Raw genomic sequence first — 71,403 nt, 5'->3', positions numbered from 1 at the left:
AGATCTTTGATTGCTTTAAGGACTAACAATGTCAATACTATTAATCTTAATGAGTTTTATGATGAAACTTGCTTTCGATTTTAAATGATGATGCATGGCTTTGGCATAGAAGATTAGGTCATGCAAGTATGAAACTAATTTCATAAATTATAACTAAAGAACTTATAAGATGTATGCCTAAAATTAAATTTGTCAAAGATAAAGTTTATAATGCATGCCGACTAGGTAAACAAATAAAAAGTAGCTTTAAATCTAAAAATCAAGTAAGTACCTCTAGACCACTACAATTAATCCATATGAATTTATTTAGATCAATTGATACAACAAGTCTAAGAGGTAGTAAATATGTCTTTGTAATTATTGATGATTATAGTAGATATACTTAAATATACTTTTTGGCACATAAAAATGATTACTTTAAATATTTTTTAAAATTTTATAAAATAGTTCAAAATGAAAAGAGTTTTATGATTGTCTCTATTCGAAGTGATCATGGTGGTGAAGTTCAAAACTATAATTTTTAAAAAAAATTATGATTTAAATGGGTATAACCATAACTTCTCTACTCTAAGAAACCCTCAACAAAATATAGTTGTTGAGAGAAAAAAAAAGAGTTTACAAGAAATGGCAAGAACCATATTTAATAAACATAGCTTACCTAATTATTTTTGGGTTGAAGCTGTTAACATGACATGCTATATCATGAATAGTATTCTAGTAAGATAAATACTTTCCAAAACTTATTATCAATTGTAGAACAACAAAAACACCCAACATTTTATATTTTAAAGTTTTTTATTATAAATGACTTATTTTAAATGAAAAAGATGTCTTAAAAAATTTTGATACAAAATCCAATGAAGGCATATTTCTTGGATATTCCTCTATTTCTGAAGTATATCATGTCTTTAATAAAAGACCTCTAGTTATTGAAGAATCTATTCTTGTTGTTTTTAATAAGATTTTTAGATTTAAGAAAAATGATATTAATGATGAATTTTGATTTTGATACTTTAAATTTGAATGAAAACTCTCCTCTTCCTAGTAACTTGGATGCATCTACTTTCAAAAAATTCTTACCCAAGGAATAAAAGTATATAGGTGCTTATCCTAAGAAGCTAATCATTGTAAATACATCAAAAAGTGTTCAAACTCATTCTTCTTTTAATTTTTTTTATGCGAATGCGACTTTTTTTATCTCAAATTGAACCAAAATGCATTGCCGATGCTCTATAAGATGAATCATGGGTTTTTGCAATGCATGAGAAGTTAAATCAATTTGAGAGAAATGAGGTGTGGAAGCTTGTTCATAGACCTAGTGACCATCTTATAATTGGCACTAAATGGGTCTTTAGAAACAAGCAAGATGAACTTGGTATCATGGTTTGAAACAAGGCTAGATTAGTGGCCAAAGGTTTTAACCAAGAAGAAGGTATCGATTATTAAGAAACCTTCACACTTATTGCAAGATTAGAATTCATAAGGATACTCCTTGCCTATGTTAGTTGTAATAATTTTAAATTATTTCAAATGGATGTTAAAAGTACTTTTTTTAGTGACTTTATTTCTGAAGAAGTTTATGCTGAACAACCACCCAAATTTGATAATACTATTTTTCTAAATCATATTTTTAAGTTATCTAAGGATCTTTATAGATTGAAACAAGCCCTAAGGGCTTGGTATGAGAGGTTTAGTTCTTTTCTAATTAAGAATATTTTCTTTAAAGGCAAGGTCGATACCATATTGTTTATTAAATATTTTAAAAATAATTTTTTTATTATTCAAATTTACGTTGGTGATATTATTTTTGGTTCTACAAGTGAGTTTTCATATGAATATTTTGCTAATAGTATGAGCCAAGAATTCGAAATGAGTTTAATAGAGGAATTAATCTTTTTTTTAGGTTTACAAATCAAACAACTTAATGATGATGCTTTTGTTAGTCAAACTAAGTATGCGTTAGATCTATTAAAATAATTTAATATGAATAGTGTTAAGGCTATTAATACACCAATAAGCACTTCTACAAAATTAAATATAGATATTGATAGATAATATTTTGATCAAAAGACTTATAAGGGTATGATAGGTAGTTTACTATACCTCACAGTAACTAGATCTAATATTATGTTTAGTATTAGACTATATGCTAGATTTCAATCTAATTCTAGGTAATCTCACCTAAAAGCTATTAAAAGGATTTTCAAATATTTAAAAGGAACTCCTAATTTAGGATTATGGTATCCAAAATTAAAAAAAATTAAATTAATTGCTTATGTCAATACTGATTTTGCTGGATATAGAATAGATAGAAAAAACACATCTGAAACATGTCAACTCTTAGATCATGCACTTGTTTCTTGGTCTTCCAAGAAATAAAATTACGTTGCATTATCTACAACTGAAGCTGAATATATAGTAGTAAGTGCTTATTGTGCACAAGTTATTTGGATGACAAATACTTTAGAATACTATAAAATTTATTTGAATAACATCCCTATAAAATGCGATAACACTAGTGAAATATATTTAACAAAAATCTCATTCAACACTCTAGAATTAAACATATTGACATTAAATATCATTTTATTAGAGATTATGTTAATAATCATGATATATCTTTAGAATTTATTGATACAAAGCATCAATTAGCCTATATTTTTATAAAACCATTGAATGAGGAATAATTTGATTTTATTAGAATAGAATTAGGTATGTTAAATCTTATATCTTTTTCGGATCATTATCTTGATTTCTTAGTTTTTATGACTTGAGTTTTATTTTTGAATAAAAAACATGACTCATGGATTTTCGGTATTCTTGATTTGAATCAAGATCATTTCTTATGATTCTATATTTACAAAAGAATACTTATCAAATTGATTCATGATCTTTCGGATTTATGACTTGATCTTCTATGTGTTCATGTGATGATTGAAATTTTTGCACCATTGAATTCTTCCCCTCTTCTTTTTTTTTTATATAATGACAAATGGGAGAAAGAGAAGTGCTATTTTGCATATCTCAAGAGAAGTAAAGTTTTAGCTTGCCCATCTCAAGAAGCAAAAGTTACAAACTTGCACAATCTCAAAAGAAAAGCAAGAATTACTAGCTTGCACATTTCAAGCAGAAGCAAATATTGCTTTCACATCTCTAATACTTGCTAGCTTGCATATTCTAAAGTGATATAAAAATTTCTAAATTGATATCTTACATGTTTTAAAAATTGTTAGTTGTATTTTTCTCCTTTTTGTTGATGACAAAGTGGGAGAAGTAAAAAACAACAATGAATGAGTTGAAAATAATGATGAAGAAATGATGAATGTTTTGAAAATGTAAATATTTTGAAATCATGCTTGATGACTTTTATTTTGAAATTATGCATGATGATGATTTGAAATCTTACGTTTTGGTATCATGCATGTTATGCCCAAAGTGATGATTTGAAATTATGCATGTAATGATGCATGTAAGTAATGATATTATTATGATGGATATAATGTATGCAATGTTATGCATATAAAGTGTGAAATGATGAACTTTGTAAAGAAAATTATTAAAATTATTTGGATTTGAATTATAAAGTTGTGATTTTCTGAATTCAAAGTTTCTTTCAATATGACATATAGATAGGAGAGTTTAATTTAAATTTCATCATCAATTGCTTGTCATTATCAAAAAGGAGAAAATTACTGAATCTCATTTTTTTATGATGAAATCAATTGATGAGTTTATGATATAATATATTGTTTGAGAAAAATAATACAAGACTAACTTCAATCAGAAAAGGCAAAACAATTAAAGCAAGAAGAAACAAACATTGGGCCGGAGTCAGAAAATGGGTATCAAGCCAAAAGAATCAGATGTTGTGCTAAGATCAAAAGTTGTAAGAGTCAATTTGCCAATGGATCGGGTGATATACCGAAGGTTTGGGCGATACATTAGAAGTTCGCTGGAAGTTCGTCAGAAGTTCGTTGGGAGTTTGGATGAACAAATAATAAGCCGGACAACTTAGATTTATTGTTTTGTAATTGTTTATGTATTTATTGTCAAAGTTAGGCCTTAATATTAGTTCAGCTTAGGTGTAACCCTACTAACTCAATTAGGGGGCCAACTGGGCTTAAGTTAGGGTTGTTTTGGGTCAACTGGAAGGCTCATTCGGTGACCCTTAGCTAGCCTAAGTTGTGGCACCGCTTGAGGCTCAGCTCCCAAGCTATCTGGGCCATGGTACTACTAGAGCTTAGTCTCTGTGGCCCTATCAGGTGGTGGTACCACCTAGTATTAGACTGACAAGTGATGGTACCACCAGTTGTCAGTCTTACAAACGATGATACCGATAGTACCTTGGAAACATAGGATGAGACACTTTTTTGCTCCATTTTGAAGTCATTTGAGGTATATAAATACCCCAATCTTTCTTACTTATAAGGCACAAAATTAAGAACAAAATTCTTTAGATTCTAAGTTGTAAAAGTCTTGAAAAAAGTGCAAAGTGTCCTCCTCCTCTTCCTTAAGTTTTGTGAGACTTGTAAAGGTTATCTCCTAAACCTGTGAAAAGGAGAAAGAGTTGTAAGAGGATAGTTGGTTTCACCCATTGAATGGAGATGATTAGTAGATGTCAATGGCCTCGATGGAAGAGGAATCGGGAATGGACATGGGTCACGAAGACCGATCCACTATAAACTCGATTTGCATTTATATTCTGCTTTTCATTACTATTACTCTAAGTTAATTGCTTATTTCACTTACTCTAAGTCAAGTGCATTCCTGATACAAATTTTTTTATCGAACTAAAGTTTTTCAAAATTGATTATTTTATCGAAAGTACTAATTCACCCCCCTCTTAGTGCCAAAACGGTCCTAACACATTTGAGTGACGTGGGGCTAACTTCGAGCATTGAAAGAAAAATTGATTAAAGTAAGAAGAATCATATGTTGGGCCGGAGTGAATCATATTAGAAGATTGGATGTCAGGCCGAAGGATTGGTCGACATGCCGGAAGGACTTTGTGCCATGACTTCGAGCATCAGGCCGAAGAGTCAAACATTGTGCCAAGGAAATCGAATTTTGTGGGGGGTCAATATGTCAATTGGGCAATACGCCGAAGGAGAGGACGATGTATTGAAAGATCAGATAAAGTGTCTGATGAACCAATGACATACCGGACAACATAGTATTCTCACTTTGTAATCATTTGTCTAGATCAAAGTAATTTAGGAAACTAATTGAGTTAGTTTTTGGTGTAATCATGCTAACTTAATTAGAGGTCAATTGGGCCTAAATTTGAACTGATTTGGGCTCATTGGGAGGCCCATTTAATGACCCAAAAGTTGAGTCAAGCGGTGGCATCGTCAAATTGGCGATGGAACTTCCTATGAGCTGAAAAAGTCAAAAGCTCAATCTCTAAAGCTGTCAGGCAATGGTATCCCCATACTAGGTGGTGGTACCACCTAATGTCAGACTAGCAAGCGATGGTATCGCCCGTAACCAAAAGACCCAAAATTTTAAATTTTTTGCTTCATTTATGAAACCATTTGGGCCTATAAATACCCCACTTGGGCAACAAGAATTCTTAAGGAAAAAACTGAGAAAACTCTGCCAAAACGTTGAGTTCCCTCCTCCTTGAGCGTAGAAGTTGATCTAAGGGAGGTGTGTAAGAGTTACCTTATAAAAAGGGGGTGTAAAGGTTCTCTCCTAAGCCTATTAAAAGGAGAAAAGAGTTGTAAGAGGGTAGTTGATCTTCGTCCATTGAAAGAATATCATTAATGAAAGTCGATGGCCTCGACGGAAGAGGAATCAAGAGTGGACGTAGGTCACAACGACCGAATCGCTATAAATTTGATGTGCTCTTTTCCTTACTATTTATTTTTGTTACTAATTGATTTAACTATCTATTGCTTTTGCTTGCACTCTATATTTAAACATCTTTTTGATACGGGTTTTATCAAATAATTTTTTTTCAAATCGATGTTTTTACGAAAGCACTAATTCACACCCACCCACAATCCCCCTCCACCACACCTACCCACCCCCCCCCCCCCCCCCCCCCTCCCGCCTCCTCTTAGTGCCGATTTCGATCCTAACAAAGTAAATATTACTAAGAATGACCCGACAAAGGACAAAGGCTAGTGCTTCTATTACGACAAAGATGAGAACTATAAAAAGTACCTTATAGAGAAGGTGAAATAGAAGCTTGGAGAAGCTTCAAGTACATTAATGATCAGTCACCATTTATCATATTCTTATAATAACATATAGGTATTGGACATCGATAGTACTTATCACATCTATAATTTGTTATAAATTCTAGCAAGACTTAGGAGATTGGCGAGAGGTGAGATGGACTTCAAAATGGGCAATAGAGCAAAAGTTACTATAGTGATTGTTGGCAAAGTCACCCTTCTAGGGAAATCTAGTGGTGACATCACATGCGCAGTGGAAGAACAAAAAAGAATCCTAGATTTCCACAAAAAGATTTCATCATCATGCGAAGATTGTTGAGCAAAAATTGTAAAATCAAAAACTGTGCATATATAAGAGATGTATTTTACCAATGGAGATCGTATATCCCTAAAAGCCTATAGATTTGTGGGAGAGGATGAAGGAGGTCAACTGTCCTCCTCTCTAGCAATGATCTACATAGTAGGGGCTACGAAGGCACTCCTCGATTTACTACTCAAATCTCCACACACCCCAAATAAGGGGTTGGTAGTTGAGGAGGAGAAATGGAGAGGAGAATAGGAGGTGACATCCAAAAAGGCCTAGCCTATGACCCTTTGGTTCCCTCATATTCGTAGAGGCCTCTATCAACTTAACCCTAATAGATCCTACCCTATTAGGTACTAGATCTTTATCCAACTACCCAAGCCTCTTATATTAGTAGATCTTTACCCAATAATCTTTTATTGGCTCTTATTAGATCTCATCCATAGGATCAAATAATTCAGGGGTTTATTCGATATTCAATAAGATATGGGCTCCAGCAGATATCTCATATCTGAACCTATACTCGTCACAACACCTACCATATGTATGTGACCCTCTAGGCCCAATATTTAACTGACCATAAGTCATACTTATCAGAACTCCTTCTAGTTCAATGAATTATTATCTTCATAATAATTCACTCGACTCATCGACTACGGATATACTATGCCATTACACCGTAATCCCTAGACGATACAAGGGAATCCAATCCTTTAGACCTATATGTCCTTAGTTACCATATATCTATAGTCCTTCATCTATCTAATACCCTAGAGACCATATATCAAGCATGGTGTTGTTAGGCCCATATGGTTTCTACTCGAGTCTCACTCTAATCATATTCTCTTGGAGAACTCTTTCTCTCTCAATTAGAATGACCGTTTGTGCTAGATTTGGAACTCTTAAACCTATAAGTTTAGTTTTAAAGAGTGAATTACTCATACATGGCATCCTTAATATTTCAAATCTAAGGACCAAACACAGAACTGATACTATAGAATCGCTCTTTGACAATGAAGTATTATTTACCAACCAACATTTCGTAAGTGGATTATTCAGTGAACTCATTCTCTAATAAGAACATGCACTATATCCTTAGTATCCCCACATAAGTAGCTATGAGACCAGCTGCCTCCATCATATAGAACGGTGTATAGCACACCGATTTATCCAATTATTTTAATGTCCCTCTCGAGTAACCTATGATCGGGAATATTTTGGATATATGCTTAAAGGTAACTTGGTCTCATTATTATTATCTCATCATTATCAAATTCTCATTGTATAGATCCAAAAACATTACAATATATATTTATTAAATAATATAAAGTAAAAAAATATCATCATATTAATAACAAAACAAATTATGTAATATGTCACATGTATCATCATTCACGTGATTGGTTTACAACACACATATAACTAGCATAAGTAAGAAAGTAACTCAAAGATTAAGAAGAAAATGCTTTGTTTATAATTTACCAAGGGTTTGATAATATAATGTTTGATATCATCGCTCTTGTAAATACTTCAAAAGAGGCTAAGGAAATGCTTCAAAAAGTATTCGATGGTATGGATAGGAAAAAAAAAACTTCATCTATAAGTTTTACAAGCTAAGTTTAAAAAATTACAATAAGACACTTTTAAATCTATTTCTAATTAATTCTTAAAAATTATTTCTATTATTCATTAAATGAGATGAAATGATGAATAAATATTTGATCAAAGAGTAATTAAAAAAAATACTAAGATCTCTAGATCCAATGTTTGATTTTATTGATGTAATGATTGAAGAGTCTAAAGATTAGGAACAAATGCCTTTTATAATAATTGATGGGTTATCTTTAAGTTGATGAACAAAAGCTTACAAAAAAAAAATGGAGAAGAAAATTTTATAAAACAAACACTATAAATCAAGTTTACTTTTAAAAATAAAAGTGAATCAAAATATCACAGAGGAAGAAGTTATAGATAAAGAGGAAGAGGTGGCAAAAATTAAACCAATAAAAAATCTTAAAATAATAAAGGTGATGGAGAAAATTTTAGGTGAAGACGTGGCCGAGGCTGTCAATATGCTACAAATTCTAAAATATATAAAATATAATGTTATGTTTGTAAAAAGTATGGACATTACTCCTTTGAATATTATTATAATCCTAACAATCAAATTGATAAGATAAATTTTGTTAAAAAGAAGAGAAGAATGAAAATCATATTGTGTTACCAACTTATGATAATTTTAAAAAATATCAGTTTATGACATAGTATCTAAATATAGGGGCTTCAAATCATATGTGTGACATCAAAGAACTATTTTTCGAAATAGAGATAAATTATTCTAACAACATTATATTTGGTGATCTATCTCAAAGACCAGGAAGAGACAAAGATAAGAATAAAAAATAAAACTTAATAATAGTAAAGAATTATACATTTCAGTTATTTATGATGTTCTTAATATGAAAAATAATATTGTGAGCTTGAGACAATTACTTGAAAATGGTTATGATATTAAGATGAAAGATATGGCTCTCACAATTTATGACAAAAATAAAATATTAACCTCACATGAAACTAGCAAAGACTATAATGTTTCCTTTATATTTATGTAGTTTTGATTAGTCAAATTATTTTAAATCTAATATTGAAGATAATTCTATATTATGATATTTTTTATATGCTCACTTAAAATTTGAGGTCTTGAAACTTATAATATAATGATATGATTGCCAAGAATTGATCGTTCACTCTTTATGTGAAATACATGTCATGAGCAAGAAAGAAAGCCTTTCAAATTAAGAAAAATAAAAAGAGTATGTCATCAACTTGATCTAGTGCACTTAAATATTTATGACCTTATTAGTCCAGTATAACTCGAAGGAATTAGGTATTTTCTTACCTTCATTGATAATCATAATAGCAAAACTTAGATTTACATGTTAAAAAAAATTTAAGAATTTAATTGAAAGACAAATTAGTTGTAAGATTAAATGTTTAAGAATAAATATGAGTGATGAATACATATCAGATGAATTTAAAAGATTTTATAGAAATAATAAAATTTTACATCAATTCACCATGTCGTACATACCTCAACAAAATAGTATCTCAGAAAAAAAAAAAAGAACTATATTTAATATAATTCAATGCATGTTAAAGGAAAGAAGAATTCCTAAGAAATTTTGGAGAGATGTTATTGCTTACGTAGTTTATTTGTCTAATAGGTTTCTAACAAAGTGAATCAGTAATGTTACACTATAATAAATTTGGAGCTTACAAAAACTAAAAGTCAATCATTTGAGAATTTTCAAAAGTGTTGTATTTTCTAAGATACTAGAAGAAAAGAGAATAAAATTTGAGGATAAAAGTTAGAAATATATTTTGTTATGTTATATTGAGAATTTTAGTAGTTATAAACTCTACGTATGATCTTATCACAAACAAAGTTATGATGTCAAGAGATATTGAGTTTGATAAACAATAGATTTGGAACCGAACAAATAATGAACAACATAGAAAGCTATAGCTTCAAAAGAGGATGATATAATACAAACAAGTATCGAAGAATCTTTATATCATCACATAGATCGACTTAGTCCATGATTTAAGAATTTCGATTGTAAAAAGGATAAGAACGATTCAAGAGCTATATGTTGTGACTTGAAGGATTGATACTAATAATGATGAGCTTTCTTTATTTTATTTTTTTTCAGAATATGATCCATTAACTTTTGAAGAAGCATGTTGAGAAGAAAAATTATAACAATCTATGAATGAGAAAATTCATGCTATTAATAAAAATAATATATACGAGCTTACTACACTTTCAAAAGACCACCAAGTAATCAATGTTAAGTAGATTTTAAAATAAAAAGAAATGAACAAGGGAAGATGAAAAAATACAAGGTCTAATTGGTTGCAAAGGGACACAAACAACAATATGGGATCGACTATAAAGAAGTATTCGCACTAGCTGCTCGATTGGAGATAGTAAGATTACTTATCTCCCTAGCAATTCAAATTGAATAAAAAATTTTACAAATGTATATCAAATCAGTATTTCTTAATGGATTTCTTGAAGAAGAGGCATATGTTCAATAACCCTTTGGTTTTATTATTCATGACCATGGATTTCTTGGATAAATAATTATTTTATTCAAAATAAATTTTCTAAATATCCACATGAATATGCTCTTTATATGCAGTTTAACTCTGATGGAGATATCCTATTTATATGTTTGTATGTAGATAATTTAATTTTTACATGTAATAATATCTCTATGACTAAATATTTTAAACACTCTATAAAGAAGGAGTTTCAAATGACCAACTTATGTCTAATGATTTATTTTCTCAGTATCAAAGTTATACAAGACAATGAAAAAATTTTCATTGAAGAATTATGCAAAGAAGATTCTAGAAAAAATTTTCATGAAAGATTGTCACCCAATTAATACACATACGGAATATGGCATCAAGTTAACTAAGGAAGATGAAGGTAAACTAATTAATCTAACTTATTATAAAAGTCTAGTTTGATATTTAACACTCGATATATTATTTGGAATTAGTTTAATAAGTAGGTATATGAAAACTCGACTTCTCATTTAAAGGTTGCTAAAGGAATTTTATAATATATTAAAGGAATAATAAAGTATGAAATGTTATATTCATCATCTAGAAGATTGAAACTCATTGGATATAGTAATAGCGATTGAGTTAGAAGCTATGATGATCGAAAGAGTATAACCATATTTGTATTTTATTTTAATGAAGCTATATTAATATAGTTTTAAAAAAATATAACATATCATTACTCTATCAAATTGTGAAATAGAATATATAGCAATATTTTCTTTTATTTGTCATGTAATATGGCTAAGAAGAGTACTCTAAGAAATTCATATGTCTAGGAGAAGTCAACCAAGTGTTATATTGATAACAAATCATTTATTCCCTTAGTTAAGGATCTAGTCTATCACGAAAGATCGAAACATATTGACACATGATTTTATTTTATAAGAGATCATGTTAAAAATAAAAAAAGTGAACAAGTGGCCAATATACTTAAAAGACCTTTCAAATTTAAATTATTTTAATAACTTTGAAAGAAACTTAACGTGATGAAATAAGTTTAAAGAAAGAGAATGTTAGAATTAAATTTGTCAATATCTCGTAAAGATGTTTATTGTATCAAGGTCTATAGAAAGAGTTTCTCCTAACACAGAATATTTCATTTTGTCCTACTTGTTGTAGTTCAATAGAATTCACATCCATGTGGTCGTGACTTGTTTAGCTTGGATACCTTTGACGCCGATCACATGGATAAAGACGAGTAGATAGGCCTCTCTAAAATAAGCATCTACTTAATAGTGTTGTTGAATCAATGTCATTCCAAAAGATGATTAAGACAATCACAATTACTTCTTTTGTGTGGCTCATTATGGATTAGAAAAGAAACAGAAATGGTGGCATTAGAGACACTACTCATATAGATTCTTAATCTCTTCTCAGTCTTTGTATAAGGATTAATTTAGCTGCATGATTGATCTTGAATTTTCCTGATCATTCTTCTACCATCAACGAGAAATGCAACTGTTGGAAAGTGAAGTTGACAATGGTATGCAACTTCGAACAAAGCATATATACCTTGAAGATGACAAGAACTCTTCTTTCGAAGCAAATGACAAGCACATAAATTTCTTTTCTTTTATTTCTTTTTATGGAAAGAATCATTGTCTCATGCACTGAAAACTGGATCTTTGAGGTTGGATTCTTCTTTTTTTTTGTGTCTCAAGTGTCTGATTTCGAGTTTTCTCTTTTCTCTGGCATGATAAGGTTGAGATTTTTCTTGCAAGTGGATTCCTATTGTTCTGTTCTTTTCCTCTAACTTGCACGACCTGAACTTTATGAGGTCACAGTTGTAAATAAATTAATGCTTTTGGGTCTGAATTTTATCTTCCTTCTCTTTATCTATTTCTTATGAGATGGCAGCATTTTGAGGTACAGCACCAAAGCGAAAGATGAGAGGAGAGTTTCCCAATCTTTGCTCTCGTCAACAACATCACTAATGAATCTGATCTTAAGGTGCTAAGATAAATATTGAATATGATTTAGAATTGAAGTTTGAACAAAATATTGAGTTGTAAAGTATTGAAATATGTGTTAGAATAATATCAGCAGCAATAACTCATGTTCTTTAATCAATAGTTCTTTTACATTGTTGGCATCTGGTTTTCTTGAATTTTATTGGAGCTGCATCTTGTTGATCTGATGATCTTTCATAATACTCCTCACCCAGGACCCTGTGATCTTCTGATTTCTACAAAATACCATTGACTGTTAGCTATTATTGTTGATTGTGGAATTTAGTGATACACAAGATGCACAGATTGCTTCTCATCATGGTGTGCCTTTGTGCAGTTCTTACACCTTTGCTACCCCCAGAAGTTTGCGGAACATGTGGGAGATCCTGACACAAATCAGACTGATTTCACTCTACTGTTACTGCTTTCTGAAATCAGGCATTCTTCTTATTGTATTTTGAGTGGGTATCTCCATCTTTCTTGTTCATTTTCTCAAATCATTTTGCAGGTTTGGTTGATATGATGATACACACTGCTGTTCCCTTTGGCTTCAAGAATCTACAGACAAGATGGAATTGTCATAAGAGATTAACCTAAACGTGAGATCAAATTGTAAGTTGGCATCAGAACTTTTTGTTGTGTTGACATGAAATAGCAGATGGCAAGTGGTACAATGTCTTGTGCTTTGGGAATTTAAATACCATAATGGTTATCCTATTTTGATTGAAATGATTGTAAATTAAATGCTGCAATTTTCTGATGGCATGGATTTCCATTTCCAAGATCTGTAACTCCAGCCACTAAATGATTTATATACCCCACTGCAAGAACAAATTGGATGTCTCCACCTTAGTATCAAAGAAACAAGAGGTGAAGGTAGCTAGAATTAAAATGTTCAGCATCTGTTCCCCTGTGTAATTAGTATTATTATCATCAAAAATAAATATTACAGGAAAGAGCCAAAGTTATTTGGAATTTGTATCAATTTTTATGTGACTAGAAGAAAAGTTTTACAGCTGATAGGAAATATAAAGGAGGGTTAATTTTATTGCTTAAATGCATGAAACTATGAGTTGATAAGCATTAGTAACATTATCACGATCCAATCAGATCGATAATTGATCTATTATTTGAATGAGCCTCAGCCCATGATTCAACTCTTTAACACAATTCAATTATCTTCTCATATCCAATCTAAAGTATCTTAATCTTTTCTACTTAAATATATAATAAATTAAATAATAATAATAATAATAATAATAATAATTTTAATTTTAATTATTTAGAGTTGATCATATGAATCTTTTATCATCATTCAAAAAATATATATTTAGTTAAGTTAAAAAAATTAAAATTAAAATTAAATAAAGCGTGATGAGTTAAAAAAATAAAAACTAAATAAGTGATATATACATTAATTTTATTATATTTTGTAAGCATACGTGTGATATAAAATTATTTCATTTTAGGAATAAATATATTTGACAAAGATGATAAGGATAATCTGATACAAAAGATGCGACAGATTCAAATTGGAGGTGATGTATACATGTCATGCGAGAAAAAGCCATGGCATCAAATGATCGATGCTGACATGACCAAATCTTGCTTAATTCCTTGCTGACAGGACAGCATTATTCCGTGGACTCCACATTTGGAGCCTCCATAATTTACTGCGCCTGCAACGCTGCATCGATCACATCTCCTCCGCACATCCCCAATCATCCTACTCGATAGCTTCAGTTTTGTGCCAGTCTACGATGCCATGTCACAAGAAAGATCCGACGAATCTGGGTAAAATATGTGGCCAAATTTATCGTATCCTCCATTCTTCGTCTCTCGAATTCCTCGTGGGACCAATCAGTACAAGTACGTGGTGGGGGAGGCTATGATGCCATGTACGGTGATCACACATGTGCACGGATCTCGAAACTCCATCGAGGGTCTAACTCGATGGTCAACAATGATCGAGACGGCTCGAGACGGAGATGAGCACGAGGGGTCGCCGTCGTCGAACAGGCCCGGAATTGACCGGACGATGAATGATGGTGGTGGCTGCGGGTGTCCGAGGGAGCATGTGGGACCCGTCGGCCGGACGCCAACTCCGCCAACTCGCCTGTCACAGCTGCGTGTACACTTCGAGGGCATTAGATTCCCTTGGGATCCAATTGACTCGATCGTTTGGCCCAGTCCAGCTAATAACTTGAGCCTTTTGCACAAGCGATTTAGACAAAATAAAATTCACTCAATATCTGTGTCGACGCACCGAATTGAACTTCATTTTTTATCCCTCTTATGCATTTCATTTCGATGATGTTGATGACAGGTCTTGGAATCCAATTCACTAATTCGAGATGGCGAGGCCAATTTCGGAGCCGGCCGATCATCCTCCTCGAAACGCGTGTCCGAATGATGCAATGACACGTCAGCACGAGAAGATTTTTCGCACTGCAACTTGCTCCTCTTCTCCGTTTTTCTAGCTGCCGATTGCTAAATGGACCCACACGGTCTGGGTAATCGAAGGCATCCTTGAAGAGACTACTAACTAGACCTTTTAGCATCGGGTGTGAAACTTGAAAACTTTGCCGGCTTCGGTGAAGCCTCCGCTTGCTGTAGATGACATGAACCGCTTGATGAGATGTTTTAGCACTCATCATGGTTGGACTTCTTAACTTTGAAGCCTGAATTGAGTTCATCAAGTCAAACAGATGCAGTTGTGGAAAAGAGCGGCATTAATCTGTGTAGTTTTTATTGGTATCTGAACATTAGATTGGAGACACCAAAAAGTTGTACTACCAAAGATGAAGAAGGCCTCGGTAATCTTTGCTTTTATCTTCACCGAAGAAGGAAAGAAATGTTGCTGGATCCATTCAACCGCATGTGGCCATGAGTCTTTCTACCTTATCTTCTCCCTCTTTTAACTGGGAGTAATTCTGAATCAGTTGTTGACTCCACACAGCGTAGGAACAATCTTCCCAGAAGCAGTCTTGTCAACTAGTGCCAGATTCCTAGAAACTACACGGGAAGATAAAGGCGATGAAAAGATTGTGGGAATGGGAGGGAGGAAGAGAAGGACAAACTCACTGTATTGTTTATTTTGTGGAGAAGAATATTGTGGGCAATGAAACCAATCACAGCATCATTGAGGACATGGATGGACCCCCTCTCCTGAGGCTTCTCTTGGAAGCGCCTTCAACATTACGGATCTTAGGGCTTGTGCAATCCTTCTATTTAAGTCCTCCTCTCACCTCTACTCCCTTCTTTCTTAGATCCACCTCGAAATCATAGCAGCCTCGCTCTTCCACCTTCCAGTCCTTCCTGCCCTTTTGTTTGTTCTTGGGATCTGCGAGCCCTCGTCTTTGGAGGTGCAATCATGGGTGATGTTTCGGTGCTCAACAATGGAGAGGTCTGCATGGAGTTGCCCCCGGGCTTCAGGTTCCACCCCACAGATGAGGAGATCATAACTCATTACGTCACACCAAAGATCATCGACCATAGCTTCACTGCAAGAGCTATGGGGGAGGTCGACTTGAACAAGTGCGAGCCATGGGATCTTCCAAGTAAGCTTCTGTTCCCCAGCTTTGATCTTTGATGTGTGAATTCTGAGATCCATGGTCCTGTCGTGTTGATGTTGTGTTAGGCAAGGCAAAGATGGGAGGGAAGGAGCTGTACTTCTTCTGCCAGAGGGACAGGAAGTACCCAACCGGTTTGAGGACCAACAGGGCCACCGAAGCTGGATACTGGAAAGCCACAGGGAAAGATAAGGAGATCTACTGGGGAAAAGGAGTCCTCGTTGGCATGAAGAAGACTCTTGTCTTCTACAAAGGAAGAGCTCCCAGAGGAGAGAAGACTAATTGGGTGATGCATGAGTTCAGGCTTGAAGGCACTTACCCTCTCCCCAATCTCCCCAAGTCTGCTAAGGTACTTCTTACCATCCTCTCTCTCTCTCTCTCTCTCTCTCTCTCTCTCTCTCTCTCTCTCTCTTCTTTTCCCCTATTCCTTCTATTACTTGGGCTGCACTGAAGAATAATTCAGACTCTTATCATTACAGGATGAATGGGTTGTGTGTAGGGTCTTCCACAAGAATAATGCACTGAAGAGAAGCCCAATCAACTCCTTTGAAGATGATCCCTCCCCTCTTCCTCTAATGGATCCCCCTTACCCTCCGAGTACCAGCTTCATCAACCATGATCGCATCTTTGACCTCAAAGCTATCCCTCCTGGCTTCTCCGCCATGATGAACCACCAGCTGGGTTCGAACCCACCTCATGATTCAGTTCTGTACTACTCACAAGTCCCTCCACAGGCCTACTTGCACCACGTCGACGAAGCCATGCTGAGAGAGTTAGCCGCCACAAACGAAGGATCACCATCAGCCATGACCAAGCACTGCAAGGTGGAGCAGAACTCGAACCAGTCGATGGGCTGCCCGTCGCAGGACACCGGGCTGAGCACCGACCACAACACCGCGATCTCATCGTTCGCGTCGAAGCACTGGGACCGCGACGGCTTCGACGACCCGTGGGCAAGCTATGGATTCTGATCAGGGATCATCTGAAAGGATCTGAGGGACCGATTTCTTCTCCGGAACGATTTTTAGGGTCTCGTTGATCTGCACGAGGTCGCTCATGTCCAAGGTATCAGAGAGAAGGCCTTGTGTTCGAATGATACTCTCAGTAGCGTGCAGAGTTCTATATACAGGTTAAACTCTTCTACAGAGGACAGAGATGAGAGTATTCTTTGGTTTCTCCAATCTGTATTCATTGTTATTATGATCACCTGTATCAAACATGAAGCTCCTGAGGACTTCCCTCACTGTGTCTGATCACAGAAACCCTATCAACTTGCCTTGTATTGATTGAAGTAGTTGGTGCAAGTGGAGGTGAATTCTAACAGCCTGCACTGCACTCCATTCGAAGCTAAGCTTTTCTGTTCATCCCCAAGACTTGGTGGGAGGGGAAGAACAACCATTTGATCTCCAATATCCCACCTTCCATGGATCAGAAAACGGAGAAGAGGCTCACACGCTACTGTCCACACTGCACGTGCTCTCTCATGACCTCAGGGAGGTGTTAGCTGTGTCTATCTGCACTCCTTTTCATCATGGGATAAGGATAAGGCACACCAACTTAAGACATAAGTATCACTCACAAACTGCTAATTGCAGATACTAGATTTAAAGGATAACACAAAGTAGAGTTTGCAATCATGAAATTTAGGAAGCTAATCAAAACTATGGAAGAGTTTGTAATTATGAAATAATTATGTTATGGATGATTACTTAGGACTCGGATATTATAAAGAGACCAAGGAAATAGTCTCACATACTGACTGCTATTTGCAAGCACTTGATTCCGAGGAAGCAAACCAATTTTTTTCTTGGAAAATGTTGCAGATATTGTAGTCATGAAATAGAGATCTTTGCCTTGATAATGATACCATGCATGCTTCCTTAGGACTTAAGTATCAGGAAGAATATCCAGCCACAAGTTTATAGAAACTATAGTGAAGTTTGTAATCATGATATAGATGTGTGTTTGTTTTTGTGATGATGCTTTGCTTATTTCCTTAAGACATGAGAATTAGGAAGAAGCTAATTACAAACTGGTCTCACAAACTACTACTTGTAGCCACTTGATTCCAAGGAGTCAGCCGACAAAAAAATTTCTAGAGAAACGAAGGCTTTGCCTTAATGATGATACTTTTGCATACTTCCTTTCACTTGAGAATTAGAAAGAAATCAGGAAAATAGCCTCACAGAATCTTATTTGCAGCCACCTGATTCCAAGGAACCCAAACCATGTCCTCTTAGAGAAGGTAGTAGAATTTGTAATCATGAAGCATGTCTTTCTTTGCTTTTGATGCCATGATAACCCTCGTTGTCATATAAAGCTTAATAATTGGACCTATTTCAGGGATAATTTTTCGCGTATGCTCGCACCCGACTAACAAATAGAGAGACTATTTCCGTAGAAGTGTCATAGCTCAATACTAGGCTTAAATATACACAATTAGTTATTAGTAACTATCATCTAAAATCTAAAGATAATAGCTAGTTTTTCTCATTTATTAGCTTATTCCCTTGTTCTCAAAGTTTTAACCTTATTCATCTACCCGGTGGATATGATGCTTTCTGCATTCTTTCTCCTCTTGGCGATGAATTGATAGCACAGAACACAATTTTCTAGTTCATGCCATCTTTATTCGATTGTTATATCTGATAGGTAAGTAGTATCTCCACTAACCAATGTACTCTTTGTTTCTTTCTTTGAATTAGAAGTGATACAAATATTCTTCTAACCAAGCTTCTCATCATGGGTCCCACCTTTCCTTCCACCAATGGAAGGGATCAGATTCTCATGAGATGGATAACTCATATGTTAAATAATGCCTAATATACACCTGATGCAGGATTAATAAGATCAAAATGTTACATACACAAGGAAGAATTCAATAAAGAAAGACCACTAAATATGAGGTGCATTGAGTGACTTATATCATAAATAATAGTTCAAAATGGAATACTACTGAAAAGGGATCTAAATTGCAACTTATATGTTAGAATGTATAGAGAGGACATATTTAATGAAGAAAGACCATTAGATACGAGGAAGAGAGAAAGGTGGAAAGACTTTTCTCCATAGCAAAGGTGATGTTGTGATGATGTAGATTGAATGGGGCCAAAAGATAGATTCTATCTTTTTATATTAGATGAGGATAGACCCCATCATGAGACGCTTCACTGACAAGATATAATCATCTCCTCACTAATTTTTAACCTTTGATTATTTTAATCCAATGGCAAGCCTTGGATGATGTGTTATCACCTTGTCCTGATGCAGATGGACCCTCCACCTTCAGATTAAAGTAGCATTAATTGGGGTATATTGTTTCATTGACACATCACCATCACATGATATTATCACTCTCTTACCGCTCCGAGTTGGGAAGGTTTGGTGCTTGGAGGGTTTCATTCCAAACCTACCTATCCCCTCTCTCTCTCTCTCTCTCTCACACACACACACACACACTATTTTCAATGGATGTGTGTTATTGTGGATACTCTGGGAAAAGTTAGTGACCTGTTGATATTTTAATTTATTGTGCTTGAGTTGAACTAACAAAGGCCAAATATATGAGATTTGACATTGATGGAGGCCAAAATATATAAATTATTAACTTGTGGGTGGGTCAAGTTCAATGTAGATATCATCTGACTTATATTCTGATTTCTTTCTTAATCTTTATTTCACACATGAATGTTTTTCTAACATCACCTCTGGTTCATGGATGGGTTAGTTGTCTCTTTTATGTGTAAGAATAAGTCAAATTGCCTCATTAGCTATTAACTGTGGCCAAACTGAGTAAGTGAAGCTGCAATCTTACCTATTGTATGACTTAACTCGAGTCATATAGCTCAGATGGTTTAAGTTTGTTCATCAGATGGCTTCTATTTCTTTATCTTGTTGGATTGAAGATGAGGCTAAGCCTCAGATTCCCTCAAATCTGTACGACTTAAAGTTAATTGGCTTCTTCTGCATATTTAAATGATGCAGTTTTCGAAGTGGCGAGTAGAGAAGGAACTCAAAGTTCAGATGACTTCCTCCAAGAATTATTATGAAGACTCCATAAAGTATAATAACAATTCACACATGTATTCAATGATGTGTAGCAGCAGGATGGTGGTGCAATGGGAATCAAAGAATTGCCCTGTGTGGATGGATCACAATGAATGGACAAAATGAAGCCAAGTGAAGAATAATTTGGGTTTGATACTGAGCAAGAAGAACATGAACTGGCGTCTTCTCTTCATTATTTTTGAGAAGAATTTACAGGCATCCAATACTCAATTGGAGATTCAAAAAAGACTTAATGAAAAAAGGAGTTTGAAAGCACACTTAGGTCATGATCAATATCATTACATCTAAAAGTTGAGCTGAAACTCGAATTGGTCAGGGCTGCCTTATTTATACCTTTATACCATCTCAAATTTTAATTAAGTCATTATATGAGACATGAACTATGATTTTATAATCTTTGCTTTTTCCATGCAACTGCATGGATAATACTTTTAGAGGTTCAAAGCAATTTCTTTCTTTTTTCTTGCAGTAAATTCTGGGGATGAATGAGATTATTAGACTTAATTGTGTAAATATTTCAAATTAGTGAATTAATGCAATAATTCATCCTAATGTTGGCTTAAGATTCTATCCATTTTTATTAAGCTTTTTTTTTTTGTTTGCAACCCAAGTGACAAAGTTTCAAGTTCCAAAAATAATCTCACATTTCTTAATCAAAATGACCTCTTTTCTCCCATTAAAATATTATCATATGTGATCATGAAACAGTCTTAGCATGCTTCCTACTGATGCGTTGATGTGTACTAATAATAGGGTAGGGGACCAAGTAAAACTTAGGGTTCTTCCACATCTCCTAGCCTACTCCCATTAAAATGGCTGATGGAAGTAACTCTCCATCGTCCACATGATGGAGACTGATCACCTTAGAAAGTTGAAAGCGTCGTAGGCCTTTACTCTCCTCTTCCTTCTTCACCTTGATTTCATACAAGAAAGGAATGGGAGATGCCATGAAATTGCCTGCTTGAACCAAAGTCTTTTCATGATGGGCTTGTCACATTGGATTCTTGACAAGTTTCATTCTTTTCACACACCCATAACACTCCTTCCATAGGGTTTGAAAGGAAACAATTGATTGATTTGGAACCTTGAGAAGTTGACATCACATTTGGAGGTTATGTCTCCGAAAGACTCCAAAATAAATGTGTTAATGAGTCTAATCAGGTGGAGTCCAGAAGAGATAAAGTATAATTGATAGCTTTAGAGAGAGAGAGAGAGAGAGAGAGAGAGAGAGAGAGAGAGAGAGTATCATAGAGATTAGTTTAATAATTTTAATTATTCTTTGAAATAACAGTTCAAGAGCATGACGGATGCATTGTATTGATTGATATCACATAAAAGCCTATTATTGTTCATCATATGTTCTGCTATTGGTTGTTCATCAATATAAAAGATTCTGAATTTTGTATTATTGTAATAATTATTTGGGCTAATAATGAGTCATTGCCTCAGCATACTATTCTGTGTCTTTTACAATAGTCAAGTCTATCATATAACATAATTGACCAAGAATAACTCAATTATTCATGAATTTTATGATTTATTTTTTCAAATCATCTTGTATTATTTTGGATAATTATCAGAAAATTGAGCACGGTAAGGAACACTAAATCCATGAGATTGACGTCCATATCCCAGAGACAGTGACATATGGGTGTCAACTTGTTCTTTAGTACAATTGTATCTCAGGAATCTTGAAGTCAATTTGCATATGAATTGCTTCATATTGGGAATACTCGATTGTGATATCGAAAATAATATCACTTATTGTCAGAAGGAAATCAAGGATAAGGAAGGGTATGGTTGACATTCTTGTCATTGTTTGGTCCACGGAAAGCTACGATTCTCCTAATGAGGGAACAAATGCCATCACAATAATGTGATTGATGGAAGCTATTACGACCTCTCTCTCTCTCTCTCTCTCTCTCTCTCTCTCTCCAAGCTGTTGTCTGATGAGCTCAGTGAAGTCCCTGATAGGCTGTCCCCTTGGAGAGTGCAGCGAGCATGACAACGCATCAGTCTTGGGCATCCCAAGAGCATCCAAGGAAGCTTTCAGCCATGGAGTTTGGCTTCCCCAGATGCACGATTTGCTAAAGATGAATTGACTCAGGTAGTAGCCATTTGCAGATGAGACATATAACAATCGGTCCTTGATGTTATTGATGCTGATAATAGTGTTGAATTCTGCTAGGAAAACACTACTTTGACATCGTATGAAAATTTATCGAACAATACTTAAAATAATTGATGATTTATAAGTAGATCTGATACAATCAAACAATAAAAAACCTTTGTGTTGGTCTTTCTGCTCAGTCTCCGATGGTGTGGAAGCAAGCAAAAAATTGCTTTTCCCTGTGCTTGCATGTTTGCCCAACAACTCCATTCTATGGGAGAATGCATAGAACGGTGACAGAGTGGCTGTGAGAGGGACACCTTTGTGTTGGCCAACCATTCATTAGTTCTTGGTAAGGTGGGACTAGTTTTGAGCGGTGGACTATCATATCATGGTCATGTCAAGTGGAAGTTGATTTGTTCGGGGTAGCAATTTTGTAGGGTTGACATGGAGATGACTTGATGATTAGAAATTAAGTTAGGCATGCAGTTGTAGCCAATTAATGCACATCTACTTTGGATTTTGGTTAGATCGCAAGAACAGTATAAGAAAGAACAAAGATTTGAGCAGTATCTCACTCACCTATCGTTACTGGAAACAATGAAACAGTTAAAAAAGGTCGACTTGCATTGACTATGCTTGAAACATTAATTTTTTTTTGTTTAACTTGAAATATTATTTTATATAGCTTTATCCATATAATCGACTTCAAATAGTTGGTACATTATGATTTATCATTCAACAAATTAGGAAGAAAAACTCACCTAATTTGCCCCCATCCAATTCATTCTCATCCCACTGGATTATATACAAAATATCATTTATGTTGTCTGATGCGACCTGAATTAGTCATATAATTTTTCTAACTAGCATATATATATATATATATATGTATATTTATTTATATGTGTGCTTGAGAATCATATTGATTATTTTCAGGATGTTAATGAATTATCTTAATCAGATCCCATGGATTCAACATCAAGTATCTTACAATGGTCAAACCAGATACAGGGCCGGTCAATGTGGGCCTTAGCGGACCGAGATGGAGCAATTTGGACTTCGGCCCATTAATTGATGGACATTGGCTGATTCTCTACTTTTACTACCCACGATAAATCACGTGCAATGCATCCCTCTCACCCGGAGTCCAGACACCGCCCTGTTGACTTCACCTCCGCCTCTCTTGTCCGGGCTACAGTTGAAGTTGAAGCCCTAGAAGACGAAGAATTAGAAGCGGAGCCATTCGTCGGGCGAATGTCGAGAACCTTCCATCATACCCCTCCGCCACCGCCGCCTCATGAACCACGGATGGTGCCGCCTCCGCCGCCGAACTCGGTGCCCGCAGCCGAGGGCTCCTCGGGTGGTGCTGGGGTCGCGGCGGCTGCGACCATTCTGGTCCGGCATCTACCGGAAGCGATGCCTTATGACGTGCTTTCTCGCCTCTTTTCTCACTACGGCGCTTCCTCCGTCCGCCCTTGCGCTGGTGGGAGGTAATTTCTGCCCCGGTTCCCCTCGTTTCCTCCGTATCTTTGGTCCTTTACGTGTGATGTTGATCTGGGAAAATCCGAAGCTCATAATGTCTGATTTCTCGGCTGAGCTTGTCATTTTGAGGACTTTTGGGTTCGTTTGTTGTGTTCTTGATAATAGACATCTGTGGGCTGTTCTTGACGCTCGTCGATTTGGTCTTAGATGATCTGAAAGAGGAACTTCTCAAAAGAGAACGGAATTAGTTTATATCCCGCAGCCGAGGGCCCCTGGGGTGGCAGCGGCGACCCTTCTGGTCCGGCATCTGCCGGAAGCATTACCTCACGACGTGCTCTCTCCCCTCTTTTCTCACTACGGCGCTTCCTCCGTCCGCCCCATGCGCTTGTGGGAGGTCATATCTGCCCAGGTTCCCCTCGTTTACTCCGTGTCTTTGATCCCTTACGTGTGATGTTGATCTGGGAAAATCAAAAGCCCATAATGTCTGATTTCTCGTCTGAGATTATGACTTGATGGACTTTTGGGTTCGTATGTTGTGTTCTTGATAATAGACATCTGTGGGTTGTTCCTGACTCTTTGTCTTTTTGGTCGTAGATGATCTGAAATAGGAAACTCTCAAAAGATGACGGAATTAGTTTGTTTGTTTGCTTCTAGGAAGCAATAGGTTTGTGTTTCTATAAAGAAGCAGTATTTCTATATGTGGACTTCTGCTCATCTCCTGCCAGTTTCTTGGTAATTTTTTTTAATAAAATTAGTCTCACAAATTTGTGTTTAGGTTTACTAGTCATTTCAAAGATATTAAGGATGACAGGTTGTGCACGGATCAAGAAGAGCAATAAGCTTATATGATTTCATGTTTGGAATGGGATCAGTATTGTCTTCCAAAATGGAATGATCCTTACACATTATTTTTCATTTAGAATCTGCATAAGAGAGCATATATTATGGAACTTAGTGTGCCGGGAAGTGACTGGTGGAACAATAAGGAACATAGTAATCACTTTTGAGAAGCTGGGATTCTAAACGGTAATAGGCTTATACAAGAGTATACTAGTTAATGCCTCTCTCTCTCTCTCTCTGTCTCTTCATCTAGTGATTGATGCACCAATTGCATCTATTTGTAGTGGGCATTTTTAACTCAAGCTATTCGTAGGTAGGGAAGATAATTTCGACTTGTGTGAAGGGTGTTTATGAATTTAAATGTCAGGAAAATAATTAAATACAATTTTTGTTTAGCTACTTTTGCAGTAGACTGAGACCTACTTTAAATACCAAACTGTTGTGACCTATATAATAGTATTAATAAGAAAGAATTAACTAATATTGCAATTTCTAAAGTTTGAAACCTTGAGTTCCAACCTGTCCTCGGACTCAGAATGTCTAGTTACATGTCTGTCGTGTTTGCATATTCTTTTGTTACTACTGATAGGGAATGATCATTCTCACCTGTGAATTTGTACAAGCCTGTGCCAGTAGAAGGACACAGGATAAGACCTATACATAGGAGATTCAGTGATTATCTATCCTACATGTTTGTTGGATAATATTTTGGTGACTTGAGAAGTGACAGGACCACAAACAGAAATACAGCTGGAGCAAGAATAGTATGACTTTGGTGCTGTTTGGAACATGAGAGAGGATTGCTAGTTTGGAATGATTTGGTGCTGGACTTGCATATGTCCATGACTGTGGTTGTTGAATTGCTAGTTTAGGAATGATTTGAATCATTTGATGCTGGATATGTCTATAACCGTGGTAATCAAATCTTCAATGATCAATGTTTTAAACTTAATGGTTATCAGTGCTACAGATAATGTAAGAATTTTAATGGTACATATGCGTGAAGCTACAATCCAGGTTATCAGTGCTACAGATAATGTAAGAATTTTAATGGTACATATGCGTGAAGCTACAATCCAGGTTATCAGTGCTACAGATAATGTAAGAATTTTAATGGTACATATGCGTGAAGTTACAATCCATAATTTGTTTTACATGAGAGGGGCACAATATTCTTACATGAGGCAACTATTATGAACTGAGACATAATATGATTGCAATTATTTTGTTTTAGGGAGTTACCAAGTGAACCAGGTATCAGAAAATCGTCCATGGATTCCTCTTTTTCAGTCTCCTAATTAAACACAACTGGGTTCTGTTTCATTATTGTCTCCAAATTTTTTTGTCAAAGAGGTCATCTAATTCTTTTTTTTCCTTTTGAATGTCATTTCTGTGTTTCTGCCACCCAGCAGCAGTATATTAGATTACCGAATAAGATCTTTAAAAATATTGTTCTTGTTTGTGATATTTAAAATTATCAAGTAAATTGTCGGCCTTTTACCAATTTATGTTCATGGAAGTGGCTGATGAAGACAGGTTGTCTTGAAAAACGTAGTTGGCTGCAGTTTTCTTGCAAGGTGATGTACCAACTTTAGAATATCTCTATCTGCTCAACCACTTGGTGGTGCTTCTAAAACATTATTTATCTTTATCTGATTTTACCAGAAAATATCTTTACTCCTATCTAATTAATATTTTCAAACAAATTGATGTTTCCAAATAATGGGAATCTGCTTCATAACTTTTTCTATAAGAAAGGGATATTGGATTTATATATTTCCAAAGTTTATGCTTGTATATTGTATATGGAACCAACGATAAAGCAAGAGACTGTTAATCAGAAAGGATACAAGAGGCTGGAATTAGAGGGATCTTTTCATTTATGATGGAAGTAAAACTGGTTGAGCACAATTACTTGCGGACTCCTGAGATCATGCAAGGACTTCTTGAATTGAGAGCTCTTTCATTCACCAAATGAGCCAACTTTTGTGGATGACCAAAGAAAAAAAAGAATGCTCCTTTGTCTCGTTAAAATAGTTGATAAATGATTCTTTTATATCTTTAAGCTTTATTATTTTTTCTCAAAAGCTGCAAACTATTTTGACTTGAATGCAGTTAATATGCCTTCTTACTGAAACTGACCTATTTTTATCGTTCACATTAGTTAGCATAACTGCTCATTCGAAAATATAAGTCCTATTAAGTGTATCCACTTTACCACACGTTCCTTTTCCTTTGGTGAAGTTCCTTTTAAACTTTTTCTGTTTGTAGGCTAAGGAATTGCGCTTTTGTGGATTTCAAGGACGAAGCGCTGGCTGCTCAAGCACAATCACAATTGAACAGGTGGATCCTCTTAACTAATTTGTTGTTGGTGATCCTTGTTAATCTTATTTCTTTTTGACATTTTGGGCCTTGAAGAAGTAGCGCTTCTGCTTTCTGCTTCATTTTTCTAAAATCAAACTCATGTTTTTCCTCTACCTCTCTAACTTTTCCTTTTTGATTGCTCTGTCTCTCCTATTGTTGTTGGGTGGACTTTTTCAGGTTGAGATTCCTTGGAAAAGTCTTAACAGTCGAGAGAGCAGGCAGGGCTAATTTGAAGAATGCCGATCAACAAAATGAATGTCAGTCAGCAAAGGATTCAGCATCTGCAAAAACATCCCATCTAAATGAATCTTTGGTAACACAAAAGAACTCATCTACTGGTGAACCGATTGCTCCTAGGCTGGGTGTGGATTATCCTTTTCCACCAAATCTCGAGTATGATGTTCATGATTAAAAGTCTGTTATCCTATGTAACTCATTAGTTGCTTAATGTGTTTTTTTTGTTTAATTTCATAATCTAAAAGTTAGTGTTGAATATCATTGAGTTTTAGATTGGGAGGGTTAAATTGAAAAGGTAAGAAAGTGGGAGGTAATGTGGAAGTAGGTTACCTAAGATACATATCTTATGTTGAGATTGACATTTCCTTATCCATCCACGATTTGGCTCGCTGACATTGGTGGCCTCGCTCGAGTTTTCCTTGAATGCTCTTTTGTCCTGCACATGATTACTCTTGCTAGATTTATATCTCAAGTTCTAGCTATTGCTTTGATCATGACTTTTCCTATATGATTCATGATTGAATGACATACTATGATGTCCCTTGCTGTGGTTGAGTTTTTGTAAATTAAAAATAGGGCATATTGTTTATGAAATATAATGACTTTCTCATGTTTCTTCCTGTATCATCATTTCTACAAGAATTTAAAACCATTAGGTCTTTTGTTGTATTCTTTTAGCAGTCATTACAAATGCAACTATATATGTTAGATAGTAGCATCTAGCTCATCATATGGTTTAGTAATTTAAAATAAACCCACAATATTCTTGACACTGCAACAATATAAAACTTTCCAGTTTTCTCTGGATATAACATGTTTTCCTCTTTAAAATCTGTTTATCAATTGTGTGTCTGTTTTGTAGGTATGCATATCCACCACCTGACGGGAATATATTGACCAATATGGTCAACGCCCTTATTGCTGTTCCTCGTTTTTATATTCAGGTTGGAATGGTCTCTGACATTTTCAATTTTTCCACCACATATTGATTAGAATTTACAGAAATTTACAGATTTATCAAATTATAGATTCTTTCACCATAATTCTTTTTCCAGGTTTTGCATTTGATGAACAAAATGAATATTCCAGCTCCATTTCGCATGGCATTGCCTACTCCACCCTTACCACCCCCAGTTCCTGCTGCTGCTCCTCCACCACCTCCACCGCCTCCTACTACAACATCGCCAAAACCAAATCTGAATGATCTCTCCAGTGATGAGTCTGAGATGGAATCATCAGAAGTAGTCATTTACTTTTAGTTTCTTCTACCATAATGGTGCAAGAATTCTACTTAACCACTGGCTATCCTATTGTCATTATGTTTCCTTTTCCTAGGAAGATGCTGAGAGTGGTCGCAATCGAAAGCGTATGAGACGAGAAGTAATTGTCGGTCCTGCAGTTGATAAAGGTGTAGCACATGAAGACGTTGGATTAAAACCCGTTTCCTTGGTTCCAGTTATTAGAAAGAAAAATCCTGTTTTGCAGGTTCTTGTTCTTGTGACAATACACATGCTTCTCAATACTATACTTAGGTGGGCATGATGAAACATTAGACTGATTGCAGATTAAGGTTACCCCTAAGCCAACAACTAAGGAGACTACAGATTATAGTGGCAGCACAAAGGAACCAGACTCAGCTAATCAGGTTTTGGAGCAAAAAGTTTTTGCATTACCACAAGAGATAGAGAGTGGGAAATTGCCTCCAGAGGAGATATTATCTCTTCCCATGTTCAAGGTACCACAACCTTCTCTATTTTTGACACTATTCTGCATGTAGGTATTTGAATTAACGACCCAGCCACTTGAAAAGGAAAATAAAAGCAAATTGAGTTCAGTGTGAGACAATCATCCCCACAATGTTGCTTCATCTACTCGTGTTTGGTCTATTGGATGTCCAAAATTATTGCATTTTGCGATTTTGGTATTGATTAAGAAACCAGCATATTAGTTCTGGTCTTCTGTTGAATTTTAAGACAGCTGTTCCGACTGGCCAGTTGCATGCTCATCCTATATATGGCATGAGTAGCACTTCTGATGATTACCCATTTACTCATCTGAGCATTATCCCTCTTATGTTGTAAAACAAATCTACAATGATTAGCAAATTGTTATTATGTCAGAGAGGACAAAGAGGGTTTGCTTTGTTTTCATATGCAGTTAGGTTATTTTGTCTTTTCATCCCAATTAGGCTGTAAGATCTCTAAGTTGAATTTGGTAAAACCAGCTTTTGTTTCTAACCATATTACTATCCTGATAAATTCTCCCTATTCTTTTAACAACCTGTGTTAGTGTACTCCCTTTTTTCAATTCATTTTGGAACCATGCATGATGATCACATGCATCTTATTCTAATTTGTATTTTTGATCTTCAATAGTCCTTAGTTTTCATTTTTTTGGTTAAATTCCTTGTTTCATAAGTGCTTATTGTTATTTTAAGTTTTTTTTATAAGTGCTACTATCTATTGCAGATATGCTTTTTAATACTGTGTTTGGGTATTTGTACGAGTACTCCTATGGCATTCACAATGAAGCAGAGAAACATGTAGGCTATTGATTGTATTACTTTTGTCATTTCAACTAGAAGCATGCTATGGCCTGAAATAATTGACTGGATTTTAAGCACAAACTTAATAAAGATGTGAAGGCACTCTCACTTAATGAATCCTATTGTGCATTTGTGCTTAAAGGGGCCAATTCTTGCTTTTTCTTTTATTGGTTTAATGTCTTTGTAATGGATTCTTACATTGTTATTCCTTTGGATTCTCCACCTTTGTAAACTTGATGAAAATTCAATTTGTATTTGGTTGCTAGGATGAGTGTATCTTGAATGAATGAAGGCAGCATCCTATTTAGACCACAATTCTTTTGCATGTTTTGATTCATATAATAATTTGCTTCAATCATGCAGAACTATTCTCCTGGAAATCCTGCAAATGTCTTGTACATCAAAAACTTGTCAAAAGACGTGGTTGTTGATGACTTCTACTATATATTTGGTAAGCTGTCAGTAAAATTGAAGCAACTTGGATATTAAGGAGGATTCCTTACCATTTCCTTTTCCATTTCACATCAGAGAACCTTTTTAGGTATTTGTGAATCTAGCTTCATCATATTTCATAGTCACATGGCTAATATGTATTTGTCACTTACCAAATCTTTGCAGGGTCACTTTTTGAAAGTATTGAAGGTGCTAGAGCTGGTCTCAATATTAAGTTAATGCAGGTCAGAGTCATATGTATATGTGCATATTTCTTTTGATAACATGAACTTTTCAATCTTTTGGTTCTATGGTTTCATCCCAAATATTTATCAAGATCAAGATCTGGACATTTATCTTGCTTCTTTTTCTTTATACCCTTTTTGGTCAACCTTACTGAAATTTGGAAAGATGGTGGTGCATTTGTGCTTTTGTTATTCTTTATGGGATAGGGACATGCTGGTCCTGTTTGCTATTGCAATTTGTTGTTTAACAACATCAGGAAACACAAAAATGGCATACTAGAAATGGAACTAAAACACAAACGCGGAGATTCAATTCTTATATTTTTGTTGTGGTTGGAACTTGGAATCAAGGATGATAATCAGGTTTTGATAGGTTCCTAAATCCTGAGTGTTTGATGAGTACACATGATGCTGAACTTCAAATGCTGTTCTGCATAAGTGCAGATTCTGATTCGTGATTGTAGAATGATTTTATAAATTAGCGAATTGGCAGTGGTAAGAGAAGTACTGGTTTGGAAATTATTATCCTAGTAACCTACTTGGTTTCTATACTGTAGAAATCAAGTGATGGAAAGTGTTGCACATTAAAATTCTAATATGATTGGAATAAATATGTTTAAAGACCAAAAGAAATAATTATGCCCTTGTACCAGACAGATTTGCATCTTGATTATTTTCTTGCAGTGAAAAGGCATGCACTATAGTTTTTCTAAAGTGAGCATAGGGTTCTGTTGAGGTTTTTGCATTATATTACATCAGCACTTCCCTAGTTACCATTATGGTTTGAACTTTGAAGTCTTCATACCACATAATAGGGTGGAATATGGTGATAACATAGATATCATGCATTTCTTAACGTAGGAGCATCATGAACTTCTTTGCGAACGTTGGTCTGTTATACTTGTAGCTAGTCATATCAATTGTTACTATACTGCATCAAGCAGAATTTCTTTTTTGTTCATTCATGTTGTTTGATTTATTGTTAACCATTAATGCTCAGATACGAGTTTGACAATGTTGAGGTGTTATAAATTTAGGTTATTTGTTCCTTACGTTTAAAATGATGTTTGTATAACAGGAAGGGCGAATGAGGGGTCAAGCATTCGTGACATTTCCATCTGTAGATCTTGCTCAGAATGCATTGGTGCGTACCTATGACACTATATGTCCGTTCTGCAGCCAAATTAATTGTTATGTATTTGTTCTATTGGTCATCTATCTCATGTTGCCTCTTTTGTCAGTGTTACTCTTATGGTTACAAGTGTTGCTAGTAGTCTACTGATAGTTTCGATTTTTTGGTGCTGAATTCTAGATATTGTGGGGAATAAAACTGCAATATAGACATGCATTATGGTATTTAGACCAATTATATAAAATGATACAGAGAATTTGCCAGGAAATGTTCCAGTTCCTATAAACTCCAATTTCTTGTTTTAATCCATGAGATATACGATATCTTGATCTAAAATTATTCTACTATGGTGCAGAATCTAGTTAATGGATACATGTTCAAAGGAAAACCAATAATCATTCAGTTTGGTCGTAATCCTGCTGCTGGCAAAGGAAATTAAATCAAAGCACTGTAAGCCTAAGTGTCCTTATTGTTTTATTTAACTAGTTGAGTTATTCGTGTCCTTGCAATATCAATTCTAAATTCTAATTCTTCAAGTATGTAGACACTTGCACATGAAGGTTATGAACTTTAATTTCCTACTATTTTCTCTCAGACATGAGGGTTCCACTTCGCATTCTAGCACAATCTCAATACTGTTATAGGAGAGCTGCTGAAGGATGAAATGTTATTGAACTTAATATTCATTAAACATGCTCAATGGTCAGGTGGTTGTTGAAGGTTGGTTATCTTATTTTTTCTTAGAACTGGCTAAGAGAAAATACTGCAGTATTGCTGTGTCATTATTTTTGCTACATGTGTTTTTGAGCTCCTCTATTTCTAGTCCTACCAGCAGATGTTTAAAAATGAATCACCAGCGTAACCACTAGACTCCATTTAAAACTTGTGACAACCACTCCGATCTTTCAAACATACTGGTTCTTTGATGGTAATTTCTGCAGACCGGTTCTGTGGCAGCTGACATGAGACCTAGAGCAGAATGTCACATAGATATGTTCTTGACATGGAATTTTGCCAGGTCGAGCAATTTGATGGCTCAGGTTTGTACTGCTAGCGCATACAGTCTTTGCCAACTTGAAGTTATAAACTGATGGCATATACGTTTCCTAGCGTGGAGCTTTGCACTTGTTTCAATTCTTCCACATGCTCTGACAAACTGTATCTGGCAATCAACTATTACACCACTCTGATCTTTCATATGTGCTGGTTCTTTGGTGCTAGTGTGCAGACCAGGTCTGCAGTAGTTGATAGAAGATCTAGAGGCGAATGTCCTTGGCATGGCATTGTCCCAAGTGCGAGCACTTTGATGACTCGAGTAGCACCATTAGCACATTTGAGTCTTAATATGAAGTCTAGAGCAATGGGCATAATCATTTTCTGTCATGGAGCTTTTGTAGTCACTTGGACCTGTCCTTGTAGAGTCCTTCCACATGCTTTGACTAACCAGAATTATCCATGGTTGCATATTGTAGTTACTCAACTCACGACAGTCTGCTTAATATAAGATTAGACTTCCTACCTTAGAGTGCAATATGCTAGAGGCTATTCATTTTGTCTAGTAGTCTTGCTTCAGATCAGTGCTTCTTTTCCTGGTATCTCTGAGCAGTATATTTCATCACTTCCCAACTTTAGTAATTGGAAGTTGGAACTGACTAGATCTCCTTTTGAATTGTCTTTGAAAAAGAGAATTTGGAATTTGGAGACGATCTGAGAAATTCGAGCATTTAGGAAAATTCTTGTGGGTAAGTACAAAAGCTTGTATATTGAAGGTGTCATTGACCTTATTAAGAACCTTTGACATATGTGCATTATTTATTCAAATCAATTTCTACAAATTCAGCAACTTTATTATTCACTTTTGTAGTCCTAGTTTCTTTTGATGGAGACTTTTCTCCTCCCTCTATTTGTCTTTGAAATATTAATGCATGAACTTGTTCCACATGATTTTGCACTTGTTTATGCTAACCTGTGTTTGTGAGTCAAACCAAGGATTCAAATACCAAAACAGTATGCAGTATAGACTAATATTTAAATCCTTGATTTAGAATACTAATCAGTGTGTGCACTAAGTTCTGTATCCCTTTGTTTTTCTGAGTCCTGCAAACCTTTGGCACACTATCATGGGATTCTCACGCACGACATTGGGCAATCGACTGCAAACTGATGCCTTTGGATGTCACTTTTTTTCCCCAATGTTATATATTGTATGGTTTTTTAATAATGAAGATTAACTCAATTTCTAACTTGTTTGTCATTTGGAAGAGATGTGTTTCCACTTGAACGTGTAACATGGGTGGAATCTACAAGGTCTCTTCCACTTGAAAATCGTTTGAATTATTTTGCTCAATGTATTTTGATTTTCTAGTTAGGTATCATCAGTGTCTGTTGCCTCTCTGAAATCAAATTTTCTTTGTTCTTTTGTTGAAGATTTACATTTTGGAATCCACTGCTCTTTTGTATTTTCATTTTCGTACGAGTCCTAGAAATGCAGTTTTTTAGGAATATCAGTTTCTTGGATACTTTATTTTTGCCTTAGATCAGTTATTGCTGCTAATTGTTCTGTGCTTGCTTATATTAGTTAGTCAAAATGAGCTTGTTGACTGATCCTCAAGGTGCTGAGTTCTAGTTATTTTATTACATGGGAAGCAAGATAGTGTACCACAAAGAAGTGTATATATAAGTGATAAGGCATTGTAAAATGGAATACTGACAGCTAGCTACTCTCAGGTTCATCTCATTGTGTATTTATATGCAAAGAATAATAAGTTCTATTAATACTATCATATTTGTTTTATGGATAAGAAAATTTATTGTCATTATTGTTGCTCATCTGTTGTATAATCTAACACACTAATTGTTTATTTTGGTCTGTATGAATCTATTGTTGTTAACCACATCCTTTGTTTTCATGAAAATACAGGCTGATCCCAAAGAAGGCATGAACGAACTGCACCTGTTTTCACAAGTCAAATTTTGTAAAAGAAAATAGTCATACTGAGTGTTGCTGTGCCAACTACATTGCAGCCCTCGAGTGCTTATCATGTTCTTTTCTTAGGTTGACAGAATAATTGGAATACAGAAGGAAAAGATGCACATTGGAATTATCTGCTCTATCAGGAAGATGGTCTTCGTGTAGATAAATCATATCAAGTTCGTTACTAATCTCGCAGCAAGCGAGTGGATTATTTGTGTGGCTTCCTAATGTGTTACCAACTGACAGCAAACTGTAACTTATTTTGTAGGCGGTACCAGTCGAGTTTCTTGATGGGAAAGTCATATCCTTGCTAGTGTACATTATGTTGCCAGTGAACCTATAAGGAGTAATTTTCTCTGGGCTGTATTTTTTTTAGGTTCACTAGGATTCTTAGAGGTTGGAACTAACAGGTATCTTTCTATGGGATCACCCGTCAATCTATTTGTGGTGCAAGATTTGGTAGAAAAGGAGTAGTGTGTACTCTCCTTCATATAGTAATCAAAGGCCAAGGAGTCGTTCTCTGTACTGATGAGAATTTTACTCTTATGAAAAATTGTCTCGTGGAACAAATTGGATTATTTCTTGAGTGTACCAATTAAAGTAGTACCTCTCTCATTTGAGTGTTTGGCACGCGAGGCTTATTCAGACAATGGAAGAAGCGGAAGCGCGTATGCCATTAGAAATCATTTGTGTGCTAATTTGTCTTCTTTGTTTTTAACTAAACAATCCCATTTTCACTACTTGCTTGACTTTCTCTTATTTGTTTTTTCACTAAACAAGAGAATATATGTATATGTTGCATTCTATATAAGAGGAAAGCAAAATTATATATTTTTATCAGTTGGCTTTTTTGCTTTTGCCCTTTTTTTTTGTGTGGTTAAACTACCTCTTTAACTTTTATGAATTTAGAAATGGCAGCAGATTAGGTATTACCAAATTTCAGTGAAACCCCAATCATCTCAATCCTGACTAATATCTATTCCCGGTTCTTGAATCCGAACTTTGATATCTATTTTTCTGTCTAAATCCATATCCAAATTGAATTTACGTAGATTCTTTTTTTTTAAGAATCTTGTGTTTAATTAAAGGTCATGAAGGCAATAAAAAAATAAAATTATTAGGAAAAATGAGAGCAACATTACTTCCCCGGACATGAGGGGAGTTGCTTAAGCAAAATTGGCAAGAGCATGTGTCATAATAGTTACATTTCTACTGATAAAGGAGAACTTTGATACTTTAAGCTGTTGTGCCAGAAATAGAATCTCAGGTAACTCTTGAGATATATATATATATATATATATATATATATATATATATATATATATATTGACTCCAACGGACTTCGCTTGTTCTATTTTGCCAATTGAGAACCTCCGAAACATCAAATTTAATCCACAAGGCTTTCAAGCCATCTTCTTTCTCTCTTTTCAAAGCTTCCGAGATTGTAATGCACTCTACTTCTTTCTTGTTTCTATTTTGGGAAGGTATATTTTCAACAGCTATAGAGTGTTTATTTGTATCTTTGATGATGTGTCATATCCCTGCACTCAAAGAAACCTAGTGAACAGAACCATCACATTTTAAGGATATATTCAAAAGAACACAAGTTAGTAGTGTCAAAAGTCATATTCTCATGTTAGATTTGATCTGTATCTAATAGAATTGGATAAAAATCATTTATCATGGCAGCAACTTTGCACCATAAAGTGAAAATTCTGACATATGTGATTATTGTGATTGACCCATACAAATTTTAGAAAAATACCAATTAGACTATTTAATTTTTTTACATCTACCTTGGGAGGATATTGTCCTTCGAATAACTATTAGTAATACAACTAATAGGAGAAGGGTTTAAAATTGTAGTACACCTAGTGCTAACTAGTTGATAATTATAAGCAAAGAAGCATTTGAAGAAGATATGCGAAGGAGAGTTTAAGAAAAGTTTACAAAAAAAAATAAATGTTCAATTGAGAGTATAAAATTCTATTAAAAATATAGTTGGTTGGTAATCTATTCCAAAATAATTTTCATATAAATAATTTAATTTTAAGAAGAACTCAAGTACTCGTATCCTCTTTCTACCGATCAATCTTCCTCGATGTAAGCATGATAGTAAGTCTTCAAAATTATAAGTCTATATCCAACTATTGTGAAATATGTCATATAAAATATGAATAAGTTTAATCTTATTAACCAACAAGGGATGAAAAATCCTATTAAGTAAGTTGCAATTTAAAAAATAAGGGAAACATCAGCCATTTCATCCTTATTGATATAACTTGGATATCAAATTAGAGATAGATAGACGATCAATTCAAGAGTCATCAAATTAGCTTACGATATTTAGGTGGATTAGATAGACTGATACTTCGCATATGACTAATCCACTGTCACGCTTACCTCAAATTTAGGAATAATGCTAACGGATATTAAATCCAACTTCCGTGATCCGAATCGGGTCCACTGAACCGGAGGATCCGATAAACCATGACCCGCTGTCTATCCATCTCTATTTATATCTTCTCCCAGCCTTTTTCTGCGACCCAAATGCGTGCGCGACTCGAGTCCCTTCGTCGCTTCTCATCCCTCCTCCTTCCCGCTTCGGCTCCTCTCCCGCATCTCCTCTCCCTGCTGAGCCGATGCTCCACCTTCGGCCACATCGCCCAAACCCACGCCTTCATGATCGCCCGAGGCCTCCCCGGCGACAACCTTCTCCTCGCCAAGTTCCTCCACGCCTGCTCCTCCCTCGGCTTCCGGGGCCACGCCCTCCTCGCCTTCGACCGCGCTGAACGCCCCGACGTCTACCTTTTAAACACCATGATCCGATGCCTCTGCCAAACGGACTCCGCCGAGCACGCCGTGTCTCTTTTTAACAGGATTCAAGGCTCCGGCTTGAGGCCGGACACGTACTCCTTCCCCTTCGTGCTGAAGGCCGTCGCCCATCTGGGAATGCTTGAATTGGGCCGAGAAGTCCATGGCCAGATCACTCGTTTCGGACTTGATGCCGACATCCACGTCTCGACCGCTCTTGTCGTCATGTACTCCAATTGTGGCGAAGTGAACGACGCACGCAAGCTGTTCGACGGATTTCAGCTTCGAGACGTGGTGATGTGGAATGCAATGACGGCGGGTTACGTCAAGGTCGGGGATGTTGATAGCGCACGTGACATTTTTGAACAAATGCCTAAGAGAAATGTGGTCTCGTGGACGACAATGATAGCCGGCTTTGCTGATGCGACCCGTTCGGATGAGGCGATCACCGTGTTTCGGAGGATGCAGCTGGAAGGTGGTATCGAGCCAGATGAGGTGGCCTTGTTAGCCGTGCTCTCAGCTTGTGCCAATTTAGGCGCTCTGGATTTGGGGGAATGGATACATAGCTTTATAGGCAAGCGTGGGTTGTACAAAACCATCCCTTTGATGAATTCACTGATCGACATGTATGCTAAGTCTGGATACATTCACAAAGCCTTAGAGGTGTTTGAGGATATGAAGCAGAGGAGTGTGGTCACTTGGACCACAATGATAGGAGGGTTTGCTTCCCATGGGCTTGGTTTTGAAGCTCTCGAGCTGTTCCATAGGATGGAAAGAGAGCATGTTCAGCCAAATGACGTTACCTTCCTGGCTGTCCTATCTGCTTGTAGCCATATCGGACTAACAGATTTAGGGAGGTGGTATTTCGACCGCATGTATTCGAAGTACATGATTAAACCAAGAATTCAACACTACGGTTGTATGATTGACCTTCTTGGCCGTGCAGGTTGTTTGAGAGAGGCTAGAGATCTGGTTAGACGTATGCCTTTTGAACCAAATGGAGCAATATGGGGAGCTCTTCTAGCTGCTGCTAGAAGCCATGGTGATGCTGAGCTTGGAGAACTTGCTTTAAGGCATCTTGTTGAAATTGAGCCACACAACAGCGGGAACTATATCCTTTTGTCTAATATTTATGCAGCACATGAGATGTGGGATGATGTTGCTAAGCTGAGGAAGATGATGAAGGAGAGGGGAGTGATGAATGTGCCAGGTGCCAGTTCTATCGAAGTGGATGGAGCAGTCCACGAGTTTACATCAAGAGATGGATCACATCCCTACTTCAACAGGATTTATGAACTTCTGCATGAGATGTCTGGGCACTTAAAAATGATTGGTTATGTCCCAAAACATCATTCAGGTATTCTTGACTTTGAAGAAGGGTAGATTCTTTCTGCTTCGTGAGTGAACTCTCTCAATGATAATGACTTGAGTAAACCTTATGATCAAGATCTTCTAAAATTTCTGTTTATGTAAGTGGAGCATCAGAGGAAGCTGTTCTTGTTGGAACCAGTGGTGATGCTGTGCTTCCTCATGACAGTGATGTTCAATGTTTTCATCAGAGGAAGCCAACATGCAGAAAAGATATCATGTCCACATGAAAAATTGGTTGATGTTGGGAACTACAGGAAGTGGATGTGAAAGTCTTTTGCAAGAATGAAAGATAGTCAGAGAGCTAATTTCTGATGAGAAAATCTTGAAGCTCAAGGTATAATTTCATCTATAAAAAAATCTATTTCATCCACCTTTGACTTTTTCGACCTGACGTCCCCAAGGGCTGGCCAAGATTTCAAAGTGTGGGCGTCAACTTAGCATGTTCCTTCTTCATTATACTCACCTGAATTACAGTCCTCTTGCCAACTAGGGTGTTGGAGAGATGTTTTGATTCTATACTATGCCATCCATTAACGTAGAAGAAAAGTTCAACTTCATTAGATGTTGCAATTATGACTCTGGTGATTGAAGTTTCCTAATTGGTTTATCGTAAATGTAGGTTGACGGCAGAAGAGAATGTTATCTTGCTGCAGAGCATGTGAAAGAATTCATGTCTTGTATCTGTCAAAGAAAAATATATCGATGAATCAACACCAGTTTTTTAATATATGAATGAGGTATAACTTTGGATCCGTTGGCTTCTCTGTGACAGTTCTTACGACAGCCCCAGATGTGTTTGATCTTTGAATGGTGGCATGGAATTATTTGTTAGTTGGCAGGGAGGATCAGAAGCAATGGGATATCATATTGTATGCACGGCCATGGTAGGCATCGAAGGTGAGGTAGGATCTGCATCCTCTGAATGCATCTTTTGGTATGTTCAATGACTTAGGGATTCACAGGAAGCTTTTTTTTCATTTAATTTTGATTGGATTACCTTTTTTATGTTTTTGACTATTCTTTGGCCTCCTAGTGTTTGTTGGGTAGTTTTTACTTGACTGAATTTTATTTTCTATATATTTAAATTTTGTTACCTTTTTTCCTTTTAATGAATACTCTGTTATCTTTTTGCGTGTAAGTGCCAAGTGACCCATTTATCTCTATAATTTCTGGTTATATTACTTTCTAAGGTGTGATATTTCATTACCATGGTATCATAATTCTTGCAGATTCTTGCAGTATTGTACTTGTCCGATATTTTGATTGACAATGTAGCCGTAATTAATCAAAGCATGGTTTATAACAGGAAAATTACTTGAGAGGTTTCTGTTCTATTAGAAGATAAATCATCAGTGAAGTTAATCATCAAATGGAATTCATGGTTTATCATGCTTAATGGACATCATATCCTTAACTGCCAAAATGAGGACTATCAGTCTACTAAAAACAAATTAATTTCAGCCTTTTGCTACCTTTGCCATGAAGTGATTGTTCCTTGTTGATGAATTAAGTCTGGCATTTACCGATATGTGGTGCATCGATATATCGAGTCAGAGAGACTGAAAATTAGAACTCCCTTGGGCTAGTTGTGCAATCAACATGTCTCTACAAAGCATCGAATCAACCTTGTAGTGGAACATGCATTTTGATCACCAAGGATAAACACATTCTATAGGATATATGTTTAGATTCTTGAAGCCAATTAGAAGTGAAATACTCAAGAGTGAATCATTATTCCTTAGCTTATGAAAAAGCATGAAATCATATCCCAAATAATTCTCAATTGACGCAGAACAACCACAACCACAAAGCACCAAAATTTAGGATACAATGAAATCGCACCAGTTATAGCATAACTAGTACAAAAACCTCAAATGGAACAAACAGTATGAGAGCAAAGCAACCAAAGCAAACTGGTATTAGACTACCAAAATTTCCCATCAAGAACAGTTAGTTCCCAGATGCCGCTACCATCATGAAAATTGTTTACAAGTAGGGAAGGTTACACAATTTAGAGAGTTAAGACTCCACAAAGGTATGAAGCAGATTCGGATACACGAACAGAACGTTATGATTCATCGCTTCCAACCACCGCCACCAAACGGAAAGGCCTTTTGGAGCCTTCGCCATGCTGCCTTTCGTCTGAGAACTCTTCTGAGATCTAGCTATTATTAGCTCAGCCTTCTTAGCTTTCTTTTCATTCTTGGTTTTCTTAACCCGTTGTTGATTCCTCTGTACAAAACGGAAAACAAATCCACTTTCAGTTCCTCGCTAGGGAAACAGATTGATCTTTTCAACATTCCCACTTATACCGAAAAGTAAGTTCTTTATGGATGCTGATCATCAAAACTAAGTTGCTTACAATTACTAAGTTGCTTACAATTACTAAGTTATAGCACAATAAAAGGTTAGAGGTTTATTTTAGCCTTTCAATCTTTTATGATTTATTCGTGTTTAAAATAATTTTTATATTTTTAAAAATATAGTAAAATTAATTTTATCAAGTTTGAATTAATAGATATTAGATTATGTTTACGTAACATATTGATTCATAATAAAATATTAATATAATAACATATAATTTAGGATTATGATCTATTTTAGCCCTTGTAATTTTGGTCATGGACGACTTAAACCTGGTTTACTAGTATATAAAATAATTTTTATATTTTAAAAAAAATAGAGCTCCTCACATCATGTTTGAGTTAACAGACACTAGAGTTTGTTTACGTAATATGTTGACTCATAATAAATTATAAATAAAAAAAAAAGCATAGATGTCCATCAATGGCAGGAGGAGGCATCATCGAGTCGTTGCTACCTAGCAGGCCGCCATCCACATGTAGCCTTTCTCATGTTGACGATGAGCTCAAGAACTTTTGGTCCTGCCTCAAGTGGATGTGTGTTAATCAGTCCGAAGCTAGGCACATAATGGTCTCTTGGTCCCTCTTCCTCCTCCTAGGCGTCTTCGTCTCTACTACCTCATACTTTGTCTCCTCCAATGCCTCCACTCGTCGCACTTATGACGTGGTGATCCAGCTCTCCCTCACCTTCGCCTCCGGCCTCTTTGTCTTCGTCCATTGCTATGGTCTCCGTCGCTTCATCTTCCTCGACAAGCTAGTCTGGGGGAGCAAGTGGGTGCGGAAGGGCTACGTGGACTAACTCAATTGCTCCTTCCACCTGCTCTCCATCTTCGTGATATCATGTTTCATGAGAGAGATAACTTACAAGACATAGTGGTACTCGTCGGGATCAGAATGAGTGTTATTAGTAATAGTAGGTAGCGTTATGATGGGCGACGTGATGACATGCGCCTTGGAGCTTGCAAGTTAGATCCCGTGGATGTCACTTGCTTTCTTGTGTTTGTTGGGTATTTTTTTTAATTTTATTTTCTATATGTTTAACTTTTGTTGCCTTTTTAATGAATACTCTGTTATCTTTTTACGTGTAAATGGTAAGTGACTCATTTACCTCTATAATTTCTGGTTATATTACTTTCTGAGGTGTGATATTTCATTACCATAGTATCATAATTCTTGGAGATTCTTGCAGTATCGTACTTCTCTCCAGATGTTTTGATAGACAATGTAGCCGTAAATAATTGAAGCATGGTTTATATCAGGAAAATTTCCGAGAGGTTTCGGTTCGATTAGAAGATAAATCATCAGTGAGGATGATCATACGCAATTAATCATCAAATGAAATTCATGGTTTATAATGCTTAATGGACATCATAGCCTTACTGCCAAAATGAGGACTATCAGTCTACTAAAAAAGAATTATTTACAGCCTTTGGCTACCTTTGCCATGATGTGATTGTGTCCCTTGTTGATGAATTGAGTCTGGCATTTTCCAGTATGTGATGCATTGATATATTGAGTCTGAGAGACTGAAAATTAAAACTACGTAGGGCTAGTTGTGCAATCAACATGACTCTACAAAGCAACCAATCAACCTTTGGTGGAAAATACAGTTTGATCACCAAGGACAAACATTATTCTGTAGGATATGTTTGGATTCTTGAAGAGCGCATTAGGAGAAGTGAAATACTCATAGTGAATCATTATTCCTTAGCTTATAAAAAAGCATGAAATCATATCCCAAAAAATTCTCAATTGACACAAAACAAACACAACCACTAAGCACCAAAATTTAGGATATAATGAAATCGTACCAGTTATAGCATAACTAGTACATAAACCTCAAATGCAGCAAACAATATGAGGGCAAAAGAACCAAAGCAAACTGGTATTAGACTACCAAAATTTCCTTCCAAGAACAGTTAGTTCCTGATGCCGCTACCATCATGAAAATTGTTTAGAAGTAGGCACGGTTACGCAATTTAGAAAGTTAGACCCTACATAGGTTTGAAGCAGAATTGGCTACACTAACAGACCGTTATGATTCATCGCTTCCCACCACCGCCACCAAGCTTAGGGGCTTTTGGTGCCTTCGCCATGCTGCCTTTCGTCTGAGTACTCTTCTGAGATTTAGCTATTAGCTCAGCCTTCTTAGCTTTCTTTTCATCCTTGGTTTTCTTAACCCGTTCCTTGATTTCTCTGTACAAGGAAAATAAATCCACTTTCAGTTCCTCCCTAGGGAAAACAGATTGATCTTTTCAACATTCCCACTTATACTGAAAAAGTAAGTTCGTTATAGATGCTGATCATCAATAATACTAAGTTACTTACAATTACTAATTTGGACCGAGATGACCAGATAAACTTTCCTAAAAGCCCTAGTGAAATGCTATTAAGGCATTAAAATGATATTTATAGATGAGATGCAAGTGCTAGATTGTTTGTGAGGTTGCTTGAACTTATAGCACAATTATCAGAGCCTGCATAAAGAAAGGATATTGTTGAAATATTAAAATACTCCAACAAGTTACAGGCAAAGGCACAATTATCAGAGCCTACTAAATATGAATGCCTTTTGATTGAAAGCTTTACCTCAGAGCCGCTTCTCTAGCAGCATCACGAACTTCAGGCTTCTCTGATCGCTTTTTCTGAATGACTTCCAAAGTAGCACCAACAATTGACCTTGAATAAGGCTTCTTTGTAGTACGACATCTCTTCTTTACAGCTTCAGCATGAATGTCCTAGACAAGGATTTCAAAAACATCAAACAGTATATTTCAATAAGCAACTGTAAGCAATCAATTAGAAAGACAAAACAAATTAGATGATGAAAAAGCAAGAACAACAACTAGCAAATTTCCAGGAACTTGAAAGAAGTTTTGCCCCAAAATAGAATTAAGTATAATTTCAAATTGGTCTTCCATTTCTCCAAGGAATTGAATTCTTAACCCTGTAATTCTCATCCAAGAGATAAGCAGAATATGAACAATGTACCTTCTTATGCTGCTTCCTGTACATTGTTGTCCAGATGAGCTTGGCAGGCTTCAGCCGGTTGTGAAAGTACGACTTGCATTTTGAATTGGCAAAGAGGAAAACCTACAAAAAGGAAAGCAGCATTATGATATAATGAATACAACCATCATTAATGAAAACCCTTGGGAACTTCCAAATATTACCTGGGAGTCTGATCGAACAAATCTGATGCCTTTGCCTGGGTATATCTTTGCACCACTAAAACGGCAAAGCTAAGTCCTATATCACAAAAGACACAATTAGCTAAGCAGCACCCACCAGCTGACTAAAATAGCAAAGCACAGTCCTTGGATTACAATAGACACTCTTTACAAATCAGCACCCGTGCCAGATTATCGTGGACATTTTAGCCCGGAAGATAGATCCTCCCTGGATTCTCCTCAACCTTACATGTCAGATTTTTTGGTTATCAAAGTCTTCTGTGGACTTTCGAACTTCTCATGTTTTTCGTGAAGGCAACCGGTGTGCAGACTGGTTGGCTAAACTTGCGCTCTCTACCAAATCTTCTTTTTTATGGATGGATCAATGGCCTGATCCTTTTTTTCCCTATTTTGCATGCTGATGCTACAAGCACGGGTTGTAATCGTCTTAATTCTGAATAAAAAAATAAATTCCTTTTTTTAAAAAAAATCACCACCTCTAGAAAAAAATCACCACCAACAATCATAAAATTATTAGAAGAAAAAAATGATTAGAAAGTTTATGCTAGAGCCATCAGGAAAAGAAAATGATCCACTATAGTAAGCACAAAACAATTCACTTTATACTTCACATAAAAAGCCAAGTAAAAAGCCCAAAGAAGCCCCTCTACAGCTGAACGGCCTTGCTCACTATCACCTCTAGAAACAAGATGATCAATCTCGCCATGTTATTCAGAAGCCCGTAGAGTTACTTAGAGCTCAGAACAGATAGAAATTATGAAATCGAAATGTTCATGGAGACTAAGCTTAACAGAGAACCATATTGCGCAGTCTATTCCCTCCTAATTCTTCTGCTATAAGATGCAAGATTACCATCTAACAAACCAAGAACCGAAACAAACATTAACCACAGACCACGCCGAATCCGCCTAATACAGAATGTGATCCAGATCAAATTTGCAGGGCAAGATCAGGCATTTGCCCAAAATCTAGGATGTCCGTGTCAAAGAGCAAAATACACAACAAAACCAACTCGTTTCCTGAATCAAGTTAGGTTACATGTGAAAAGGATTAGACACCCTGAAACTCGAAATCCTTGCACATTTCCGCGTGGAAATGAACGACATCCAACGCATATTGCCATGAGAAACAAAGAATCAAGAACAGACCCAGACCTATAAACAGATCGAACGAGGTAAGGAAGAGCAGAAGAAGGATCGGCTTCGACAAGATTTACGTACCCAGAGAAACCCTAGTCGCCGATCGAGACGTCCGGAGCTCGGCGTTGCCGCCTCGGCCCGAGATGGGTCTTTTGAGGCTGCGAATCCTCGGCGAATATCTCATTAAGATCGGACCGTTCATGTCCCCATGGGGATGAGGTATTAGAAGTAAATTTGGAGAGTATCGCTAACTGGAATCTGTGAATTGAGATCTGACCGTTCATGCCCTGAGTAAGGATTTATTTTTAAAAGCATGATTGGAGACGATCCTCCACCAGGAATTTGTACTTCTAATCGATCGGACTGTGAGATTGGTGAACGTCTGGATGAACGGATGTGATTTAAAGTAGGCACTGTTCGAGCACGATTTTTTTTTTCTTTTTATTAGGTCCTTAATAATGTCTTGTTTTCTGATTTAGACCCCACATAACTATCATTTTTAATATAGGGACTCCACTGTGATACAACTAATTGAGTCGATGTTTTCGAGAATTGCACGTTTCCTCTTCGGCTCTTCCCCGCCATCGTAAGGAAGAACGCTTGTCATTGAACCGCGGCCCAGTGCGGCGGAGAGATGATGCCGCAGCCCCAGCAGCCGGTCTCCGTGGATGGCTCCTCCGAAGCAGATGGCGCTGACCATGGAGCGGCTGGTCCGCGCCGCCCGCATCAATTGGCCGACGGACCCGACCAGTCGAAACTTCCAGCTCGTCTTCAAGGCTTCAGCACTTCCAGGATATCTGGGCACTCAGTGACCGCTCGCTCTTCCCCTTCCCACCCTCTATCTTGTGTCTTTCTTTTTTCGTTCTATTCGCATCTAGGATATGTCACTTCACTCCGACGACGACTGATCTCTCATTGGTTTGTTGAGATCGAACCAGGAACACACCGTGAATTTAGTTGAAAGAAGTTAAAATATGTTAGATTTTGATTCTGCACCCTTTGGACTATGTTGATTGAATTTTATCTGTGTTAGGTTTTATTGATATCACAAGTAAATTCTTTTCTTTTTGGGGTATAATCCTTGTCTAGTGTTTCAGTGGGTAAAGACATCTTTTTGGTACTTTTGTAGATAAAATATCTCTCAGGTCGTTACTAGTTTTCCACTCATAAAATGTTAAATGATGATAGCGAAAATTGTTTATTACAACATTCAGTATTCTTGTTGGTCTTAGATTATCGAAACCCTCTCAATCAAATTTCCAGAGAGAATTCATCATCTGATAATTTTTACACCCAAGAATATTTGTCCGGTGGAGGGTATCGATTCTACTTACTAAACATTCAAAACCTCGTCCGATAAATTCACAGTTAAAGCATTAGTCCAATGATAGTGTATCAAGCCTACTTATTACTTATTAATGGTTGAGGGATCAAAAACCTCATGATGAATTATCTGTCGGTGGGATCTCTGAATTGCCAAAAAATGCTTTAACTCCAAATTATTAATCCTGAGTCAAAGAGAAGATTTTAGTCAGAAAAACTTTAGCGATGTAATTTACGAATTGGAATACGAGTTTCTGAAGGTAAGAATCTTTCCTTATCAGCAACTAGATTGATCAACTAAGTGAGAATTCAATGGAGCAACACAAGGTATGGTTCTATAAATGTTGCTTCCACAGATCAGGCATCTATTATTGAACTGTTACCTTCCATCTTTAGAGCTGTAGTATCATTACATCCAGCAGAATCCATAAACTGCAATGCTGTGGTGTTTTTCGGCCTTTTTCGCTACTGATGAGGTATGAAATTTCCAGGTTATTTGTTGTTACCAACGGGAATTAAGTTTTACTTCTCTCCTAGAATTGTCTCTCTTATTGCTTTTCATTTGTTTTTTTTTTTTGTGTGATATTCATTTCAATTCACTGATTAATTTGCTGTTTTGATTGTATAATAGTTATGAATACAATAGGACTCTTAGATAAACATACCTTTGGTATTTGCAGTTATATTACACCAGACTTCTAAAACCTGCTGTTGTTTGTATAGCATTTTACACATGTATCAATCACAAGAATAACAAAAAGTGCTTATTTTCTTGATTCTTTTATTGCTAGCTACTGTTCTTATTCAACAGGTATAGTGTAGCTTTAGCTGTTTGATAATTCATATTTTTAAAGGAATCTATTTTATAACCCTGATGTTTTACACTTTAATTGTGGTCCAGAAAACTAACTTTGCCATTTTGTTTGGACATAAATAATTCACGACATGCTCAACATTCATCATTTTCTCTCTCTCTCTCTCTCTCTCTCTCTCTCTCTCTCTCTCTATGTGTGTGTGTGTGTGTGTGTGTATGTGTATCTTTTGTCTTGATAACTGAACTTTTCATGTCAATACTATTGATTGGTATACTTTTCTATGGAGGAAACCACATTTATGCAAGAGGTTTATCAGTTCATCATATATTTATGTACATCACAGTAAGTGCTCTTTAGATTACTCTTCTCCTTATTTATGTTCGGTAGTCTTATCTGAAGTACATAAAAAGGAAGGAGTGGAGTGGAATCTACTTGCCACCTTTACCTTTCTTAACAAGTAAATTATGTTCTCAATTTATTTTTTTCTCTTCAGGAGCTTGTTGATAAGTCATTGCAATAATATCTGAGTCTAGATAACAATCTTTCACTTTCTCTACTTTGCGTACATCATACCCCTATTACCACATATAGGAATAACTTCCTTTATACAAGCACAACCTTGTATAGAATAATAAGATCAAGATAAGTTTTTTCTCCATAATGTTCTTTACTATAGTGGTCCAAATGTTTGGATTATCTATGGATTCTTTCACAGGAAGGGCTCTATCAAGGACCTTTCTTTCTCCACTAACTAATTTCTGTCAAAACATGGCATGCATTGGAATAATTCCTTATGAACTAATGGGAAAGAAATTTACTTTGCTGGTCTTTTGGTTATGTCACGTTACATCATTGTGGAATCCATCTTTTTATACAAGTTTACATTTCTTGCAGTATTGGATCTGCAACCAACAGACTTTTTTTCAAAAGGTTGCAGGTAATATGATGGTTATTTGAGCCTAATAGTTTTAGATTTAAATTGGGATTTCCTTTGTGCAGTAAGTGCATTCATCTTCTGATGATTGATATTTTTAGATTTGGCTCTGCCTCCTGCTCTATGTGCCTAATGGGAAACCTTTAGTTCTATCCAGATTCCAGACTGAATCAACTCCATCAGCTAAGGTCGTCCATGCAGATCATATTGCTGCTTGTCATATTGGATGCTCTGCTGATGATTACTGATAAAATTGGCACCATTAAATCACTATTTTTTTCTTCTATTACAAGCTGAACATCTTTTCATTTTATCCCAGCATAACAGTGAAAGATGTTCTAACCTATCAATAGCTGGTAAGAAATGCGAGTATTTTCTTTTTTGATCTTGTGATTGATTTTTTTATTCCCTATTTATTCTGCTTGCTTCATTTTCTGTAATAGTATTATCAATTTACTGCAGCTCCAAATTTTGGTTTTCTGATCTTTTCTTACAGCTAATGAGGCAAACTTTTAGAAAATTGGATGCACCAGTTATTCTTTTAGCTCTCTTACCCTTTATGTATGATCTATTGGTTTTCATCTGCCATGTCTCTCTTAGCCCCCACTATATCGATCTACTAGCTTCGATTGGCTATGTCAATGAATAGCATGTTGTGCCAAAGTTAGTAACTTTGTCACTAGAGAAAACCTGTGACTTGCTCTTATGCTGTTGTGATCAAAGCTTTGACTGTACTTCACAGTGGCTATAGAAGTTTTTGCATCCAAGGTTCTGCTAGAGATTTTGCAGCTGTGCAACTGTTATTATTTACTGTTCAGGCTTGTGGTTCATTATTGAACTCGAATCATCTAACTGTTGTGTAGGCATGTCATTGAAGCAACAAAATAGTGGATGCTTGATCTTATTACAAGGTTTTCATGCTTCCTTATGATGGTTGCTATTATTTTGTTATCATCTAACTGTTGTGTAGGCATATCATTGAAGGAACAAAATAGTGGATGCTTGGTCTTATTACAAGGTTTTCATTCCTTATGATGGTTGCTATTATTTTGTTATGGAAATAATCATTTTTTTCATTTTTGTTGGCATTTTTTCTCTGTACATAGTTTAGACATCATCATATCTTGGTACTTATTTCTTGTCGATCATCTCTATGACAGTTAAGTGAGTTATACAATATCTACGATACCATTGTTTTTTGCTCTCTTGAATTATACTAATTTCCTTTATGGTCGATGGAAGATGCTTACCAAAAATTCAGTTCGAGATTGCTTGGTTATTTGGTCAACTGTGTTATATCTTACTCCTAATTCCACTCATACCCAACATGCATGACTAAAGTAAAATGTCACATTTCAATTTTCATTACTGCTATCAATAGGAGTACAGTGGAAGTAGGTAATTTAAAATTAAAACATGCCAACTTACTAAACAAAAAAGATATGGTTTTCCCTGTACATAATTATTACATCTAATCAAAGGAAAACACAAATATAACATATCCAAAATTTATACACATAAAATTCCTACAGATCATCGTCCATATCTGCACTGGCACAGGCTTGCAGTACATGGTTGGATGGGCCTTTGGGGTGGTATCCAGGGTTGGTTCGCTTTCTTGTTTTACAGTAATGTCATGTGATCATTTGTGGGGACATTTGATTGCAACGGACCTCCTTTGACCCTTTGTCGCACGATCATTCATAGCTTACGAAATCTATGTTTGTAATTTGCATTGCTCATCAAGTGTTTGCTAAAACGTCTGCTTGTGGGATCCTAAGTTAAACGCTTTATTTAGCCCGTCTTCTCTTTTATAGGTCCTTAGAGGACCAAAGGGGGTTTCGGAGAGACCAATCCTTTGCGGACAGACTCACAAGGGTGCCACATGACTTAGCAAAACCAACTAAGTCCACGACAAAATAAATATGCCGTTGACAAATGTTGCTTCCCAGATTGGGTAAAAATGTAAACCTATTGCTGCATCATGATCTTGAGCAAAAAAGATCGAGTCATTTATCAAGGGGAAGATCTAGGGTTAGTGTCTTAGTAATAATACTAGCACAGACGTAACTCCTAAGCAGCCAGGAAGGTGATTATTAGGTTTGGACTTGAACAAAAAGATGGTTTTATTTGCTTGGGCTTATGCATTTTGGACCATATAATTAAGGGTCATTCCAAGTGAACTGGCATACAAGACATTGGACTGTGTAATGCAGCCTAAAAAACTCTTCTAAGTTAAGCCAGAAAACATCACAATTTAGTTCATCTACTTGATGTTTATTAGTTGATAATGGTTCACAGGTTATACTAGTTAATTTTGTCTCTATTTTTTGCGACATCTGTGGTTTAGAATTTACAATTGATGTCACTGGCGTAGTGATCAGTCTGTGACTAGTGTTAGTAACCCCGGGTCTATCAGGGTCATTTTTGTTTCAGGAAAGCCTTTATCAACTAAAATTTAGAGTTTCCTTTACAGAAGGTTGACAAAAGATTCCAACAGCTATACATATATCGGAAGCAAACATCTTATGTGTGTATATGTGGTTATTTTTCAAGTTTCATTTTTCTAGGAAGAAGTTATAAGCTACCTACCAATTCATCAATTATTTATCTTCAGAAGAGACCCTTCAAATTATCTGTACTCTTTGATGATTCCCTTTACTATTTATGTACGTTGATAACATAACATAAGCAACCAAAATCAGCCATGTTCTTTCCTATTGGAAGTCAATGTCTTTTAGGGTTTTTGAGGGTGCTTGAGATGGGACAAACCATTTAGGTGAAGGGGATAATGCCAAGAGATGACTCAAGTAAGGATACTTAATCTCTACAAACTCCTATTTGATTAATAGTTTCATTGCGGTGAGACGAAACAGGCCATGTTCTTTTCTGTATGGCAACAGTCTTCCGTTGCTGCACTTTAAATTTTGTGGCTGCCACAAGAGAAAAGTACTCTTTATTGAATAGTTTTGTTCCATGATGACAGAATCAAACACATGGCTTGTACGGGTCCTCAACTCTTTAATCAATGGCTATGATGTTTATACCTTTTGCATGGCAAGATCACTGCTCCCTTTTTCTATATCAAAAAGAAAGTTCTTTTTACTTATGTTTGCTTTTCTTTTTTAGTCTGCTACGTTGGAATTGCTGAGATGATGTTCCCCGTGCCAGGACGGAGGTGTAACACCATCAAGGCTTGAGGTTTGCTGGTACATGTATAAATTTATGTTTCAATTTGTCTTAATTTTGGTCAAGAGTAGGTAGCATTTATGAATCTGTGTATTTTACCTGCAATGCCTCACCTATAAGTAGTGAATCCATTTGCTAACATCAAGTCTCTCTCATAAGCCCTACAATCCCCTAGTTATTCCTTGCTCCTTTAGATGTACAATTTGCTTGATGATGAAGCCAAGATAGCACCAAGTTGGCGCAGATCCACACCTACCTCATGAAAGTTACTATGGAAGATTCAGTATCAATTCTTGACACCATTTCTGAATCATTGCGTTTCATACTTATCAAATATATATCATGGTGTTCTAAGTCTAAAATTATATCATTTGAACCTTTTGTGAGTCCTCGGAATGGATTTAAATGAGTAATCATTATTTGTATTCATTAGGTAGAGAAAAGGTGCAAGGCATTTTCCATTTTGAATTTGCATATAATTTACAGGCAAAGTCAGTGATTTCATAGTTATTAGTGTTAGTTATAACAATTTTCTCTCTGTAAAACTTTAAGTATTTCATAAAGCCCTTGTAGTTAATCTAATTTAGATTATTTTTGTTTCATTACTAGAATAAAAGTTTTAAATTCTAATTCACACTGATACCTTGTAAAAGATAGGTTATGATAGTGAAAATCTTAAAGGGTGTGTAGATATTTTTTTTGTTTTAAATAATTTTAAATTAAAATTATTTTAATTTAAAATTTGGAGGGGTACATATGCTATATTAAAACATATAGGGGCAAATGCACTATATCCTAACTTTGCAAGGGTACATATGTTAGAACCTCTATTTTATATATGAATTCTTTGTCATTACATAGTGTAAATTATTAATAAGATATACTAATTTTTATATTTTGCAAGAGTAATTGAAACAAACAAAATTTGGTAGGGTTAAACATGCAAGTCTGCTCGGAATTATCTTTGTTTCAGTTGAGGATGATTTCAGCAAGAAAAATAGTTTCACCAGTCACACACTCAAAACATCCACCTTGAAAACAACCATATGCACAACTGTGATTATAGCGCGGGGATTTTAGTTCAGTATCAGTTTTCAGCACCTCTGAGCACCCTCAAAGTTGGAAAACAAAAGCAAACAAGATGACTTTAGTTGCCAGCTTTAAATCTTTTCCCAGTTTGAGGCAGTGGAATCATGACCTGCCTAATTTTTTGTGTCTCCACAAGTGTAGACCTTCTTCGGGACATGTTGCAAACACTGTCGGCTTGGCTAGTTTCCATGAGTTGCTCAAGTTTCTAGTGGGACATATTTTATCACTTGGATCTTTCAGAGGTTAAATGGGGATGGCAGCAGTTGGGGTTTTTTCAGGTGTTTCATCTCTCCAATCCACTTAAACATAGGTAGGATATTTGTTAATTGGGTTTATCATGGATATGGTAGGAAAATAGATTTCTGAATCAGGTTTGAGATGAGTAGTTGAGTTGTTTCTTCTTTTTCTTTTCTCTAAAGGGAAGAGTTGCAACTTTCTTTGATTTGGTTCAAAATTTTAGTTCCTAATCTACTGCAATTTCAGTCTAATTAAGGAGCAAAACTATGATCCAGTGCTCTCAAGTCTATCTTGGGTTCCATCTGTCTCAATCAAGAGAGCCATGCAAGCTAGGCTGCTCTAGTGTTTGAACTTTAGAAGCTGGTGTGAGATAAAAACATGGCAAAAGAAGATGTCCTGAAGTAATCAGACTACAGTGGGTGGTTCATTAGCTTATTATAGACATCTGAGTTTGGTTAACTTAAACTTTTAGAAATTTGTAGAGTTGACATTGATTAACCAATTTCTAGTTAGGATAATAAACAAAGAATACTTGGACTATTGCATTACTACACAAAAGGGAACCCTTTTCAAGTATATAGAAACTAGAAGAACAAGTACAAAAACCCAATGCAGAAGTAAATACGGTGAAAAAAAAAATCCAATTCTTGTTACTACATTATGAGCTTAGAGAGACAACAACAAGAATATTCCATGGGGCTTGGTAAATGGTGTTTGACATTGAAATCAAATGAGATTTTCTTTGGTATGCACCCACATTTTATCATGCATTCAACATCTGATATCCACCACAGAGTCGCTTCATATGAGTGAGGTTGGGTAGTGTTAGAAACTAGATTCTGTTTGTCTGTCTGTCTCTTTCTCTCTCTCTCTCTCTCTCTGACTCTGTCGACCATAGGTTGGAACAAAGGATACAGCATTTCTCATTTAGCTCTGACCAATGAACTAAAGTTTACAGAATTTTGAAAAGGCTCGAGCAGTATAGAAATAAAGGTCCTAGAAAAAAAAAAAAGTTGCTGCTTTTGATGTTCAAAAGCTTCCCGTTTCTTCATTTTCCCTGTTACCTTTTAATATCTCTCTCTTACCCCCCTCGCTCTCTCTCTCTCTCTCTCTCTCTTCATGGATGCCCTGTATTTTAATCAGGCTGGAACCCATTTTCCTATGTTGTTGTTCCTACACCTAGGAAATCAATGAAGGGCAAGCCAATCTTCTCCCTTACATCAACATCTAACCAAGCACTGGTCATGTGATAATCCACTGGTCCATTTGCTGAATTCTCAGGATTTGCTGAGCAAGCAGACTGATTAAATCCAGGAATCCACCTAGTGGGAGCACCACAAGACGGGAAACCACTGGCAGTGTCATCAGACTTCCGATGCCGTTGATTCCACACCTTTTTACCAGATCCTACATAGAAAAATAATTGAGACTGTACAGTGTTAGATTAGATGAATACAAAGAGAGATAGTGGCAAGATAACTATCATTAAAGGGCCCATGAAAAAACCGATCATATAATTAATACCATGAGAATATAAACCAAGAGAGTAGATTGATAGTGAAAGTACCATGAGAACATAAACCAAGGAAACAAGTTTGATGGTGGAAGAGACATATTTTTCCAAGCAATGTGAGAGGGAATATACCAATTACTGGATCATGGAGGTGTGCCCGATGAGGAGGGTTGTGTCTGTGTAGGGAGTTAGCAGCAACCATGGTGGTGAAGGAGTTGAGGGATAGTTCTGTTGTGCAGGTGGAAGCAGACTCATCTTTGGTGCTGGTGATGGTGGACTCACCACTGCATGATAAGTAGCTGCTGCTGTTCGCCTCCACTCTCTTAGGGAGGGCCTCAGTGGGTGGGGAGCTGAGAGAGGAGGGGATGGGGGGCTTCCTCCTCCTGTGACCATTGGACTGCTCCCTCTTCGTCCTGGCCATGATCACATGCCAATGGTTCTTGACTCCATTGTCTGTCCTTCCAGGGAAGAGCCTGGCAATCAGTGCCCATTTGTTGCCATAAAGCCTGCGAGCAGCCAGAAGTCTCTCCTCTTCTTCCTCACTGAAGGCCCTCCTGTTGATCCTTGGGTCCAGCTGGTTGAACCATCTAAGCCTGCAGCTCTTCCCTGCACAAATACCAGATTCAACAATAAGGATATCACAAGTCAAGAGGAAATCTGGTTAGTGTTTTTGACACAAACAAAATAGAAAGAAGATATTCCCCTTCTTTTTCTTTTGTTGTCAACTAGAAAACACTTGTTTCCTATTATTTATAGGTGTGAGTTGTTGGTGGATACCTGATCTCCCTTGTAAGTTCTCAGCAATAAGGTTCCAGTTTTGGGGGCCATACTGGGATACTAGCTCCTTTAGCTTGGCATCCTCAGCTGGCCTCCAATGTCCCCTAGCACAGAGCTTGTGCTGCTCCACGCTCTCATCTGTAGCACCACTACCACCTTCATCTTCCTCACCATGGTCGTTGGTCTCCTCCCCTTTGTGATGCTCTTGCCAGCTTTTCAAACCCTGAAGCCTCCAACCTTGCTCCACACTCATGCATTCCCTCTCTCCGGATGGAGAACTCGAAGCCTTTAGGAATGGAGGTGGCGGTGGAGGCGGAGGAAAGAAACCTTTGTCAGCTGTGGGTTTCCGTTGATTTTTAGCCATTTCTTCCTCTTTCAAGCCAAGGTCACACATGAAACTAACAGAGATATGAAAAAGAGAGAAACCAAAGAAACACTACAGAAGGAAACACAATCAAAACCAGCTTCTGTGTGGTTTGCAAGAGGCTTGAGAAGGGATCACAGTTTTTAAAACCGTAGGAAGGTGGATGATGGGGAACCCAAAGAGCTTGAACACAAACACAAACAGCCTTGGTGGAAGAAACCCACTCCTCTCTCTCTCTCTCTCTCTCTCTCTCTCTCTCTTCTCAGTTTATGTTTGAGTCTCCGCTTCACTTAGTTTGAGATTGATAGCTCCAAGGGTTGTGTGCATTGGGGTGTGCAAGCGCAGGCTCAAAAAGGGTACCACTCGTGTGGGTATGGGAGTTTGAGTCTCCCACAGCAGTCTTTATATAACAGGAGCTGCTGCTTGTCCCTCACAGCCTTGACAAATCCACCAGCGCTCTCTTGTCTCCTTACAACCCCCATACTCATTTGGCCTTAGCTTTCAAGAGCAGATAACAACTGTTAAAAGAAAAATGCACACAAAAGAAAAAGGAGTGTTTGCCGAGGATATAGCACGGCCACCGCTTATCCTTTTGGCTATGCTAGCAAATAGAAATTGATGAAATAAATGCATAAAGAGATAAGAGTTAGAAGAGCAATATTCTTTTTTATCTTTCATCAGCATTTGTTTCTATCTGTTATCTTTATTGACAGATGTGATGTGCTGCTCTCTTCAACTCTTGGTCCCTTATTACATATACTTCCCGTAAGACTTCTTCCTCATCTTGTGAACCCATTTCCCATATTGAACCTGATGGAGCTGTTTATTGTTCTCTATAGAAAGAGGTCTTAATTATATTGGTGAAAGTTTACTAGAGCAACAGTTAGTGACACTAACTGTTATCCAAAGATTTTTATGTTTTTTGGGTCATTCAAGTTAAATTCTTGACAAGATAGTTATTAACAGAAGTAGATGAAATAAGGAATAATATCATGAAGATATTAATATCATTCCCTTCAAGATTAGATCATTTAAGATAGGTCTAAACCTTATAAGAGCTGACTTCGGTAAACCTAATCTTCTTTCTCATTTTGCGACAAGTAGACAATTTCTGTTTCCCTCTTACGATGTGGTGAAATATTTTTTTTTTACAGTAATGTAGCCAATAATTGAGCATCCTTTCTACTGTTGTAATGGGTCATATTCATGTTAGGTTGCACTCACTCTCTTTGATACTGTATCAAAACTCTAAGTTTCAAGTTTGACTGCGTTATTCTCGGATCATTAATCTGTTGATATAATTAAATTATAAGATTCAATCAAATGTGACTGACACAGATAAAAAAAAAGATGAAACATCGGGACAAGTTTAATCTGGTTATTAGTCAAATCAATCGTCTAAACTCATCGATCCGATTAAACTATGTTGATTTTTTAATCAATTAAATGAATACGGATTCAACCCAATGGCATTAGTCTTATTCCCTTTGTTTGTTAACTTATTAGGCTTAAAGTAGCATGTACCAGTTGATAATATTGACCCAATTCATCAGGTCAACTTGCGTAGTCTAAATTCCACTTTCATTCATATCACTTGATCCGATGCAAAGTGGCAACGTATCATGATCCTAATTTGACTTGACTTATTGGATGTCCTCGGCAAAAACAAAACAAAACAAAAAGATTATTCTAAGTTCAATAAAAAATATCATATCTCATGATCATATATTTTGAATTTATTGAATATCAGATTTTGATGATGAAATAAATTGATGAAGTTATTATCTAATCAGCGTACGTTTGAATGATGTAGAACTAATTTCGGTTATTGAAAGATAATTCGATTGAAGCAAGAAGAATCAGACATTGGGTCAAAGTGGATCATGTCAGAAGATTGGACGTTTGTCATGCACTTAGCTGGTTTTGCCTAAGTCGTGTGGCACCCTTACGTGTCGGTCCGCAAAGGTTAGTCTTCCCAAAATCTCCTATGATCCCTTATGACTTACAAAAGAGAAAACGGGTCAGAGAAAGCGTCTCATTTTGGGATCCACAAGTAATTATCTTAGTAAACACTTAATAGTCAATACAAATTACAAATAGACTTCACAAGCTCTGAACGATCGCACAACAAAAGGTTCAAAATGGTTAACTACAGACCGAAATCCCCACAAGTGCTTACATGATAACCTTTATTTGCAAGCCTAGGACGGCTACCAAAACCAAAGAAAATAGGGCTACTAAGCCTACTGACAGCTCTTTATATGTTGTGCAAAGTATAAACAAAACTGAAAGACACAAACATACATAAGCATTACATCAAACGTCCTGTTTACAGTTTTGTCCATGACACGTCGGGCCGGAGGACTAGTCGACGTGCCGAAAAGACTTCGTGCCATGAGTTTGGACATCGGGCTAGAAAGATTAGACATTGTGCCAAGAAGATCAGATGTTACGAGAGGTCAACATACCGATGGATCGGGTAATACGTCGAAGGAGAGGATGATGCGTCGAAGGATCGGACGAAGGTCGAAGGTTCGGACGAAGTGTCGGATGAACCAATGATATGTCGGACAACATACTATTCGTGTTTGTAATCGATTGTGTCTAGATCAAAGTAGTTTAGGTCTTAATTATCATAGTTATATTGTAAATTGAGTTAGTTTTTGGTGTAATCCTACTAACTCAATTAAAAGTTCATTAGGCTTGATTGAGGGTTGAGTTGGGCCTATTGGAGGCTCATTCAGTGACCCAAAAGTTGGGTCAGGTGGTGGAACCACCTATGAGCCGGAAAAGTACGAAATGTACTTCTTCCGAAAGACTCGATGATGGTATCGCCCATACATAGTCTCCCAGATTGTGTCAAGCAGTGGTACTATCAGACTGGGCGATGGTACCGCCTAGTATCAGTTTGGCAAGCGATGGTACCACCCAGTACTGACGATGGTACCGCCAATACCTATAAATACCTTACTCTTTACTGCTTGAGAAAGCAAGAAAAGAGAATGAAAACTTATGGTTTAGAGTGTGAAAACTTTGTTAGAAAGTTGAGTCCTTCCTCCTTGAGCTTAGAGGTTGTTCTAAGGGAGGTTGTGAGAATTTTTTTATAAAAAGGGGTTGTCAAGGTTCTCTCCTGAGCCTGTTAAAAGGAGAAAGAGTTGTAAGATGGTAGTTGGTCTTCGCCCATTGAAAAAAGATCGTTAGTGAACATCGGTGATCTCGACAAAAGATGAATCGGGAGTAGACGTAGGTCACAACGATTGAACCGTTATAAACTCGATTTATATTTCCTTTCTGCTTTTCATTATTCTCACTTGCTCTTTAAATTTAAATGCATTTTCAATATGATCCAAAAGGAGATGTGGAATTGACTGATAATGAGTTACGATACTTGTAGTAGTTTTTTAAATTAATAGCAAATTACTTAAGATCGCATTAATAATACATATCATCAGAAGAGCATACCTCATTTTGTTGACTTAAGCTTTTAAATAAATCGGCGGTAGCGAACGCTTGTTTAGCATTATTGATTTAAAATAAGACTCCAAAAGGACGTGTGGAATGAATCACAATGAGTTATATTGGTTGTAGTTTTTAATTACCCTTATGGAACTCATGTTTATGTACTTGATAGAGATTGCTATAGGTCATCATTTTAAACAACGCATTCATTATATATATATATATATATATATAGAGAGAGAGAGAGAGAGAGAGAGAGAGAGAGAGAGAGAGAGAGATAATAATCCTAGTGGTGGGAGGAGCATGCTGAAGGTGTCAGGGAGACAACAGAGGCATCTGTTTCCCTCGTCCCCCTTCATTCCCCCCCCCCACATCTTCTGTACCTTTACCTTCTCACCTTTCACTGTTCATGTCACTTCTTTCATAGATTTGTCGTCTCTCATGAGCTGATGGAATCAAATACCAATTGCAAGAAAGAAATTACTTCTTTTTATTGCTGCGAATCTTAGAAAACAGATAGGAAGATAGGAATAAAAACAAAAAAAATAAAATAAAATAAAGAGGAAAATGACAAGAAGAGGGAGGGAGGGATACGAGTCAACTTTTGCTCGTGGGGTGTGACGAAGCTCGTAACGGCACTGTTGTCATTGCGCTTCCTCCTTTGTGGAGATTTCTTGCTATCTGCTGTTTCATTCTCTCGAGTCATAAGGAAGAAATTGATGGGAGACCAAACGGTTCACGGCATGGGATTGACTGCCAAAGAAACAGTGGCATTGCTTGTCTTCAACCATACATAATGCATTGGGATTTAAGATCAATTAGCTAATTTTTTTACCTTGTTTGTAGATTACGATTAGACTTAAATATATGCTTAAATATGTAAATAAAAATTGAACATGCAAAGCATAAAAATTCTAAGCTTATGTAAAAAGGATGTAAAGACATTGGTCAATAATTTAAATTCTTGATAAATTCAAAACTGTATCCATTGTTGGGTTTTTATTATTATTTTGAACACTCACATAAAATGTAAGTTAACAAAAGAGGATATGTTTGCATGACTCAAATTGCATGGTTTTCCATAGTTTTATTTTCATAATTGAATAGAAAGAGCACAACAAGTGTGGCCTAATACCATATTGGATTCATATATTTTCATTTTAAGCTGAGAATTAATTATTTAGGCCTAATCTTACGCGTATCTGACCTAATGAATGTTTTGATTAGCTTTGGAAGGCTAATCAACTTAAAAGCATCAATCTTTATGGTGACAAATAAACATCAAAACCAAGATGCATACACATTATAAAATAAGTGGATATGTATGTAGCAAGAGATGGAATGCTGATGAAGTTTGAAATGTGTTAATCTATAGGATTCAAGTTTGACTTACCCCAACACCATAACCAAGACAAAAACCCTCTTGTCTTCCTCATCACATCTCTCTTACTTAATCTTTGCTTGGATTAATATAGGTTTAGTGGTTAGCTAACAAACATCTGTTCACTAGTTAATTCTCCAAGTTCCAAAATCCTCACCACAATGGACAAAACCATGAACACAAGTTTCAAACCAAGGCAATGAATGCCGTCGGAATAGACTAATGAAATGTTGATCACAACCCCATATGACAAGTCGCCACTCTCCACTCTCCTAGAAGATAGATGGTTGAAGAAGAAGATACCAACTTCTTTTACAAGACATCTTTAGATTTTTCCCACTCGAGCTGCACATGGAATTTTAATAACTTGTGAATGAAGAACTAATTGTGCTAATCAACTCTTTATGACGAGTCAAGGAAGAATACGTGTGTGGGATTTTATTAAAGCTCGAACGATGTTGTTGATCTATGGATCATTCGAGCTGAATTGACTGGAAACTTTTCTTCTTGCTGCTTGTTGTTAGAATATCTTTGTTTCTTATTTGATTATGAGGTAATTTGAGCCTATTAGTTGCTAATCAAACTCACAATTGCTGGCCAGCTTTCCAATGGGCACAAGGTTGATGATGTCCCTCGTTCGCTTGTGTGGTTGAGACACAGGGATGCATCGCCTCTACCGTGAGTGACCGTGTCGAAAGCCAACGATGGACCATGATGCATCGAGGTGTGGGATGGTGGACAAACGAGGCCTCCGCTGTTGCTGCAACAAGTTGATGTCCGTTGTTCGCTTACGTAGCTGAGACACAACCATGCATGGCCTTTTACTGTGACACTGTCAAAAGCCAACGATGGACCATGTATTGAGGTGTGTGATGATATCCCACTTTCCACTTCCCACGACGAGAGAATTGATATCCCAACTTATTGCTAAGCATGGCTCACACCCTCGTAGCGAATGCATAGTCAAAGAAGTTATGATTTTGATCATCCCGACCCTTATTACAAACATAACGCATGTGAGGCAGACAAATACCCAACTGAGATAACCTAACTGAAGTAGACAATTTGCGATGTAAAAGTTAGGAAAAGCATAATATTTTCACGATTCACTCCAACACCCTTCGACCTCCCCACTAGGATGATCCAAGTCTTTGATGTACCTTATAAGCTAGCTTGGCTGGTGGTTGCCCTTTTAGGTCAATTCTCCAAATCCATTTGTCATCCTCGAGAGGAGGTGGCACATCAATGCGGGAGAGAAGCCTGCAAATATTGCCATCAAAGCATTGATCAAGTAACAAATCGTTTCATTTGTTATCAAGCAGAAGGTTAGAAACATGCCAATGTTCATCGATAACAAATATATTAAAAGTATAGCTTTAAGGCAAATGTCAAAGATCCAATTGTCATGCAAAATATTTGGTTGATTAACATTACTAATAGTTAGATGAAAATCAGCTTTCAGCATAGACATAGTCTTATTAAAAAGCTTCCAGATTGATTGTTCCAAGGAGATATCTAACCATGCTTTACAATGACCACATTAGTCCGTCCAGCCCATAGGCTTGGACTAGATGAGCCCCAATCTGATTTATTAAAAAAAAAAAACGTAGAGACGTGCACTGTGAGAGCAGCGAACAAGTGCGTGCGTGCAGCAAACAATGATGGTGTGAGAAAAAGTAAGGTTTTCCTAGCTTTTAGTAGATGATCAGTGGCTACCTTTGTTGATTCTTACTCAAATTTTATGTAAAGAATTCTTACGATAAGTTTTACAATCTTAATGTTACCTATATATAGCTTATCCTCTCTACGGTATTTTTCCGTTATACTCATTTTATGAAACCTAAAATTTTTGTTTTCATGAAATTCATCTTCAATGATGATGATATGTTAATGTTTAAAATAGACTATGATATGTTAATCTAGAGAAGATTTACTATAAATATATTATCATTATTGATGATATTGAAAGTTTAAAATAGACTATGGTCCCATAGTTTTTCCCGTATTGGGTTTTTCACGTAAAAATTTCAGTGTCTCACTTTGTGATTGATATATTGTTCTACTATTTATGTTGCTCTAGTTAATATTTACTTTTGATAACAAGTTGGTATTTTGATGAGGAACCCCTTTTGATACACAGAGAGAAAAAATTATTTCGTTATAATAGTTTTTCCCAACAAATGGTATCAGAGCAATAGGTTGTTTGGTGCTAGTTTTTTTTCTTATGTGATTAAAATAGAAGCGTCAAATAGTATGATTAAATTGAACTCATCAAATTAATTCACTTGGAGGCATATGATGGAAGATTTGCTCTATTACAAAGATTTGTATAAGTCCATCAAAATTAAAGATAAACCTTCTACTATGGAAGATGAGGAATGTGAGGTTCAATATAAAAAAGCTATTGTCTATATTAGAAGATGGATGAATATAAATTTGCATGAGCATATTTTTTATGAAACCAGAGCTGATATTATTTATCAAAGGTTAGAAAACATCTTTGCTAAAAGACAATGGAAAATAGATTTTTTTCCCCTCTGAAGGCTTGTAAAATTGAAGTATAAAAATGATGGTAACATTATTGAGCACATAAGTCTATTTCATAGTCTTGCAAACAAGTTGATTGCTATGAAAATGAATATAAATGATGAGATGCAAGGATTATTACTTCTCAGCTCTTTACTAGAAAGTTAGGAAACGTATGTGGTGACAATTTGTAACTCCACACCATAGGGGACTCTAACTATAGATATGATTAAAGACAGTTTACTAAATGAAGATGCTAGAAGGAAAGAATAGGAAGAGTGTATTTATTACTAAAAAATAAGAAAACGTGGAAGAAGTGATAGCAGAAATCCACATGGTTATAGAGGAAAATCTAAGTCTAAAAGAAATATCAAATATTTTTATTGTAATAGGCCAAGTCACATGAAGAAAGAGTGTAGGTTTTGGAAGCAAAAACAAAATGAAAGGAAAAAAATGATAAAGAGACTAATACAATTGCTGTTGAAGGTGATATCATTATTGTTTATGATGACGTTTGTTTCAGTCTTGCAGCTCAGGACAATAATTGGGTAATTGAGTTCTTTATTTCATGTTATTTCTCATGGTGATTTCTTCATATCTTACATTGCTAGTGATTTTGGTAATGTTAGAAATGGAAAACAGTGATACATTTAAGATTATGGGTATTGGAGATATTTACTTGAAGACCAGTATTATGAGCAAATTGATACTCAAAGATGTCAAATATGTTTTAGATATTTATCTTAACTTGATATCTATAAGCAAACTTGATGATGAGGGATTTACATACTATTTTGGTAAAAATAAATGGAAACTCACTAAAAGTTCACTAATTGTGGAGAGAGGAAAGAAGCTAAACTCTTTTTATGTCATGGTATAGATCTTTGGCACAAGAGGCTTGGTCATATCAATGAGAAGTGACTTTAAACTCTTGTTAGAAAGCAGTTCTTACCAAAGTTGTAAGGTACATCTCTTAAATCTTATGATCATTGCTTAGCTGAAAAAACACATAGAATTGCCTTTCATACGTGTCCATCATCTAGAAGATCAGATGTTATTGATTTGATTCATACTGATGTCTGTACTATGCAAACTAAAACTCTTGGGGGTGCTCTTTATTTTGTTATTTTCATTGATGATCATTCTAGAAAAGTGTGGACTTTTGCTTTGAAATATAAAGATCAGGTACTCAATGTTTTCAAAGAGTTTCATGTCAGTATTGAAAGAGAAACTAGCAGGCAGAAAGCTAAAGTATGTTCGAGCAGATAATGGTGGCGAGCATATGGGTCATTTTAAGAATTATTGCAAGTTCCATAATATCAAGCTTGAGAAAATAATTCATAAAACTCCTCAGCAGAGCGATGTAATAGAAAGAATGAATAAAACTATTGAAGAAAGGATTAGGTGTATGCTTTCCCATGCCAAGTTATCTAAGTCATTTTAGGGGGAGGCTATGAGAACTACAATTGATCTAATAAATCTTTCTCTATCAGTTTCTATGAAAGATGATGTTCTAGAGAGAGTATGAAAAAGAAAAGATATATCTTATAATCACTTGAGAGTGTTTGGATGTAAAGAATTTGTTCATATTCCCAAAGATGAGAGGTCTAAGCTTAATAATAAGACAAAAGCATGTATTTTCTTGGGGTATGGTCATGAAGAGTTTGGGTACAGATTATGAGATCTAATGAACAAGAAGACTATTAAAAGAAGAGATATTATATTTCTTGAAGACCAATTGTTTGATGATGGTGATAACATTGAGAAGCTAAAAATTTATGTTTATATTTCTTAGAGTTTGAGTCCAGTTCCTTCACTTGTAGTTCATGATGATTATGAGGGAGATGAATAAGAAGATTATAATGAGAATGTCAGTGATGATGCTCCTACAATTGATGATGTTGAACCAACTGAATAAACACCTCTACTGTTAGTTGAGATTCAATTGAGAAGATCCACAAAGGAGCCACAACCATCTACCAGATACCCTCCACATGAGTATATTATGCTTACTGACGATGGAGAGTTAGAAACTTACTAAGAAGCTATTCTATATGAGCATAAGAATGAGTGGGTTAAAGCCATGTAAGAAGAAATAAGATCCTTGCTTGAGAACCATACCTATGACTTAGTAAAGTTGCCTGAAGAGAATAAAGCTCTCAAGAATAAATGAGTTTACAAATTGAAGACTGAAAATAATAGCTCATAATAAAATGCATGACATGACTAGTTGTGAAAGGATTCAGTCAGAAAAAATGTATTGACTTTGAAAAAATATTTTCTCCTATGGTGAAAATATCCTCTATTCCAACTGTTCTTGGTTTGACTACCCACTTGAATTTAGAAGTTGAACAACTTGATGTAAAAACAATATTTTTTCATGGTGACTTAGAAGAAGAAATTTACATGGAGTAACAAGAAGGTTTCAAAGTTAAGAGAAAAGAAAATCTAGTGTAGAAGCTTAGAAAAAGCTTATATAGACTCAAACAAGCACCTAGATAGTGGTACAAGAAGTTTGATTCCTTTATGATGAGCCAAGGGTATAATAGAACAACATCTTATCATTGTGTGTTTATAAAAAACAAAAATTCAGATGATGATTTCATTATTCTCCTTCTTTATGTTGATGATATGCTGATTGTTGGTCATGATGCTAGTAAAATTGAAAAGCTTAAAAGAGAGCTAAGTAAATCTTTTCCCATGAAAGTCTTGGGATCGATAAAACAAATACTTAGCATGAAGATTCTTCGTGATAGGAAGAAAGTGAAGATTTGGCTATCTCAAGAGACCTACATTGAAAAGGTTCATGAAAGATTCAACATGAGTAAAGACAAAACAGTTTGTTCTCCACTTATAGGTCATTTCAAGCTTAGTTCGTAACAATGTCCTACAAGTGATAAAATATATATATATATATATATATATATATATATATATATATATATATATATATATATCCAAAGTGCCTTACTCATCTGCAGTAGGCAATTTGATATATACTATGGTTTATATTAGGCTAGATATAGCTCATGCAATTGGAGTTGTTAGTTGATTTCTCTCTAATCTTGGTAAGAAATATTGGATAGTAGTGAAACGGATATTAAGATATCTAAGAGATACTTCCAGATTGTGTTTATGTTTTGGTAGTGATGAACTTGTACTAGAGGGGTATACAGATGCGGACATGGCATGTGATACTAATTCTAAGAAGTCCACTTTGGGATTCTTGATGACATTTGTAGGGGAACTAGTCTCTTGGCAGTTTAAGTTACAGAATTGCGTTGCTCTATCAACCATAGAAGCAAAATATATAATACTTACTGAAGCTTGCGAGGAAGCTTTACGGACGAAAAAGTTTTTATATGAATTGGACTTGAAACAGAAGGATATACTATTTACTGTGATAGTTAGAGTGTCATTTATCTCTCTAAGAATTTAACATATCATTATAGATCCAAGCATATTGATGTTAGATATCATTGGATTCATGATATGTTTAAGATGAAAAAATTGTACTTGGAAAGAGTGCATACCAATGAGAATGAATCAAATATGTTGACAAAGTATTTGCCTAAAGTGAAGCCTGAAACATATAGACGAAAAGCGGGCTTAGTACATCCCACCATATGAGCTGGAGAGGGAGAATTGTTGGGTTCAGCTCATATATGGGCTTGGACTAGATGATTTGGGCATTCAGCCCAAATCTAATTTATTAGAAAAAAAAAGAAAAAGAAAAACTATAGAGACGTGCACATTGAGGACAGCGAATAGTGGCAGCATACGAAAGAAATAGAGAGAGAAAAGAAGAGAAAAAGTTAAGACTTTTGAGGCTTTTACTAGATGATCAAGCAGCTAAACTTTGTTGGTCTTGGCTTAAATTTTATGTAAAGAATCTTTACAATAAGCTCTACAATCTTAACGGTATCGATATATAGTTTATTCTCTCTAAGGTATTTTTTCGCTATACCCACTTTATGAGACATAAATTTTTTTTTTCATAAAATTCATCTTCGGTAATGATGATATGTTAATGTTAAGCCAGTGTTTTTGATGTTATTGTGATCCTTTAGTTATTTTAAAAAAGATTTATTGTAAACTTATTATCATTATTGGTGATAGTGGAAGTTTGAAGTGGACTCCGATCCCGTGGTTTTTTTTTGCATTAGGTTTTTCACGTAAAAATTTCAGTGTCTCACTTTGTGACTGATTTATTATTCTACTATTTATGCTGCTCTAGTTAATATTTACTTTTGATAATAAGTTGATATTTTGATGAGAAACTCATTTTTATATATAGAAAGGGAAGAATTATTGGGCTATAATAGTTTTTCCTAACATAAACAAGGGTATCTATTCAAATACTTATGGATTCTTTTGCTTCGAAAGCCAACTACGAAGTTCCAAGGTCATAAATACCAAGACCTTCAATCTCTGAGAGATTGTCAGGTGGTAGTACCACTCAGACTATGTGGGGTACCGCCTAGCACGGGCAGTGGTACTGCCAATACCCTAAAAATCGGGATTAGACAGTTTTAGGCTCCAAGTTTGAATCCACTTAAGGTCTATAAATACCCCGCTCATCCCTGGTTAACATACATAAGAATTTAGAGCAAAAAAAAAGAAAATGCTATTGTAATCTTATGTGAACTCCTCTCAAACTCTAAGTGTTAGTGAAGTCTAAAAGAGGAGGTTGTGGGAGTGTAAAAGTTCTCTCCTGAGCCTGTCAAAAGGATAATAGAGTTATAAGAAGGTGGTTGGTCTTCGTCTATTGAAGGAAGATTGTTAGTGGATATCGGTGGCCTCGACGAAAAAGGAATCGGGAGTGGATATAGGTTAGGATGACCGAACCACTATAAAACTCGGTTTGCATTTACTTTAAGCTATTTACTGTCATTATAAACCGCCTTACTTGCTTTACCTTCTCATTACACTCTTCTATATGCTTTCAAGTTAAACTTATATTTTCGATATCGATTTTCATCGAACATACGAAAGATTTTTGAACCGACGTGATTTATCCACTGCACTAATTCACCCCCCCTCTTAGTGCCAACTCGATCCTAACAGAAATATCGATGAACCAATGATATGTTGGATAACATATGATTAATACTTTATAATAATTATCTAAATATAAATAGTTTTAGTTGTAATTAGGTTGGTTTAAAATGTAGTTAGACCAACTCAATTAGGGTCCAACTGAACCTAAAGTGGAATTATTTTGGGCTAAGAGAAAAGTCCATTCAGTGACTCAAAAGTTGGGTCAGATGGTGGCACCACTAGTGGCTCAATCTCTAAGACATAATCTCCAAGATTATGTCAAGTGGTAGGACCACTAGATTGGGCGGTGATACCGCCCAGTGTCAGGCCGTAGTACTGTCTAGACATAGTCTCCTAGACTATGTCAGATGGTGGTACTGTCCAATGTCAGTGCTGCAGGTAGTGGTATCGCCCAGCACAAGCAAACCACTATAAAAATCTATTTTGTATTTACTTTAAACTTTTCATTTTAATTAGAAACTGATTTCTTACTTTAAAATCTATTTCAAGTTAACATCTTTCCGATATCGATTTTAATCGAACGTATGAAGTTTCAAAACCAATGTTTTTTTCATAAGCACTAATTCACCCACCCTCCCGTTAGTGTCGTATTGATCCTAATAAATTTATTGTTCATATAAAAGTCCTTACATGAGTACCGAATTCTTCGAGTTAACAATTCCCCTCACGTTTGTGAGATTTGCACAACTCTTTTAGTCGCTGAGCAACCCATCCCACCTTGCATTGTCTTATCATTTGCCAAGCACCCCACAGTATTATTAAGTTAGTTGCCAATGTTGAGTTGTAGCTTGAACTCAACCATCCTAATTTTTGTGTGTCACATATTTTTTGCAGCTTGCTTGCTCTCGTGGTATCTCTCATGTAAAGAGTTAATCATTTTTTTGAATGCTAATTTTAGATGCTCGCTCCTCTGAGTGACTCTATTCCTTACATCTCAACATATGTTTCTCCCAAACGATCGCATGTGTTGATTCCCTCAACGTAGCCTCGCTAGGTCCCCTACATTTGTATGTCAAATATTTCTAAGTGTGCTTGTCTCGCTTTGATACCATCTATCACGGATTTACCTGGTTTTGCCTAAATTATATGCCACTCTTATGTAACGGTCCGCAAAGGGTCAATCTCTTTCTAAAATATCTTATGGTCATTTAAAAACCTATAAAAGAGAAGATATGTTAGAGAAAGTGTTTAACTCTGGATCTATAAACAACCATTTCAGCAAACATTTGATAGATCATGCATATTATGAACATAAACTTCATAAATTCTGAACGGTTGCACGATAAAGGGTCTAAGGTGGTCCATCATAGACCAACCAAAATAAGACTGCCAGACCTATTATCAATCTTTTACATGTAAAGCATGAACAAAATTAAATATATATATATATATATAAATATATATGAAGATTATATCAAATATTCCATTCGCTTTGTTATGCCAAAATCGTAATCTCCTAATACAGTATAAAATTTATCCCACTACTCATCCAACCTAACCTAATAGAATTGAGCAAATGCATACAGCATAGAATTACTAATAAGCTCCTAATACTTTTTTTTTGTAAAACTCATCTAGCCCTAATAGAATTGAGCAAATGCATACAGCATAGAATTACTAATAAACTCCAAATACTTTATTGTAAAACTCATTGGAAAAAGGAAATGGTATCCCATATCTCCTTTTTCGTAAAGGGTTCGGTAAGAGTAAGCCGTCCAAAGTCACCAAGGTAAATTTAAATGCCGCCAAACAAAATTAGAGTCAAAAGCAGACATAATTCTATGGTGGTCACAACAAAATTGATTATTGACCTTAGCCCACTCCTTAAAATCGATTTATCTGATGAGTACTTGGTAGGAATCATCCAAATCCCTCGTACAATCAATTTCTTCCAAATCAATAATTCTATCTAATTTACTATAGCAATGTATTTCTAGATTACCCACAGCAGTAAGATTCCACTTAGAAATAATACCCCACACATTTTAAATTAAAAAGTAGGATTCTAGCAATACTTTATAATATCAAACAGCTCATAATAATCAGTCCAAAAAATTTTAAGTAAGTGTTTACGATTACTACGAGTATCACAAACATTAGGATACGATCGGATAGTGATAACAAAACAATCGTGGAAGATGAGTGACCTGGAAATTGATGAACAGACCCGTCCACGTAACATTAGCAAAAACACAATCTGAGCGTACCCAAAGCCATGCAGGAACACTAAGTGAATTTACAACCACGGAAACCCAAATCAAAGAAACCAACATAATTAACTAAATTATGAAAAATCGATATAGAAGAGTTACAACAAGCGAAAGCTATACTTCCCCGTTTGTCAATCTGATCATTCCAAAGGGAATTGTGAACTAAAACATGATTACTTGCATAAATAACAGACATTAACCGAGGTTTATATTGAGCAAATTGAACGACTGTATGGATAGCTCGAGAATGAAATGATAGCACCTTAACGTTTGTGACACGATAGTCCCAGGCCAACCAAATTCCTTCAGAAGAACCCTTAGTTGGCTGAGCAAAACCTTTTCCTGCCTCGCTCGTCCAAAGCAGGATGCTGCTTGCTCCGCCAAGGATCGAGACAAATGTGTTTCCTTCAACACAATGACATGAGGCTTATATTGACACCTTAACTTAGTAAGATAATCCCTAACAGGCCTTCTTCTCAGGCCTCTACAGTTTCAATTGTGAATTATCATAAGTTACAAGGAGAGGGGGAACAATGAATGAATGGAGGAAACATCCTAATGGTCCTTTACAACATCATATATATATATATATATAGAGAGAGAGAGAGAGAGAGAGAGAGAGAGAGAGGTTAGCAGCCCATAAAGATTCTTCGTACAGGAAAAATATTTTGACCTAGTTCTTTCGTTTGACATGTATTAATCCTTATCTTGGAGAAGATATCTAAGTGAGTGACTCTGATTCATATATTTAACAGTTCAGTCAACAGTGATATCTTTCTTTCTCTAGCTACTCGAGCTGGATCTTCCTCCTCAAACTACAAAGCACACTCCAACATGTTCTTGAACTCGCTCAAGCTAACATGGCCGTCCCCGTCCTCATCGTAAGCCTCGATCATCCTCCTGCAGTCCTCCAATCTCATGCCCTCTTCCAACCCCAGCCTGCGCATCACGGCCCGTAGCTCCTCGGCGCCGATGAGCCCGTCGCCGTCCTCGTCGAACACCCCGAACGCCGCATCCACCTCCTCCAATCTCGCTTCTTTCTCCTCCAACAGCTTATATGCTGCATCCATG

General features: G+C 36.1%; 6 protein-coding genes across 21 annotated transcripts in view; 3 read left to right on the top strand and 3 right to left on the bottom strand.

The window, feature by feature from the left end:
- Window positions 1-15,727: 15,727 nt before the first annotated feature.
- LOC135649300 (NAC domain-containing protein 92-like) lies at window positions 15,728-17,435 on the top strand. The gene is made up of 3 exons (XM_065167517.1): window positions 15,728-16,132; window positions 16,213-16,493; window positions 16,624-17,435. The coding sequence occupies exons 1-3, from the start codon at window positions 15,946-15,948 to the stop codon at window positions 17,113-17,115; spliced, it is 960 nt and encodes a 319-aa protein (XP_065023589.1). The 5' UTR covers window positions 15,728-15,945; the 3' UTR covers window positions 17,116-17,435.
- Window positions 17,436-23,471: 6,036 nt separating this feature from the next.
- Window positions 23,472-35,154, top strand: LOC135583929 (U11/U12 small nuclear ribonucleoprotein 65 kDa protein-like). Of its 9 annotated transcripts, XR_010501387.1 has the most exons (15): window positions 23,472-23,815; window positions 26,919-26,990; window positions 27,189-27,404; window positions 28,111-28,192; window positions 28,304-28,489; window positions 28,584-28,733; window positions 28,813-28,983; window positions 30,157-30,244; window positions 30,412-30,470; window positions 31,549-31,614; window positions 31,958-32,052; window positions 32,198-32,322; window positions 32,544-32,642; window positions 33,287-33,344; window positions 34,523-35,154. XR_010501387.1 is itself a non-coding variant. In XM_065168528.1 (12 exons), the coding sequence occupies exons 1-11, from the start codon at window positions 23,580-23,582 to the stop codon at window positions 32,039-32,041; spliced, it is 1,410 nt and encodes a 469-aa protein (XP_065024600.1). In that variant the 5' UTR covers window positions 23,472-23,579; the 3' UTR covers window positions 32,042-32,052; window positions 34,523-35,154. The 9 variants fall into 9 exon arrangements, 2 of the variants coding, with proteins under 2 accessions (XP_065024600.1, XP_065024601.1); XR_010501388.1 differs by lacking the exon at window positions 32,544-32,642; XR_010501386.1 differs by lacking the exon at window positions 33,287-33,344.
- Window positions 35,155-37,107: 1,953 nt separating this feature from the next.
- LOC135650044 (pentatricopeptide repeat-containing protein At5g56310-like) lies at window positions 37,108-49,602 on the top strand. Of its 6 annotated transcripts, XM_065169120.1 has the most exons (5): window positions 37,108-39,095; window positions 39,381-39,663; window positions 45,963-46,262; window positions 48,487-48,529; window positions 48,628-49,602. In XM_065169120.1, exon 1 carries the CDS (start codon window positions 37,127-37,129, stop codon window positions 38,771-38,773), a length of 1,647 nt encoding a protein of 548 aa, XP_065025192.1. In that variant the 5' UTR covers window positions 37,108-37,126; the 3' UTR covers window positions 38,774-39,095; window positions 39,381-39,663; window positions 45,963-46,262; window positions 48,487-48,529; window positions 48,628-49,602. The 6 variants fall into 6 exon arrangements, with proteins under 6 accessions (XP_065025192.1, XP_065025191.1, XP_065025193.1 ...); XM_065169119.1 differs by having other exon boundaries at window positions 48,487-49,602; XM_065169121.1 differs by lacking the exons at window positions 48,487-48,529; window positions 48,628-49,602 and having other exon boundaries at window positions 39,381-39,498; window positions 39,594-39,663; window positions 45,963-46,449.
- Window positions 42,983-45,662, bottom strand: LOC135580734 (large ribosomal subunit protein eL24-like). Of its 3 annotated transcripts, none has more exons than XM_065169123.1 (6): window positions 45,536-45,660; window positions 44,451-44,748; window positions 44,298-44,373; window positions 44,116-44,217; window positions 43,714-43,862; window positions 42,983-43,320 (listed from the first exon to the last, which is right to left on the bottom strand). In XM_065169123.1, exons 4-6 carry the CDS (start codon window positions 44,137-44,139, stop codon window positions 43,167-43,169), a joined length of 327 nt encoding a protein of 108 aa, XP_065025195.1. In that variant the 5' UTR covers window positions 44,140-44,217; window positions 44,298-44,373; window positions 44,451-44,748; window positions 45,536-45,660; the 3' UTR covers window positions 42,983-43,166. The 3 variants fall into 3 exon arrangements, with proteins under 3 accessions (XP_065025195.1, XP_065025196.1, XP_065025194.1); XM_065169124.1 differs by having other exon boundaries at window positions 44,477-44,748; XM_065169122.1 differs by lacking the exon at window positions 44,451-44,748 and having other exon boundaries at window positions 45,536-45,662.
- A 4,338-nt stretch (window positions 49,603-53,940) lies between the features above and the next one.
- Window positions 53,941-56,285, bottom strand: LOC103998187 (transcription factor CSA). Its single transcript, XM_009419584.3, has 3 exons — window positions 55,332-56,285; window positions 54,687-55,160; window positions 53,941-54,448 (listed from the first exon to the last, which is right to left on the bottom strand). The coding sequence occupies exons 1-3, from the start codon at window positions 55,723-55,725 to the stop codon at window positions 54,201-54,203; spliced, it is 1,116 nt and encodes a 371-aa protein (XP_009417859.2). The 5' UTR covers window positions 55,726-56,285; the 3' UTR covers window positions 53,941-54,200.
- A 14,862-nt stretch (window positions 56,286-71,147) lies between these two features.
- Window positions 71,148-71,403, bottom strand: part of LOC135650068 (probable calcium-binding protein CML46) — a 471-nt gene continuing 215 nt past the window's right edge. Inside the window, exon 1 of the mRNA XM_065169172.1 lies at window positions 71,148-71,403. This exon is cut by the window's right edge and continues 215 nt beyond it. Within this exon, the coding sequence (XP_065025244.1) occupies window positions 71,148-71,403 (256 nt within the window).

Source organism: Musa acuminata, chromosome BXJ3-9 (genome assembly GCF_036884655.1).
Source record: "Musa acuminata AAA Group cultivar baxijiao chromosome BXJ3-9, Cavendish_Baxijiao_AAA, whole genome shotgun sequence".
Classification (NCBI taxonomy): Eukaryota; Viridiplantae; Streptophyta; class Magnoliopsida; order Zingiberales; family Musaceae; genus Musa; species Musa acuminata.
This window is presented reverse-complemented; position numbering and strand designations above follow the sequence as displayed.

Excerpts from the sequence above, each read along its gene's own strand:
- LOC135580734 (XM_065169122.1), bottom strand. The coding sequence starts at position 44,139 with ATGTACAGGAAGCAGCATAAGAAG. Across the intron at positions 43,863-44,115 it reads ACAGGAAGCAGCATAAGAAG|GACATTCATGCTGAAGCTGT; the intron begins GTACATTGTTCA and ends ATCCTTGTCTAG. Across the intron at positions 43,321-43,713 it reads GCTAGAGAAGCGGCTCTGAG|AGAAATCAAGGAACGGGTTA; the intron begins GTAAAGCTTTCA and ends TTCCTTGTACAG.
- LOC103998187 (XM_009419584.3), bottom strand. The coding sequence starts at position 55,725 with ATGTGTGACCTTGGCTTGAAAGAGGAAGAAATGGCTAAAAATCAACGG. Across the intron at positions 55,161-55,331 it reads GAACTTACAAGGGAGATCAG|GGAAGAGCTGCAGGCTTAGA; the intron begins GTATCCACCAAC and ends GTATTTGTGCAG. Across the intron at positions 54,449-54,686 it reads CCTCCATGATCCAGTAATTG|GATCTGGTAAAAAGGTGTGG; the intron begins GTATATTCCCTC and ends TTTTCTATGTAG.
- LOC135649300 (XM_065167517.1), top strand. The coding sequence starts at position 15,946 with ATGGGTGATGTTTCGGTGCTCAACAATGGAGAGGTCTGCATGGAGTTG. Across the intron at positions 16,133-16,212 it reads CGAGCCATGGGATCTTCCAA|GCAAGGCAAAGATGGGAGGG; the intron begins GTAAGCTTCTGT and ends ATGTTGTGTTAG. Across the intron at positions 16,494-16,623 it reads ATCTCCCCAAGTCTGCTAAG|GATGAATGGGTTGTGTGTAG; the intron begins GTACTTCTTACC and ends TTATCATTACAG.
- LOC135583929 (XM_065168528.1), top strand. The coding sequence starts at position 23,580 with ATGTCGAGAACCTTCCATCATACCCCTCCGCCACCGCCGCCTCATGAA. Across the intron at positions 23,816-26,918 it reads CGCCCTTGCGCTGGTGGGAG|GCTAAGGAATTGCGCTTTTG; the intron begins GTAATTTCTGCC and ends TTCTGTTTGTAG. Across the intron at positions 28,734-28,812 it reads AGAAAAATCCTGTTTTGCAG|ATTAAGGTTACCCCTAAGCC; the intron begins GTTCTTGTTCTT and ends GACTGATTGCAG.
- LOC135650044 (XM_065169120.1), top strand. The coding sequence starts at position 37,127 with ATGCGTGCGCGACTCGAGTCCCTTCGTCGCTTCTCATCCCTCCTCCTT.